General features: G+C 41.2%; 4 protein-coding genes across 16 annotated transcripts in view; 1 reads left to right on the top strand and 3 right to left on the bottom strand.

Annotated features, from left to right (window-relative positions):
• Positions 1-11,664: 11,664 nt before the first annotated feature.
• Positions 11,665-17,032, bottom strand: LOC138176694 (neutrophil gelatinase-associated lipocalin-like). Of its 5 annotated transcripts, none has more exons than XM_069107500.1 (9): positions 16,895-17,032; positions 16,540-16,631; positions 16,248-16,425; positions 14,883-14,956; positions 14,499-14,578; positions 14,135-14,251; positions 12,701-12,802; positions 12,538-12,570; positions 11,665-11,880 (listed from the first exon to the last, which is right to left on the bottom strand). In XM_069107500.1, exons 1-8 carry the CDS (start codon positions 16,955-16,957, stop codon positions 12,545-12,547), a joined length of 732 nt encoding a protein of 243 aa, XP_068963601.1. In that variant the 5' UTR covers positions 16,958-17,032; the 3' UTR covers positions 11,665-11,880; positions 12,538-12,544. The 5 variants fall into 5 exon arrangements, with proteins under 5 accessions (XP_068963601.1, XP_068963600.1, XP_068963603.1 ...); XM_069107499.1 differs by having other exon boundaries at positions 14,820-14,956; XM_069107502.1 differs by lacking the exon at positions 14,135-14,251.
• Positions 17,033-27,045: 10,013 nt separating this feature from the next.
• On the bottom strand, positions 27,046-34,477 carry C8G (complement C8 gamma chain). Its single transcript, XM_069107542.1, has 7 exons — positions 34,343-34,477; positions 33,723-33,859; positions 31,211-31,281; positions 30,792-30,902; positions 30,467-30,568; positions 28,783-28,843; positions 27,046-27,148 (listed from the first exon to the last, which is right to left on the bottom strand). The coding sequence occupies exons 1-7, from the start codon at positions 34,475-34,477 to the stop codon at positions 27,046-27,048; spliced, it is 720 nt and encodes a 239-aa protein (XP_068963643.1).
• Positions 34,478-39,930: 5,453 nt separating this feature from the next.
• FBXW5 (F-box and WD repeat domain containing 5) lies at positions 39,931-50,487 on the top strand. 5 transcript variants are annotated; one of them, XM_069107529.1, is made up of 10 exons: positions 39,931-40,144; positions 40,357-40,448; positions 43,160-43,376; positions 44,011-44,168; positions 45,425-45,599; positions 45,799-45,947; positions 46,315-46,768; positions 47,995-48,142; positions 48,281-48,493; positions 49,008-50,487. In XM_069107529.1, exons 3-10 carry the CDS (start codon positions 43,184-43,186, stop codon positions 49,252-49,254), a joined length of 1,737 nt encoding a protein of 578 aa, XP_068963630.1. In that variant the 5' UTR covers positions 39,931-40,144; positions 40,357-40,448; positions 43,160-43,183; the 3' UTR covers positions 49,255-50,487. The 5 variants fall into 5 exon arrangements, with proteins under 5 accessions (XP_068963630.1, XP_068963631.1, XP_068963629.1 ...); XM_069107526.1 differs by having other exon boundaries at positions 40,007-40,144; positions 43,144-43,376; XM_069107530.1 differs by lacking the exon at positions 40,357-40,448 and having other exon boundaries at positions 43,215-43,376.
• A 2,573-nt stretch (positions 50,488-53,060) lies between these two features.
• Positions 53,061-69,472, bottom strand: part of TRAF2 (TNF receptor associated factor 2) — a 68,383-nt gene continuing 51,971 nt past the window's right edge. For 3 of the 5 annotated variants that reach the window (XM_069107531.1, XM_069107534.1, XM_069107532.1), the window contains 7 exons: positions 67,555-67,716; positions 64,359-64,433; positions 60,555-60,629; positions 58,756-59,103; positions 57,604-57,781; positions 55,553-55,701; positions 53,061-54,352 (listed from right to left, as the gene is read on the bottom strand). In XM_069107531.1, coding sequence (XP_068963632.1) covers positions 54,134-54,352; positions 55,553-55,701; positions 57,604-57,781; positions 58,756-59,103; positions 60,555-60,629; positions 64,359-64,433; positions 67,555-67,716 — 1,206 coding nt within the window. In that variant the 3' untranslated portion in view covers positions 53,061-54,133. Of the gene's footprint in view, positions 54,353-55,552; positions 55,702-57,535; positions 57,782-58,755; positions 59,104-60,554; positions 60,630-64,358; positions 64,434-67,554; positions 67,717-69,472 lie in introns of all 5 variants that reach the window. The other 2 variants (XR_011172371.1, XM_069107533.1) reach the window with 2 other exon arrangements.

Below are 69,472 nucleotides of genomic sequence, written 5' to 3' on the forward strand. Positions count from 1 at the left end.
CCTTCCTTCCTTCCTTCCTTCCTTCCTTCCTTCCTTCCTTCCTTCCTCTGAAATAAAAGGATAATAGTGTGATATGGTGAAAATAACACTATATATGGTTCTAGAAATGTGAATTCTAGTCCCAAGTCTGTTACCTACCAGTCATGTGACCTTGGCTAAGGAATTTCAAATGCCATAACATATGCAAAGCCATTTGCAAAGCTTGCTGCACTATGCATGTTAGTTATTATTGTTGTTATTTCATCTCTCTAGTGCACACATAACTTATTTTTAAAATGAGGTGGTCGGATTCAAAGATTGAGAAGGTTCTTTAATAGTTCTAATGCCTGTGACCTGACAGTCAGGGTCAGTATTCAGTGATCTGGAATATACTTCCTACAATTCCACACTGCCCCTGCACCCCTCCCTCACCCATTTGGCAACTTTTTAGAGGAGAAATTTACTGAAAGTACAAGGCAACAAAGACTTTATAAACTTGCATCAGAACAAACTGTTTCTTGTTCTAGGGAAATAAACACTGTTGCCAGCATGAGACAGACCTTGGTTCCTCCTACAAAAAAGTATCTGAGTCCAGTCTATTCCTGCCCATGACTAAGGAAAGATGTGTCAAAATATATGGTAAAATTACTCCAGGGCTGGGAGGAATTGGGGGAGGGGGTTGGGGTTTGACTGCTAGCCCTTTGAATACAGAAAGAATAAGGCCTGTGTCTAAAAGATTCAGGCTGAAAAATGGGAAGAAAAATGGGTTAGGAGAGGGAATAATTTGCTTCTTTTTTGTGTTGGTTTAAAAAAATATGATGCCCTGTATTTTTTCATCACATTCATTTTTCTTTCTCTTCCCTCTCCAGCAAACTGTCCCATATAGTAAAGATTTTTAAGAGGGGGGGAAAATGGTTCATCAAAACCATTCAAGGCTAATGACTTGCATTAGTGCACCTGACATAATGCACCTCATTATGCACTTACCCATAGTTCAATATCTCTACAACGAGAGGGACATTCACTTAATTTTGCCAGTTCTTCCTCCCAACCAAGATTTATTCTTCCCTCCTGACTCTGGATTTTTACACCTTTCCCCTGCATAGATCTTTCCCCTAAACTCTCACAGCTTTTCATTTCCTTTCAATGTGTCCTCTTCTCCCATTAGAATCTAAATGCCTTGAGGGCAGAACTGCCTTCTTTTTTCTTTGTATTTCCAGCATTCTGTAGAATGCCTGGCACATAGGAAGCTCTTAATAAATGTACTCTCCCCTTCCCCTCTTTCTGTCTCTCTCATTTATCTATCAGTCTGTCTGTGTATCTACCTTTCCATGTATGTTATTGTAGTCTTTGTATGTAAGGAACTGCTCCTTTCATATACACACATTTTGGTTGCTGAGAGGTAAGCATTTGTGTATATAACACTAATTAAATTTGCCCAAGAAGAAAAATCTCTTAGATAAAATGGTGAGGGGAGACAGAGACTCTTTTGAGGACCTGAGAGAGAACTGCCCCTTCTATTAAATGAAATAAATAAAAATCACAAGGACCTTTTTAAAGGCCAAGCACTGACTGCAAGGCATTATAGTCTATCAGCTCATTTGCATGTGACTATTTTCAAAATTTTGAAATATATAGCTGAAAAATTATGAATCAAATAACTATTTGGGGACCATGAGAAGATAACATAAGGATTGTTGGTATCATACTGGACAGAAGAGTAGAATTTTTTAGTTTTACACTATAAATTAAAAATGAATCACTGTTGAAGACAGCAAAGTCAGAACTCCTGCACCAGAAGCTTCCAAGAAAAGAATAAGCTGCTTACAGGCCATAGAGGAGCTTAAAAAGGATTTTGAAAACCAAATAAGAGAAATGGAGGAAAAATTGGGAAGAGAAATGAGAATGATGAAAGAAAATTATAAAATGAAAGTCAACAACATGACTGAAAAAAATAACACCTTAAAAAATAGAATAACTCAAAGGGCAAAAGAGGCTCAAAAACCCAATGAGGAGAAGAATGCCTTAAAAAGCCAAATTTGCCAAATGGAAAAAGAATCTAAAAAGCTCACTGAAGAGATCATTCCTTCAGAATTAGATTGGAGCAAATGGAAGCTAGTGAATTTATGAGAAATCAAGATACTATTAAACAGATCCAAACAAATAAAAAAATGGAAGGCAATGTGAAATATCTCATTGGAAAAACCACTGACCTGGAAAATAGGTCCAGGAGAGATAATTTAAAAATTATTGGACTACCTGAAAGCCATTATCAAAAAAGAACCTAGAAATCATCCTTCAGGAAATTCTCAAGGAAAATTGCCCTGATATTCTAGAACCAGAGGGCAAAATAGAGGTTGAAAGAATCCACCAATCACCCCCTTAAAAAGATCCCAAGAAGAAAATTCCTAGGAATATTATAGCCAGGTTCCAGAGTTCCCAGATCAAGGAGAAAATATTACAAGCATCCAGGAAGAAACAACTTGAATACTGTGGAAACACAATCAGGATAACCCAGGATCTGGCAGCTTCTATACTGAGGGATCAAAGGGCTTGGAATATGATATTCCAGAGGTCAAAGGAGCTGGGATTAAAACCAAGAATCACCTACCCAGCAAAACTGAATATCATGTTTCAGGGGAAAATATGGTCATTCAAAGGAATAGAGGACTTTCAAGCATTCTTGATGACAAAACCAGAGTTGAATAGAAAATTTGACATTCAGATACAAGAAGCAAGAGAAGCATGAGAAGGTAAACAGGGAAAATAAATCATAAGGAACTTATCAAAGTTGAACTACTTACATTCCTATGTGGAAAAATGATAATTGTAACTTATGAAACCTTTTTCAGTATGAGAATAGTTGAAGAGAATAGAAATGTATGTATATTTATATACATATATATATGTCTATATAGGAGGGTATATGGGCATATGAATACATATGTGAGTGTGTGTATTTTTGTGTACAGGTTATATGTAGACAGAGGGCACAGTACCAGTTGAATAGGAAGGGATGATACTTAAAAGGTGAAATTAAGAGATGATAGAGGAATATAATGAGAGGATATGGGGAGAGATAGAATGGGGTAAATTATATAGAAGAGGCAAGGGTAAATTGTTACAAGGAGGGGAAGAACAGGAAGGCAAAAGGGAATGAGTCAACCCTATTCTCAATTAATTTGGCTTAGGGAGAGAATCACATACACACTAAATAGGGTATCTCACCCTACAAGAGAGTAGGGGGAAGGGGATAAAAGGGGCATGATGAAGGGAGGGCAGGCTGGGAGGAAGGGAAGCTGGAAGCACCCACTTTTGAAAAGGGACAGGATCAAAGTAGAAAATAGGACAATGTGATGGAGGGAAATATAGTCAGTCTTTCACATTATATCCACTATGGAAATGTTTTGCATGGCTGCACATGTACAGCCTATGTTAAATTGTTTGTCTCCCCAGTAAGGATGGGTGACAAGGGAGGTAGGGAAGGAATCTGGAATTCAAAAGTTTAAAATTAAATGTTTAAAAAATATATGTTATTATTATTATTATTTTACATGTAACTGGGAAATAAGATATACAGGCACTGGGTCATAGAGATCCGCCACGCCCTACTGGAAAGTTGGAGGGGGTATGGGGGAAAGACATAGGAGAGAAGATTGGGGGAGGGGATATTCAGTCGGATCGATGTTTTGGGGTGGTGGGTAGGGGGAAAAATGGGGAGAAAATTTGTAACTCAAAATCTTGTGGAAATGAATGATGTAAACTGAAAAAATTAAATTTAATTTAAAAAAAGAAAGAAGGAAATGAATCACTGTTTATTAAGGAAGCCCCAGTTTAAAACATTAAAAGCTGGAGAGCAGAAGAGAGGTAAGGTGGGAGATGACCACATGAACATAGAAGTAAGTGAGGAAGCTAAACTCAGGAGGAGCCAGAGGAGGAAGAGGAACTGCTCACAGAAGACAGAATCTGGGAGGTGATAGCAGCTGATCAAAGCTAGTAGCAAATATCCATAGCTATTTTTCTGGGAGTTGGGCTGATTGGAAGACAGGTATTGCTTTGCTGAGACCTGATTGATTGGAGAAAGGCAGGATTGACCTCTAACACTATCTACAGCCTGAGAGGTGACCTCTCTGAGGGTTTTCCTTTTGTTGCCTTTTACTCTCTGGTTTGAGAGGGAGAAATGGGGTGGGGGTGAGAGGGAAGAAGGCTTTTTCATTTTCTTTGTTATGAGAAAAGACATGACTTTGCTGAGAGCTGATTGGATAAAACAGAATCCCCTGCTGCTTGAAGAGCTGTATCTCTAGCTTGGAGCAGCTAGGTGGCATAGTGGATGGAGTATCAGACCTGGAGTCAGGAAGATCCGAGTTAAAATTTGGTCTCAGACACTTACTAGTTGTGTGACCCTAGGTAAGTCATTTCATCCTGTTGGCCTCAATTTCCTCATCTGTAAAATGAGATGGAGAAGGAAATGGCAAACTACTCTAATATCTTTGCCAAGAAAACCCCAAATGGGGTCATGAAGGGTCAGATATAACATCTATAGCTTGAGAAGGAGAAACCACTGGGATTTTCTGAGCAGACCTGAGGGAGCTTAGCAACTTTCTGGCTTAAGGCAACTGCCCCTGAAAGAGTATTACACTTTCTTAGTGCCCTGCCAAGGATGACTGTATGCTAAAAGAGGTTGTCAAGGCTTTAGCCAACCAAGAATAGCAGAGAAGGAGTTTTGCCTAGCAGGTGCAGACTGTTCTCTATGAAAGAGACCAAGAACATCGAGGACTTTGGTCCAGAGTCGTGACCCAGATACATGAATTTTCCTGTTCATGTGCCGTGTGTGTGTGTGTGTGTGTCCGTTATTCCCTGTGATACTATACATTGGTGGGAGAATGTGACCTAAATTTATGAATAATCTGATATATGAAATATTTTGATTATTTCTGCTCTGCCTTCTATTGAATAAATATTATGACTATTTCTTCTCTTGCCTTCTACTGAGTAAACATGATTTTGGGGGGCCTTATATAGCTTAACAAGGAGGCAGCTAGGTCAATCAGTGGATAGAGCATTGGGCCTGGAGTCAGGAAGACCTAAATTCAAATCTGGCCTCACACACTAGCTGTGTGACCCTGGGCAAGTCACTTAACCCTATTTGCCTCAGTTTCCTCATCTGTAGAATGAGCTGGAGAAGGAAATAGCATCTTTGCCAAGAAAACCCCAAATAAGGTCATGAAATTCACTTTCAGACATGTACTAGTTTTGTGACCTGGGACAAATCACTTAGCCCCAGTTTGTTTCAGTTTCTTCATCTGTAAAACAGGGATAATAATAGCACCTACCTCCCAGGGTTGTTGTGGGGATCAAATGTTATAATAATTGTAAAGCTCTTAGCATGGTGCTTGGCACAGGTCGAGTCGTTTAGAGGTGTCTGACTCCACATGACCCCACCAACTTGTCCATGGGCTTTTCTTGGCAGATACTAGACTGGTTTGCCATTTTCTTCTCCAGTGTGTCCCCATTTACAGTTGAGGAACTGAGGCAAACAGGGATTAAGTGACTTACCCAGTGTCACACCGTCAGTAAGTGTCTTTGGTCAAATACGAACTCAGATCTTCCTGATTCCAAGAACAGTGCTCACCCACTGCGCCACCTAGCCGACCCTTGTAGTACACAGCAAGTGCTTATATAAATGTTAGCTAGTAGTGTCATTGTTATATAATATCAGACTTAAAAAAAAATATGCTAGTTAACTTTACTGAAGTTTTTTTTATTCTTTGTTATTAGAGATGGCTCTTTGGAAGAGAGAAAAAGGAGGAACAGTGGGAAATGTATATGATATAAAAATAAAAGAAAAATAAAATTTTATTTCTAAAAGGAAAAATATAAATCAAAACAACTCTGAGGTTTCAGTTTACAACTAGTAAAATCTCAAAGATTAAAATATATTTGGCCACATATTCATCTACACACAGGTATATTGTCTTCTCCAGCTAGATTATTAACGCCTGGGTGGGACATAGATGGTTTTGCTTCTATCTTTGTATTCCCAGTGTTCAGCACAGCAGACTGGTACACTGTAAGCACTTAATGCTTCAGGATTGATTGATGGATAGATACACTACAGTTTGTCTAGTTATTCCCCAACTGATAGGCACCCTCTTTTTTCTATTTCTTTGCTACCACAAAAAGTGTTATTATGAAATTTTGGCATTTATGGGACCTTTCTGTTTTTTTTACCTCAGTGGAATATATGCCTGGCAGTGGGATCTCTGGCTTCAGTGGTATGAACATTCTGGTCACTTAAAAAAAAAAGGCATAATTTCAGATGGCTTTCTAAAAATGGCTAGACCAATTTTCAGTTCTACCAATGGTGTATCATAGAATTGTAGATTCATGGGTTATGAATTGGAAGGGCTTTACAAATTATGCAATCTAGCCCCCTCATTTTATAGACGAGGAAGCTGAGACCTGGGAAGACTAAGAGGATTAAAGTGTCTGTCTTCCTGTAGTCCCTCTTACATCAACTATTTCCATCTTTTGTCATTTTTTGTCAATTTCCTAGGCATGAACTGAAACTTCAGAGTTGTTTTGATTTATGCTTCTATTTTAAAAATAATCTTATCGATATATTTTGTTTTACAAAAATATTTCACAAAGTATTCTCCCCTGCCTCTTCCAGAGAGCTATCCTTACAAAACATTTTTCAAAGGAGTGGGAAGACTGTTTAGTAAACCTAATCAATACATCAAAAAAGAAGTATATAGTGTTCCCCCATTCTCCATCCTCCACCTTGGTCAAGAGTGGTGCCTTTTTACATCTCTGCTTTAGGAATAAGCTTTGTTTTATAATTTTTTATCAATCAGTTTTGATAGTTTTACTGTTTGTTCCATTTGCACTGTTGTGGCTACTGCAAGTATTATTTTTCTGATGCTGCTTATTACACTTTACACAAATTCATATCAGTGCTTCCATGTTCCTCATTATGCCCATTATTTCTTACAGAGTAGTAATATTCCATTACATTCACGTACCACAACTTGACTTGGCATTTCCTAAACTTGGTCATAACTTTTGCCTCCAGATTACTGCTGCTACAAAAAGTGCTGCTATAAATTTTTTTGTATGTGTTGCTGTTTGGTCCTTTCATTCTTGTCTGACTCCTTGTGACCTCTTTTGGGGTTTCCTTGGCAAAGACACTGGAGTTGGTTTGCCATTTCCTTCTCCAATTCATTTTACAGATGAGGAAATGGGGACAAACAGGGTTAAGTGACTTGCCCAGGGTCACTTAACTAGTAAATGTCTGAGGCCAGATTTGAATTCAGGGGGATGGGTCTTCCTGAATTCAGTCCTGGTACTCTATCCACTGTACCATCTAACTGCTCCTCTTTTGTATATAAAGCCTTTCTTTTTTATTATTGATCTCCTTGGGGTATATGTCTAGCAGTAGAATTTCTGAGTCAAAGGGTATGGATATTTTAGCAATTTTATTTACATAATTCTAAATTACTTTCCAGTATCAGTCTACAGCTCTACTACCGGTACCTTAGTATGGCCATTTCTTTTCCTACCACCCCTCCAACACTAACTATTTCTATCTTTTGTCATTTTTTTTTGCCAGTTTACTGGGCGTGGGGGCAGCTAGCTGACACAGTGGATAGAGCCCTGGAGTCAGCAGGACCTGAGTTCAAATCCATCGAGCCTCAGACACTTACTTGCTATGTGACCCTAGACAAGTCACCCAACCCTAATTGCCTCCCCAAAAGACCTAAGAATACAGTTTACTGGATATGAGGTAAAACCTCAGAGCTGTTTTGACTTTTATTTCTAGTGATTCAGAGCAATCTTCTAACATGGTTGTTAATAATTTACAATTATTTTGAGAATTATTTGTTCATAAACTTTGTTCATTTAGCCATTGTGTAATGGTTCTTAGATTTATGAATTTGTGTTAGAGAGAAAGGAATGTTAATGAGTATGAAAATCATTACTCATTCCCTCCCACTTCTTTCTGCCTCCTTATTTTCTTTTACCAGTAATCCATACCTCCTCTCCCTCACCAGCTGTCCTACGCCTCAAACCTACAGAGATGATAGTAGGTGGGTCAGTTGGATCCCCAATTATGAGCTCCCAGTCACTGATGCTTCTTTCATTCTAAGCTGAACCCTTTCCCTCAATACTACACTTACCTTGGAGATGTTATCTGCCCTTGAATTAGGTTCACACTTACTCCTTTCTGATGTGTCATGAGATCTCAACCCTTTTAGTCTAAGTGGGGAAACCTTTACCTTGGACAGGGACCACTTAGGGGGGGAAAAAAACCACTTTGATTAGATCAAGTAGGATTTCCCCAAAATGAGAGAGGTAAGGGATGGATATTGGGAAATAGTGGGAGTTTGCAAATCTTTTTCTAAAACAGCAGAAATTTTTTTTTTCTTTTTTTTTTGGAAGGGGAAGGCAAGGCAATTGGGGTTAAGTAACTTGCCCAAGGTGACACAGCTAGTAAGTGTTAAGTGTCTGAGGCCACATTTGAACTCAGGTCCTCTTTACTTCAGGGCTGGTGATCTATTCACTGTGCCACCTAGTCACCCCTAACGGCAGAATTTTTAATAGACTGCAAGTTTCATGAGAGCAGAGACTCTAACTTATCTCTCTTTTCCCCCCACACCATCCCACATGTACATAGTGCCTAGGCTATAATATAATAACCAGTTAATATTTATTTGTTGAATTGAAAGATTATCTTCTCCCAGTCCTGCCCATCTGAGTAGCCCAAGGGGATGGAGGAGATAGATAGTCGCTGTCTCATGGTGGCACAGTGGATAGAGCTTTAGGCATAGAGTCAGGAATTTTGTTGTTCAGTCATTTTAGTTGTGTCTGATTCCTTGTGGCCCCATTTGGCAAAGATATTAGATACTAGATACTAGAATGGTTTGCTATTTCCTTCTCCAGTTCATTTTACAGATGAGGAAATGGAGGCAAATGGAATTAAGTGACTTAACCAGGATCACATAGCTACTGTGTTTCCCCGATAATAAGACCTATCCTGAAAATAAGCCCTCCCCTTACTGTGTAAGATTCCTCTAAAATAAGCCCTCCCCTGAAAACAAGCCCTATTGAGATTGCTACTGTAGTGAAGATAATCCCCTGCTCTACACGCTACATTACGGTACCTTCTGTATGCACCGTCTCCCCCCCCCACCGTGAAATGCACGCCGCGCTCCGAGCTGCATCCAATCAGAGCTGCAGCAGTGAGCGCGTCATCCTGTTCTTCCCCAGTGATTTGCTTATTGAATAAAGGTACATTTTTTTGTTCACATTTACCTGTTTATTAAAATTGCTGTCAATGTTCATTAAAATAAGCCCTCCCCTGAAAATAAGCCCTCTGGTGTTTTTCTGTCCAAAAAAATTAATAAGACAGTGTCTTATTATCGGGGAAACACGGGTAGTAAGTGTCTGAGGCTGGATTTGAACTCAGGTCTTCCTGGTACTGTCTACTGTATTGTCTAGCTGCCCTACATCTGGCTCAGACACTTTCCAGCTGTGTGATCCCATACAAGTCACTTAACCTTTGTTTCCTCATCTGTAAAACAGATAGTAATAACACCTACCTCCCAGATCTGTTGTGGGAATCAAATGAGATATTAACTGTAAAATGTTTAATGCAATAAACACTATATGAATATTAGCTGTGATTATCAGTCCTCCCCTCCCCCTAAACCTTGGGACAGCTGACAATATCTAAGACTAAAACCATCAGTTTAGAGACTTACTATCTAAATTTCTTCTTTGTTTCCTTGGGGCAACCTTAATCTGAAGGGAGGCATGATCTCCACACCCTCAAGGAGGCTAAAAAGGAAGGCAATATTTTAAAATATAACTGATGTGAGAACAACTGCAATCTTGGAAATTGTGACATGTCTGATGAGGACATACTGTAATGACAGAAGTTTTTAATGCCTGATGGCAAATATTGAGAAAGAAGCATTCAGTTGCAAAATGAATCAGTGTGTGTTTGTCGGACATTGTCCTTCAGGGGAGAAGCTAATGGCTGGTCCCTGTATTTTAGACAGAAAAAAACTCCCTAGATTGTTAAACAGGAAACTAATTTATGGGTCTCCCACAAACTGATGGAATTAGACTACTGTAATATACAGTGCCCTTTGATTTGGTCAGCTGTTCACCAATGGCCTGGTATATAGTAGGAGAAGAGTTGAATGTGGATTGAGAAGACCTACGTTCAGATTCTGACCCTGCTAGGGGGCCAAGCAGAGCAGATGAAGTATTTTTAAATACTTGAATGCAGCTATCATGTCCCCCTGAGTCTTTTCTTTTCCAGGTTAAATATCCCCAGTTTCTTCAACTGATCCTCCTGTGTCATGGGCTCAAGTCTCTTGACGATCCTGGCTGCCCTCTAGACACTTTTCAGCTTATCAAAGCCTTTCTTACAATGTGTTGTCTAGAACTGAACACAGTATGTGAGATGTGACAAATGCAGAGTACTGCTGTAATATCTCCCTATTCCCAAAAGATATGCCTTCTTAATGCAGTTCAAGTCTGAGTTAGTTTTTTGGGGGAGGGGCTGCTATATCAAACTACTGACTCACACAGAGCTTGCAGTCCACTAAAACTTCCATATTTTTATCACAATTGCTAACAATATTTCTGCCATATTATACCTGTGAAGTTGATTTTTTGGACCCAAGTCTAAGACTTTGCCTTTAGCCCCCACTGAATTCCATCTTATTGGATTCAGCCCAGTACTTTTGCTTATCTTTTTGGATCCCTGTTTTGTAATCTAGCATGTCACCTGTCCCTTCCAATTTTGTGTCATCTGCAAATTTGATAAGAATGCTATCTATGCCTATATGTGAGACATTGACAGCAATGTTGAACCATACAGGGTCGAGCACAGATTCCCTGGGGCACTGGACTGGAGACCTCCTACCACATTAACATTAAACCATAAACAATGGCTCTTTGAATCTGTCTGGCCAGCCAAGTTTTAATGCATTTGATTGTACAATTTTCTATTTACATCTCTCTATTTTTTCCACAAGAATATTACGAGAATTTTACCAAAAGTTTTGTTAAAATATAGGTAAACTATATCCACATCAGTCCCCTCCTTGACTGTTTTAGCAATCCTTTCCCAAAAAAAGAAAAGAAAGGTTAATCTAGTATGACCTGTTCTTGATGAAACCATCCTGACTCTTTATAATCACCACTTTTCTATCTAGATGTTCAACAACTATCTCTTTTAATGATCTGTTTTCTTTAATGATTAGAAGATCTCAGAGTTGGCTTCCAGCCCTAGATTTGAAGATCTGTAATCTTTTCTCATGAACAAATTTACATTCCAAGAGAAAGGGCTCCTGGAGCAGCCGCACACCTAGTCCTGCTTCCTCTTTCAGGTGTATCTCTCATTATAAATTAGTAAATGGGTATCTGGTTTACAATCAATCTCTTGTGAGTTTTACTGAGGCCACTCATTTCCTTGGAGCATTATCATTCCTGGAGAAAGTGAAGAAATTAAATTTCTGAACCTGCAAAATTTGAGTATGAGAACCTGGATCCCAGGGGAACCCAATGCACAGAGGTGCCATTGGCATAAGATGAATAATTGGCCATCCTTTTAGCTAAAACAGGGTCCCATTTTTCTCTTTCCCACCCATCAAGAAATTCAGACTCAAGTTCTTGATATTCTCCATTTATTGTCCCCTGAAGGAGGATCTCAAGGTTAACCAGCCCCTGTGGTATGAGATTGGATGAGACCAGTATGGCCAGATTGAGAAACAGATAAGAGCAGGGACCAGGTATCTCCAATTCTCTAGCAGCAGATGGGCAAAGATGGAGGTGGCCCTGGCAGAGGGAGCCAAGATGGGCTGTAGTCTGTGGAACTTGGGATATCTAGAGAAAGAGCCAGGAATGGGAGAGTGAGATCTAGGAGGTAGGGGCAGGGCTTGGGGTGGGTCTGGGTGCTGGTTTGGCATGATTCATAGGTGACATGTTTGAAAGATATTGAGACAAGGAAAGAGATAGACATGGGCAAATAAGAGACCGAGAGAACTAGGAACAGAGGCAGAAAGAAGGACAGAAACAAGGAGAAGGAGAGGAGAATAGGAAAGAGTCACAAAGATAAAGATACAGGAATAGAGTTGGGGAGAAGGAAAGAGAGAATGGGGATAAAGTTAAGGATAGTGATAGGACGATGGGACAGCAAGGGAGAGTTGGCAGTCAAACCACAAACAGAACAGACAAAGAATAAGTGTTAAAGATTCACGTATATATATCAGAGATATAGAGAGAGACAAAGAAAAAGAAAAAAAGACCTTCAGAGGGAGAAGGTGAGATGCAGGAAGAGATATAATTGCAGAACCGAGAAGAGGAGGAAGAGAAAGAAAGGAAAGCAAAGGGAAGAGAACAAAGAGACAGATACGAGGGAAAGACAGAGGTGGGTGTATGGGGCTCCCATCACTCTTGCGCCCAGATCAGCCCAAGGCCTCTAGAAAACAGTCTTCCCCTCAGTGTTCCCTTAGGTCCTGGGAGGTAAGGGCTCATACTCACATCATACTTAAGTTTCATCATTGATGCACTTCTCTGGGGCAGGTGAGGTTTGGGGAAGAAGGAGAGAAATAGAAGTTGTCATTGGGGGCTGAGACAGCTCCCTGGCCTCCAAAGACATTCTTCCTCCCATCCCCACACACATACACACCATCCTAGGCCTTACCATCTTTGGGAAGGAAGAGAAGGAATTCACCAGTGAGGCCTAATGATTGGGCAAATTCAATGAACTTTTCCTTTGGCTCAGATTTGAGCTCTTTTGTTCTCCCTGTAGCCAAGGGGGCAACAAAGCTTCAGTCCCTGAGGTTATCTCTTGGGGAGTTCAACTCCTGGACCTATTCCTTTTCCAAAACCCCCAACTCTGTCTTAGCCCTGTCCTAAGAGACTTGCTCACATGTGCTTGGCTCCCTGACCATTAAGAGAAGAATGCAGAAACAGTGCAAGATGCTATGGGGAAAAGGGCCCGAGTTTGAGATTCTAAGATGTGAGTGACATGTCAGTGATTAGAACTTGGGGCCAGTACTCTGTGTGGGAGCTAAGTTCCAGGGGTAGGCACCCTCCTTAAATGTAGGTGATGAAGAGGGAGGGGTCAATCAACAAACATTTATGAAGCACCTATATATTCTAGGCACTGAGTGCTAAGTAAAAGGGTCAGTGAAAGGAGGGGGCTCAGTATAAAATGTGGGGGTGTTGCATTATTATTATCTCTTCTAAGGAATTAGAATAATAGTTCTCTCCCCCCTCTCTGTATGTATATATACACACAGAGCTAGACATACATATATGTGTATATATACATATATACACATAAACATGTATATATATATAATAGCTAGCATTTGTGTGGTACTTGAAAGGTTGCAATGCATTTTACATAAGTTATCTCATTTGATCCTCACAACTCTGTAAGGTAGGTTCTATTATTATCCCCATTTTACAGATGAGGAAACTCTGTGAGAAGTTATGTGATTTACCAGGGGTCACACAATTAACATGTACCTAAGGTAGGATTTGAACTCAGGTCTTCCTAAGACAAAGTCCAGTGCTCTATCTACTGTACTAGCTAGCTGCTGTATATGCATATATATGTATATTTATCTATATATGAGAGCTAAATATACATAAATATGTATGTATATTTATACACATGCATATAAAGTATACACATGTAAATATAGCATGTATACGCATAATAAAATGTGTATTTATGTGAATATATATATAACTAAGTATATATATTTTAAAGCTTACAAATCACTTTTCTCACTTATAACCCAATGAGGTAGGTGGTGAGTATTATTAATCTCATTTTACAGATGGGAAAACTGCTCATTTAAATGATTTGCCTGTGGTCACACAGTCAGTCAAGGGCAGCATGAGGACTTTGTCTTCTGACTCCACAAGCTCTGACTTTCCACAATGACCAGGTTGCCCCTGACTATGGGAGACAGCTGGCTGGTGGGGGGGAAGGGGCTCACTGAAGGGGAGGGAGCTCAGGGATTCTCTCCTCCTCTCTCACTCCTGCCTCCCTGTCAGGAATCCTGTTGGGGTATGGGAGGGAGCGGCCAGGGATACCACCAGCCGAGGAATAAAGACATACCATATAGGCTTGCCATGAAGTCCACCTCGCTCTTTTTGACACTGTGAAAGTATAGTATGGCAAACTCTTCATAGTTGGTCTGCACCACTCTGAACACGTACTTTGTAACTCCATAGGCTGGTCATGGTGGGGGAGGGGTGGGAATACAATCAGACACTGAGTACTCAGGAGGGCTGGCCCCCATCTGAGGCCCCAAGTTCACCTTTTCTGGCAGTGTATCATCATCATCAGAGGAAGATGACCCCAGAGTCCTCAACCCTGACCCAAGGAAAAAGATGGTTTTGAGCCATTGTCCCTTTCTCAGTCTTCTGGCAGGATCCCTCCACCTGAGCAACTTGTCTGAGTGAGAGGTCCCCACACTTACCTTTGAAGTTATCCAAGGCAAACTGACCTCGTTTACCCCTTGGGACAAAAGTCCTGAACCCAATATCACAGGACTCACCCCTGGAAAAAGGAATGAGATGAGGTATATGTATATGAGGTGGGAAACCACATACTCTGGTTCCCCAGACCCCAGAGCAGACACTTAGATCTGTTATCAAATCGTTAGGTGAGATATATGCTGGACATTGTGGGCAAGGTGGAGTCCTGGAGCCCGAGGGCCTCAGGTGCTTGACAAGAAGGGGGAGAGGACCCTTCTCCTCCCTCCTAGCCTCTTCTCTCCCCCCCCCAGCGCATCCCTCACTTGATCAGACTGGAGATGACTCTGTAGCTGTGGTCTGCTTGGAGTTGGTATATAGTGGCGTACATCTTACTGTGGCCCAGGCCTTCAGTCTGGATGTTTCTCCCTGCCAGGCCGATGACGTACCATTTCCCTTGGAACTGAAGGGAAGGCATGTAAGGTCCACATGAACAGAAAGCTTACCCTGTGTGCCTCCTATGCTGCCTTAGAAACCATTTTCTAGGACCCTAGAGACAGTACAAACTCAGAGAACAGAGAGCCTGGAAATGGCCTAGTGGTAAGTGAGTAAAATGGAAAGAGGAATTTTTTGGGTTCTGTGCTAGGTGGAGGTAGATGTCTTCTCCACAGCAGGCCAGACATAGAGAACTCTTCTACACCTAGGACTATAGTGCAATTCAATGAACATTAATGAAATAACTACTATGTGCAAGAAACTGTGGTAAGATCTAAGAATATATTTTTTAAAAATGCAATGAATGAAATAAAATGAAAAATAGTGTAGTCACTGCATAAGTCTCAAGGAGTATATAATCTACTATTAGGAAAAATAATTCAAGATAGAATATGAAACTGGCAGAGAAGAGGTCTAGACAAAGTGCCCTAAGAAAAGAGGAACGAGAAGACATCTAACTGGGCAGGATCAGAGAAGGCTTCCTACGAATTGGTCCCCTGAACTGATCCTGACCACTGAGTGCGGGTTTTCTACGTATTTTTGACATCCTGGGTGATGAGAAAGGCATATTGTAGAGCAGAAGAAAGAGCATCAGATTTGGCATCAGGAGACCTAGGTTTGAGTCTTTTACATTGTAACTTTCTACTTGCATGATCTTGGGTAAGTCCCTTGGCTTTTCTGGTCCTCAGTTTCCTCCTTTTAAAAAATGAGGACCTGGAAAACATGGTCTCTGAGGTCAATCAGCCAACAAACATTTAGTAATCACCTACCATGCGCTAGGCACTGTGCTGCATGCTGGGGCTACAAAGACCAAGGGGAAATAGTTCCTTCCCTCCAGGAATTTAAGTTCTAACATGCACACATGTAAGTATGGATGGAACATGGACAAAGCAGATACAAGGTCATTTAGGAGTTTCTTCTAACTTAGGGAGTTCTTGGTCCTATGCCTGTCTTGAACAATTAATGCTCATGCAAGGGCTCCAGGAGAGTGAAGCACAAGTCTCCCCCATCTAATCATAGCTTCCTCAGGTCTGTGATAGCTCCAACATCAGACAAAGACTGAGCTGGGACCATAACTTTGATCTACTGACTCCCAGCTTAGTTTTCTTTCCTTATACCAGATTGCCTTACTCTTTTTATATATATCTTGATCCCCTCTATCCTTTCCCTGCTCCTCAAGCTCTATAAAAGGAATTTAGCATACAACTCCACCCCTCCCCTTTTCTATCATGACTGTAGTTCCATCAGACTCCACTTACCTTCTTTGCTTGGAAATCAGACTGCAGAGGAATTTTTGACAGGGCTGGTGCAGAATTATGGAGCTTATTCTTTAGGATCCCAAGCAGGATCATCCCTGTCCACATTGGACTAAGAGACATCTTTCTTCTGGTTGGCTGGATCACTGGAGAGATCCTGGCAAGGTGCTGGGGGCTGTACCTGATCAGGTAGGGAAGAAGGTGAATGAAGGAATTGGCCTTTTATGGGCCCAACTTGGTGCCTGGCCACTAGTCAGTTCATTCATTCACTGCCATATTTAGCAAGGGTTCTTACCTTGTTCTGCCAATTCTGCCAATGCTTTGCCCCCTTTCTCCTCTTGGTTGGGAGTTCAAAAGACAGAGGAGAGAGGGCAAGGAGGAAAAGTTCTGTTGGTGGAGAGAGGAGGCAGAAGAAAGAGACTAAGAAGAAGGCCCCATGCTGATTTCTTCCCTAGCTCTTCCTATTTTTGTGTCCCTGAAAAACAGGATAGGTCTGGGTACTCCACTTACCCATTCATTCATGCATTTGAACATGTATAGAACAAACACCCACCATATACATAATCCTATGCTAGGTGCTGGCTAAAGAGAAAATGTAGCTGGAAAGCTGGGGAGTCCAAGGGTCCAGCCCTGGACTCTGGGGTCTCTACCTTGTCTTCCTCAGGCAGAGGCCAGGTGATTCGCTTTGACCCAAGTAGTTGGGCAGATGCCATCCATTATCAGGTGCTTGATGAGGGCCTGAGGCTTACTTGTCTCTACCAAAAGCAGGATTGGCTCTTTTTCATAGCCAAAGGGAAGAGTGTGGGTGTACAGCAGTGGGGAGGCTAGCGGGGGAAGGGAACCACCTTTTTTCACCTGCATATCAAGAATGTGGTTTTTCTAGAATGGAATGTACTGTGTTCTGGTCCCCAGGCCACAGGGACAAGATCACTATCAATGTTTTTTGAAGAGAAAAGGACAGGTCTCTTGCTCTCTTCAAAAGTCTTTAGACTCTTGGCACAGGGAGAGATAGGATCCTCTGAATAGAAATTCCAACCTAAAGGGATAGGGCCAAAGAAGTACAGAGAGAACTTAGCATTCAAAGTAGGGCGTGTCCAGCTGACAGGACACCCCCTGGGCAAGATGAGAGAACTCATATCCACTCATTCCCAGCTGGTCCACATGAGGGGCTTGGTCTAAATGATCTTTAAGGTTCCTGTTCTAAAACATCTGTGTCCTGTCCCTATGCTCACAGTCCCACAGAGGACGTGACACATGGATCCCTGATGAAGAGGTATGGGTGGAGTCCTTAGTCATTGCTGCCCCTTTAGCTCCAGAAACCTCTTATGGGCAGTGCCCTCAATCTTGCTCAGGAAGGATCCAGGAGGAAAAGGGGTAGGCCTGCAGATAGGTATGACAGTGAGGGTTCAAAGCAGCTCTAAGCTCATTGTCTGATCCCTACTGTTAGCCGTAGCGGGAATATGGTCAGCAGGAAGGATTGAAGCCAGATTCCTACCAGGCTGTGTGAGGAGGGGGGCAGCAGATGGACTCCAGCTGTATCCACTCTGTAGATAAACATGATGACAGGGTAGTTTTTGCTGGAATTTCACAAAAGTTGGGAAAAGGATGAAGAAGTTGGAATTCCTTCTCACCACCACTACCCATCAGACCCCAAATAGGATCCAGTTGGCAGATGCCTCAAAGTTACAAAATTATAGACTAGAATTATCATGTAGACCAGAGATTCTTAAACTGATATCTACGGACTTTTTAATATTGGTACTATTTTGTTAATTTTTCTCCTTTGCTTTATCTTGAATTTATTTTTAATTAAATTTTATTTTTGTCAACTAACAAGCATCTTCTGTCTGTCTCTCTCTGTCTCTGTTTCTGTTTGTTTCCCTGTTTGTCTCTTGCACACACCACCTTCCTCACCATGGGGGGGGCCGTGGGGAAGGAAAGACCCTGCAACAAACACACTAGCAAAACACCTTGACCATATCCAAAAATTCATGTTTCACTCTATGTTTCTAAGTCTGTCACCTCTGTTAGGAGACAGTTAGCATTCTAAATCATCAGTCCCCTATAGTTTGTTTTTTATCAGTGTTTCTAAGTCTTTAAAATTTTTTTTGTTTTATATATACATACACACATATACATATACATACATATATATATATATATATATATATATATATATAAAACAATGTTGTTGTTATGGTATAAATTTTTCTCCTGGTTCTTCTCACTTTGTAACAATTCAAAATGAGGGGATGCCAGATCCCTCTACCCTTTCCTTGTGCTTTCTAATTATGTGGCATAACCCTCTTGTTCCTTTACTTTTCCTCCCTTTCCCCCCCCCAGCCTTCCTGGCCTCTCTTTTCTTTATCCTTTTAAGATGATCAAAACATACCCAAAACACTACTAGGCCTTTCATCTCATTTTAATTCCTCTATGACACCAAGTTGATACTAAAGTTCTGAAGGGACACTTGTATCATCCCTCCCCTCCATTAGAAAGCAAACACTTCATCCTTATAAAGTCTTTTCTGATTTCCTACTAGTATTTACCTTTTTATGTTTCTTTTTACTCATATTTGTATTAAAAAATTTCTACTAAGCTCAGGTCTTCTCATCAATAATGTTTGGAAATCTATTTTTTCTCTCTTTTGCTTTTTAGAATATTATATTCTATTACATAATATATTATATATTCTATTATATTATATTCTACACTGCCTTCATAGTGGCAAGCTGCTAAATCTTCTGTAATCCTGACTATGGTTCCTTAGCACTTAAATTATTTCTTTCTGACTAATTGAAGTATTTCCTCTTTGATCTGGAAGTTCTGAATTTTGGCTGACATTCTCATGAATTTTCATCTTGGGATTTCCTTCAAGCTGGTTTTCTATACTTTTTATACTATGTATATATATATATGTATATATATATGCACACACTTTCTATACTCACTTTACTCTTTATTTCTAAGAGATATGAGCAGTTTTCATTTATGATTTCTTGAAATATGATATCCAGGCTTTTTTTTTTTTACTTTCAGGTAGGCCAATGATTCTTAAATGGCCTCTCCTTGATCTGTTTTTGATATTTGACAGCTTTCATTTTCTTCTATTTCCCAGTCTTTTGACTTTGTTCTTCACATTTTTTGTTGTCTCATGGAATTATTAACTTGTTGTTGGTCTATTCTAATTTTTAAGGAATATTGAGTAAAGGTTTATAACTTTTATGCCAATATATTCATTCTCGTTCTAAGATTCACCTCCATAGCTTTCATTTCTTTTCCATTTCTTTCTCTATATTGCTTTCATTTCATTTATAGTACCATTTATACTTATTTTAAAATTCTTACCTTATTTCTTCCAGAGATTCTTAACTGATCTTGTGGGCAAACTATGTTTTTCTTTGAAGCTTTACTTATAGGCAGTGTTTTGGAGTTATTCTCCTCTTCTGGATTTGTCTTGGGCATCCTTAATATCATAAGATTTTTCTAGTGATCTGCTTTGGATGACCTGGCACTGTTGGATTATCCTGGGGTTCTTTTGGGACTGAGTTTGTGATGCTGGTGCCACTGAGAAACACTCCTGCACTGCTTCCCTAGGTCGTGACTGAATCTATGATCTGCTCTACATGATCTTAGACCGGGGCAATCAGGCATGTTCTAGGCTCCTGAAGGGGCTGGGCAGGGCTGAGGCTAAGCCCAAGTTTAGTTCTGCAAATCATTGTGCTGCAGGACTAACTAGGAGCTCTGGGCATGAAATCTGAGCCCCTGACCTTCTGGGAGACCCTTCACTTTTGAGTGTGAGCCTGTGGCTGAGTGACTGAGTGACTGGCTCTGGGTACCCTTGCGGCTGGACTAGCTTAGAATTCTGGCACTGAGTCTGGGATCCCAGTCCACTCCTGTTCCAGAGATGCTGCCCTGGTCATTTGCCTGGAGGTTGAATTTATGACCTTGGGCTGGAAAGATGACCTATTGTCCTTCAATTTCCTATTTACTACTCTGGCATTCTTAGATCCTCATAGTGGTGTGAGGAGCTGGTGGGGGGTTGGGTTGTACTGTTTTCTTCCTGTTCAGCCATATTGGGTGGTTTCAAGGGCAGAGAAACTGTATTTTAATATAATTAGCTTCCTTGGTAATACTATGTATTTTGTTATATGCATTTAAACACAGTATATGAGAGACGGTCCATAGGCTTTATTAGATTGCCATGACACAGAAAAGGTTAAGAACTCTTTATCAAGACCAGTTCCTTCATTTTGCAGATAAGGGAGCAGAGGCCTAGAGGATTTTAAGTGACTTGTGCAAGTTTGAGAGAGTAAAAAGAATTTGGCACAAGTCCAGAAGCTCTAAATTATGGAAGTGTCAAAGTAAAGAAGTTGACAGGGCCAGCTAGGTGGCACAGTGAATAGAGCACAAGCCCTGAGCCAAGAGGACCTGAGTTCAAATCTGCCCTCAGACACTTGACACTTAACTGTGTGACCTTGGGCAAATCACTTAACCCCAATTGCCTTGACTTCCCCCCTCCAAAAAAAAAAAAGCTGACAAACTAGTTTTCATAGTTAGAAAGAAAGCTGTAGCCAGGAGCTACTCCACAGAGATTCATAGTATCAGACATAAAAGTACCTTAGGGAACTCTCTTGTCCAATCCCTTCATTTTATAGACAAGGAAACTGAGGCCCAGAAGTGATTTGGGGGTGGAGCCAAGATGGTGGAGTAGAAGCACAAACTTGGCATGGGCTCCAGCTCCAACTACTTCCAATACCTATAAAAAAAAATGACTCAGGGGAGGCTAGGTAGCGCAGTGAGTAGAGCATTGGCCCTGGAGTCAAGAGGACCTGAGTTCGGTTCCGGCCTCAGACATTTAACACCCACACAAAAATAATAGCCGTGTAACCTTGGGCAAGTTACTTAACCCCAATTGCTCTCCAAAAAGCAAAAAAGAAAAAATGACAACAAATTTTAACGCTACAAAACCCACAAAGAGACAGAGAGAAACAAATCTGCTAAAGGCAGGCTGGCAGGCTGACAGGAAGGGTCTATCACAGCATGCTGGGGGCCTAGCGAAGTCATGCAGGAGCCATGTGGTTCTGGCCCCAGGGTGGCCCTGATCAGCAGTGGGTGGAGCAGATTTCAGGAGAGTGAATCACCAGCAGCTGTGGCAGTTTCCAGACTTTTCAACCCATAAACACCAAAGAGAAAGTAAAAGGTCAGAGTAGAACTCTGTTGGAACAGGGGGTCGGGGGGATGGAAGCATGTGGTCTGGCCCCTGTCCTCAGAGCAAGAAGTGGCAGAGGCACAGAAGAGCTCAGGAGCTCCTGGCCTGCAGAACGTAAGGGGACCAAGCAACCGTTCAGAGGGTAATCGCTCTTGCTTTAACCTGCTTGGGTCTGGATCACTGTCTAGGCTGGAGGTCCTGGGGTTGGTGACCAGTTTGCCATAGCATGTGGAGACTTCAGAGAGGGCAGCCAACTAATAGCTCCAGCAGCTGAGAAAACCCCAGCAATTTGGGACAAAGCTCCCCCCTATGGTAGCAGAGTTCTACTGTGGCAAAAAGCTCAAAAGTCAACTAGTTGAGTGGTAACATGAGCAAGCAAAGGAAGCAAGGCAAGCACAGCAGTCCGACTTTGGATTCCTTTTTGGGGGGACAAAAAGGATCGGGGCATGGAACAGGAGGAAGACAGGGAAGTCAGAACTCCTGTACCAAAAGCTTCCATCAAAAGAACAAGCTGCTTACAGGCCATAGAGGAGCTTAAGAAGGATTTTGAAAATCAAATAAGAGTAGTGGAGGAAAAATAAATGAGAACAATGCAAGAAATGAGAGTCAACAACATGACTGAAGAAAATAACACCTTAAAAAATAGAATAACTCAAATGGCAAAAGAGGCTCAAAAAGCCAATGAGAAGAAGAATGCCTTAAAAAGCCAAATTTGCCAGATGGAAAAAGAATCTAAAAAGCTCCTGAAGAGAATTGTTTCTTCAGAATTAGATTGGAGCAAATGGAAGCTATGACTTTATGAGAAATCAAGATACTATTAAATAGATCCAAACAAATAAAAAAAAATAGAAAGCAATGTGAAATATCTCATTGGAAAAACCACTGACCTGGAAAATAGGTCCAGGAGAGATAATTTAAAAATTATTGGACTACCTGAAAGCCATGATCAAAAAAAGAACCTAGAAATCATCCTTCAAGAAATTCTCAAGGAAAATTGCCCTGATGTTTTAGAACCAGAGGGCAAAATAGAGGTTAAAAGAATCCATCAATCACCTTCTGAAAAAGATCCCAAAAAGAAAACTCCTAGGAATATTATAGCCAGGTTCCAGAGTTCCCAGATCAAGGAGAAAATATTACAAGCATCCAGGAAGAAACAACTTGAATACTGTGGAAACACAGTCAGGATAACACAGGATCTGGCAGCTTCTACACTGAGGGATCAAAGGACTTGGAATATGATATTCCAGAGGTCAAAGGAGCTGGGATTAAAACCAAGAATCACCTACCCAGCAAAACTGAATATCATGTTTCAGGGGAAAATATGGTCATTCAAAGGAATAGAGGACTTTCAAGCATTCTTGATGACAAAACCAGAGTTGAATAGAAAATTTGACATTCAGATACAAGAAGCAAGAGAAGCATGAGAAGGTAAACAGAGAAAAGAAATAATAAGGAACTTATCAAAGTTGAACTACTTACATTCCTACATGGAAAAATGATAATTGTAACTTATGAAACTTTTCTCAGTATGAGAATAGTTGAAGGGAATAGAAATGTGTATACATATATATATGTCTATATAGGAGGGTATATGGGCATATGAATACATATGTGAGTGTGTGTATATATGTGTACAGGTATACATAGACAGAGGGCACAGGACCAGTTGAATAGGAAGGGATGATACTTAAAAGTTGAAATTAAGAGATGAGAGAGGAATATAGTAAGAAGAGATGGGGAGAGATAGAATGGGGGTAAATTATCTCATATAGAAGAGGCAAGGGAAAACTGTTACAATGGAGGGGAAGAACAGGAAGGTAAAAGGAAATACGTCAACCTTATTCTCATTGAATTCGGCTTAGGGAGGGAATGACATACACACTAAATAGGGTATATCACCCTACAGGAGAGTAGGGGGGAAGGGGACGAATGGGGGGATGATGGAAGGGAGGGCAGGCTCAGGGGGAGGGAAGCTGGAAGCACCCACTTTTGAAAAGGGACAGGTTCAAAGTAGAGAATAGAACTAGTGGGGCTGGGATAGGATGGAGGGAAATATAATTAGTCTTTCACAATGTAACTACTATGGAAATGTTTTGCATAGCTACACATGTACAACCTATATTGAATTGCTTATCTTCCTAGTAAGGGTGGGTGATGAGGGAGGTTGGGAAAGAATCTGGAATTCAAAGGTTTAAAATCAAATGTTTAAAATATATTATTATTTTACATGCAACTGGGAAATAAGATATACAGGCACTGGGGCATAGAGATCCACCATGCCCTACTGGAAAGTTGGAGGGGGGGATGAGGGAAGATATGGGATAGAGCAGATTGGGGGAGGGGATATTCAGTGGGATTGCTGTTTTGGGGTGGTGGGTGGGGGAAAATGGGGAGAAAATTTGTAACTCAAAATCTTGTGGAAATAAATGATACAAACTAAAACAGAAAAAAAAAAAGATATTATCAAGCAAAATTGCCCTGATATTCTAGAACCAGAGGGCAAAATAGATATTGAAAGAATTCACCCATTGCCTCTTGAAAAAGATCCCCCCCAAAAAAACTCCTAGGAATATTATAGCCAAATTCTAGAGTTCCCAGATCAAGGAGAAGATACTTCAGGCATTCAGGAAGAAACAATTTGAGTGTTGTGGAAACACAATCAGGATAACACAAGACCTAGCAGCTTCTACCTTAAGGGACTGAAAGGCTTGGAATATGATGTTCTTGAGGTCAAAGGAGCTAGGACTAAAACCAAGAATCACCTACGCAGCAACACTGAGTATAATGCTACAGGGGAAAATATGGTCATTCAATGAAATAGAGGATTTTCAAACATTATTGATGAAAAAAATCAGAACTCAGGGGTGGCTAGGTGGCACAGTGAATAGATCACCAGCCCTGGAGTCAGGAGGACCTGAGTTTAAGTCTGGCCTCAGACACTTGACATACTTACTAGCTATGTGACTTTGGGCAAGTCACAACTCCAATTGCCCTCCAAAAAGCAAATTTTTTTTTTAAAGCAATAGGGGTTAAGTAACTTGCTCAAGGTTACACAGCCAGTTATTTCTGGGTGTGGTGCTGAGTATCTGAGCCCAGATTTGATCCAGGTCATCCCGACACTGGAGCCGGTGCTCTTACTCGCTGAGCCACCTGGCCGCCCCTAAGCAATTGGGGTTAAGTAACTTGCTCAAGGTTACATGGCCAGGTGTTTCTGGGTGGGTGCTAAGTGTCTGAGCCCGGGATTCGATCTCCAGGTCTTCTCAACACTGGAGCCTGTGCTCTTACTCGCTGTGCTACCTGGCCGCCCCGCAAATTTTTTTTTTTAAAAAGGAAAAGAAAAAGAAAAAATCAGAGCTGAACGGAAAATTTGACTTTCAGATACAAGAAGCAAGAGAAGCATGAGAAGGTAAACAGGGAAGAGAAATCATGAGGAACTTATTAAAATTGAATTATTGGGGCAGCCAGGTAGCACAGCGAGTAAGAGCACTGGCTCCAGTGTTGGGATGACCTGGGGATAGAATCTGGGATCAGACACTTAGCACCCACCCAGAAATAACTGGCCATGTAACCTTGAGCAAGTTACTTAACCCCGATTGCTTTAAAAAAAATTGAATTATTCATGTTCCTACATGGAAAAATGATAATTATAACTCATAAGACTTTTCTCAGTATGAGGATAGTTGAAGGGAATATATATATGTATATATATGTATATCTACATATATATGTATGTATAGGAGGGTGTATGTATATGTAAATACAAATGTGAGTGTGGGCATATATATGTTCATGTATATTTAGACAGAGGGCCCAGAATGAGTTGAATATGAAGGGATGATATCTAAAAAATAAAATTAAGAGGTGAGAGAGGAATTTATTGGGAGAAGGAGAAAGGGAGAGATAGATAAGGGTAAATTATCTCACATAAAAGAGGCAAGAGAAAACTTATAATGGAGGGGAAGAGCAGGAAGATGAAAGGGAGTGAGACAACCTTATTCTCATTGAATTTGGCTTAAGGAGGGAATAACATACACACTCAATTGGGTATCTTACCCTGTAGGAAAATAGGGAGGTAGGGGATAAGAGGGGGGATGATAGGTGGGAGGGCATATTGGGGGAGAGGGTAGTTAGGAGCAAATAATTTTTGAAAAGGAATAGGGTCAAAGGAGAAAATAGAACAAGTGGGGGGTGGGATAGGATGGAGGGAAATATAGTTTTTCACAATGTAACTACTATGGAAATGATTTGAGTAACTACACATATACAACCTATATTGAATTGCCTATCTTCCCAGTTGTGGTGGGTAAGGAGGGAAGAAGGGAAAAAATCTGGAACTCAAAGCTTTAAAAACAAATGTTTAAAAAAATTTTTTTTTGCATGCAACTGGGAAATAAGATATACAGGCACTGGGGTATAAACATCCATCTTGCCCTACTAGAAAGTTAGGGGAGTCATGGAGGAGGATATAAGAGAGAACAGATTGGGGGAAGGGGTATTCAGTAGGCTTGCTATTTTGGGGTGGGGGTAGGGGAAAGACGGGGAGAAAAATTATAACTCAAAATATTGTGGAAATGAATGTTAAAAACTAAAAATAAATAAATATTTTTAAAAAGCAGTGATTTGCACAAGGTCACATAAACAACTGGGGGAGAAACCAGGACAGAACCCATGCCTCCCCATTCCTGGTCCAGGCCTCCCTGTCCACCATACCACCCTGCTTCTTCAGTCAATGTCTCATCTTGGACAGAGAATGGCCTGTGACTCTCCTCTTCCCTCCCTTGTACACAGCTATCTCCCCCCACAACATTTCTCTCCCTCGGGTAACTTGGTCTTCTCAACCCCATGCCAGTCTCTGCTCTGGATCCTCTGCCATCTTATGCTTTTCTCAAGGTCCCAAGGACAGAGCCACGACGGGAAGGCATACCCTATCTTAGGAACACACTATTTCTTCTTGGGCTGAATAAATACTGTTGCCACTGTGAGACCTTGATCATTCTTCCCAAAGTGTCCTGAGAGAAAAAGAGTCAACCCCCACTAGGTGAAGTTTTTTGTTTCTTTTCTTTTAAACAAAAAGTTGAGATATATACTAAAATAGGTGTGTGTGTGTGTGTTTGTGTGTGTGTTTGTGCTTTGTGGCCTTGGCTCATCCTTTGCCAGTGACCAGAAATGATGACTCAGAAAGACTATAGCCTAAAAGGGTTATAGAGTTTATAAAATGTTGAACATGAATTCTAAGGCAGATTGTGTAAGGGAGAAATGAGACCATGGGAAAGAAATCATCAGATTGGTCAGGAACAATTTTAAGGAAAAAACAAATCACTCTCTTACACTCCAATCTCACTAGTTCTTAGATGTCTTTGTAAACTTGGGAAATGCCTTCAGACACTGGATAGGCCAAAGAATCAGAAACCTATTGCAGTCACCTGGGAATCAAGGTCCCTGCTAGGATCAGGGATCAGCAAAATCAGAGGTCATTGGAATTAGGGTCATTGGGTTAGAATATTGGGGAAATCGTGGGGTCCAAGGTCCAGAGAAAGCACCAGTCCCAGACTCTCGGGAACTAGGCCCTGATCTCTGAATGGACAACAGTCATGAGGAGGCCCTGGAAGCAGCTGACAAGTCCTCCGCCCTCTCACCGAAGAGTGTGCTGTGCCAGGCTCCAGGCTCTCCATTCCGACTCAGCTTTTCACTTCTGCAAAAGAGAAGACAGACTGGGCACTGTAGGCAATTGTAGCCTTTGCCCCCACCACCCAGACCCAGTGAACTTGTAACACTAATAGCTCACATTCACATTGTGCTGTAGTATGTACCAAGCACATTCTTCATCCCAACCTTGTGAATTAAGGAGTGAAAGTATTGCCCTATCTTACAGATGAAGAAACTAGAGGCTTTCTAGTCAAGATGGAAGAATTAGAGGCTCCCTATTCACATGCCTCTCAAAAAAATAATAAGAGAAATAGAGATGAATATCTTTTAAAATATCACACAAGAAAATGAAAATCAGTCAAAATAAAGGATAGCTGTGGAGAACATCGATACAATGGGGAAAAAATAATGAGGTAAAATACCAAAGGTACAACACAGATGGAAAAAGAAACAATCCCCAAAGACTGCCTCAATTTGGATAAGTGACATGCTTTATTTGGGCATGAATTAACACTGTTATGAAAATCACAACAGCTGAGGGCAAGTAAAAAAAAAAGTCAATGGGAACTGAAGCTAGAGTTAATTTTTTTTTTAAAAATCAGGAAGAAGTAATAATAATTGTTAAAAACCCAATAAAGAAATTATAACAGGAAAACCTCAAAAAATCAAATGAAGCAATGAACAAAAGACTTATTGTGTAGCAAAAAGCAAGACTATAGAGCAACATGGTCTAAAGTAGAAAAATAAGGTCGGGAAATGATTCAATTACTGAAAGAATTGGAAAACATACCCTCAAGTGACAGCCCTGAAAGCTAGGTCAAGACACAGCAGCAATCACAAAGTTAGGAAAACAAAAGAATATGAACACCATATTTCAGGAAACTGTTCAAGAAAACTATCCAAAATTAACAAAAATAAGTTGCAATCTACAAACACAAAGAATTCACTGGAGCCCACTGAGGAAACTGAGGCCCAGGGGGGTTTAGTGATATGTACAAGGCCACACAGCTACTGTGTTTCCCCAATAATAAGACCTATCCCGAAAATAAGCCCTCCCCTTACTGTGTAAGATTCTTTGAAAATAAGCCCTCCCCCGAAAATAAGCCCTATTGAGATTGCTACTGTAGTGAAGGTGATCCCCTGCGCTACACTATGGTACCCTCTGTATGCACTGTCCCCGCCCGTGAAACACACGCTGTGCTCCGAGCTGCATCCAATCAGAGCTGCAGCAGTGATCGCGTCATCCTGTTCTGCCCCAGTGATTTGCTTGCTGGAGCCATTGAGAGCAGTGCCGCTGAGGAGAGCTGAGGCAGGACAACATAAGCCCTCCCCTGAAAATAAGCCCTCTGGTTTTTTCTTTCCAAAAATATTTTTAAGACAGTGTCTTATTATCGGGGAAACACGGTAGTATCTGAGCTCAGAATCAAGTCTCTCAGCTCCAAGGCTGGAGCTTTTTCTACTAAACTGCACTGACATTGTTGGGCTCCTGGAAAATAAAGGCTGAAAGTCCCTAAGTGTATACAATGAAGCATTAAAAATGGGACTGTGGGTTTGGGTGGAGGGAGAAGCTAACCATGAAGTGTCCATTCTTCTGGGCTGGGGATGATCCAAAACCCCTTTTCTGTACATTCCCCTGTAGAAAGTGCAGAAGACAAGTCCTTCTCTGTTCCCTATGCCTACCCCAACCCAAGGATGCACTCACCATTCAGGATCTGGAAATCATGGGAGGAGTCGCAGAATCCTGTGGGCATAGAGGTTAAAGGTCAGAGCATCAGAGTAGGCACAGAGGGTACCACGGGACTAGGAGTACCCATTAAAAATCTTTATAGTCTCAGTCTCTGTCCAAATAGAGGGAAGGAGAGAGGGGAAGGGGGAGGTCAAGTCAGGGTTAGAATCACTAGTTGTCCACTCAGTCAGAGGTTCATAGAGTTTAGGACTGGAAGGGACCTTAAGAGATAATTCTAACTTCATCTTACAGCTGAGGAAACTGGAGCTTAAAGAAATTGTGATTCTACATGACCTAGATATAAAGGGAGATATCATAACTAGAAGAACATGGAATATATTACTTATAAGATATATGGATAAGAGAAGTTATGAATAGACAAGAGACAGAGAGCATTATGGGATATAAAATAGATAATTTTGATTACATTAAATTAAAAAGGCTATATACAAATAAAACCAATGTAGCCAAGATTAGAAAGAAAGTGGAAAATCTGTGGAAAATTTTATAGCCAGTTTCTCAGAAAAAAGGCCTTATATCTCAAATATGTAGAGAACTGAGTCAAATTTATGAGAACATGGGTCATTCCCCAATTGATAAACAGTCAAGGGATATGAACAGACAGTTTTTAGAAGAAGATATCAAAGCTATTACAATCACATGAAGAAATGCTCTAAATCATTATTGAATTAGAGAAATGCAAATCAAAACAACTCTAACGTACCATCTCACACCTATCTGGCTAAAATGAGAGAAGGGGAAAATGACAAATGCTAGAGGGGATGTGGAAAAATTGGGGTGCTAATACACTGTTGGTGGACCTGTGAACTGATCCAGCCATTTTAGAGAGCAATCTGGAATTGTACTCAAAGAATTATAAAACTATACACACTTTTCAGCCCAGCAATACCACTATTAGGTCTGTTTCCCAACGTGAAAAAGGAAAAGAACAAATACGTTCTAACATATTTATAGCAGTTCTCTCTGTGGTGGCAAAGAACTGGAAATTGAGGGGATACCTGTCAGTTGGGGAATGGCTAACCAAGTTGTGGTATATGATTGTGATGGAATACTGCTGTGCTATAAGAAAGGACAAGCAGGTTGGTTTTAGGAAAACACAGAAAGTCTGACATGAAATAATGCAGAGTGAAATGGGCAGAACCAACCGAACATTGTATACGGTAACAGCAATAGTGTTTAAAGAGTAATGGTGAATGACCAAGATATTTTGAGTAATATGATCATTCAAATCAACTACAAAGGACTTATAAAGGAAAATGCTATCTACCTCCAGAGAAAGAACTTATATATGGAAGTAAGTATTGTATGGTTCAACTGTATTTTTATATCAAATGTTCGTCTTCTCAAATGGGAGATTGGGAGGAAGGGAGGGAGACAACTGGGAACTCAAAATGTAACAAAAAAATAAATAAAATTTATAAAAAGAGAGAGGTCGTGATTCACTCAGTGTTGGATAGTGTCTCAGAAGGGGATAAGGACATGGGCAGCAAAAGGCCCCTCTGAGGTCCCTTCCAGCTCTGAGGTTCTATGAGTCTGGAGGCTGGGAAAGTCCAGGGTAATAAGAGACTAGCTCCAAGAGCCCAGCAAAAAGAAGGTAACATGGGTGAGAAAACTTACCATAGGTGGGGAAGTAAAAGGTGAAATCTTCACTTAGTGTGGCATCAGTGACATGCTGCTCATACTTGCTCAAGACATCATCGCTAACAGGGAAGGACCGAGCTGCAGGGGGAGAAATGAAGTAGTCCTAGGAATGGGTCTCTGGGAGCTGCTTGGTCAGGCAAATCAGAACTGAACCTTTTTCTGTGTCTATGTCAGTGTAAGTGTCAGAGGCTAGGGACAGGGATGGGAGGTGCGTGAGTCTTAGCTCTTGATTCTTTTTTTCTTTCTCCACCATCTTCAGGGCAGCTCTCTGTCCCATGACCATCTCCAACCCCCTCTTTACCATAGAGTTTTATGGAGAATCGCTGGTCCCTCTGATAGTACAAGATGGCATATTGGTGGTAATCTGTGTCCGCCACGACCACTTCCACACCACTGCTGCGTCTTTGTCGGCCTAGGAACAGATACCATCATCTCACCTTGGATCTGGTTTGCTTTAAAAAAGGGGACTGAATACCAGGGCTGCTCTGGGGTGCTTCCTTTCCCATTCTACCAATTCTTTACCATCCTGACCTACTCAATGTCTAGGGTGCTTCTCCCAGAATTCCAAGCACCTACTGCCATCTCTGTCCCCTCCCATTACTTCCAGTTAGGACTTATTGGAGTTGAGTCAGGACCTAAGACTTCTTAATTCTGGGCATCTCAGTCACTGTTGCTCCTCAGATCATTGAGTTTAGCCCCCTCCCCAGTGCCCGCTCTCACCTTGGAGATGATATCTGCCCTGGAGCTTGGTGGCTTCATACTTTTGTTTGATTTGCCAACAGATCCCATCCCTAAAGAGCAGATACATTAGGACTTCAGAGATAGGAAAGGCAATGTGTCACCCTGGGCTGAGGGTTACTCAGGAAATAACTTAGGTTAGATAATTAAGGAGCACTGAAGCATAGGATATCTACAGATACTGGAAAGGGATACAGATGAAGACTGAGAATTCTCTGTAACCTTGGGCAGATAACTTAACCTCTCTGAGTCTCAGTTTCCTCATCTGTAAAATGAGGATAACAAAAGCACCTATTTCAAATGTTTGTTATTAGGATCAAATGAAAAGTTTATGTAAAGTCCTTTTCAAATCTTAAAGTTCTAACTATTATTATGATCATAGTCTAGAGGTGATCCTGGGTTCTTGGAGACTATACCAGTGGAATGTAACTTTTGATAGGTCCTATCAAGCTTGAAAAACTTTGAGTTTGGACTGGGTGATGACTATATGTCTTGCACAAAAACTGGTTTCAAGAAGTCTGTTGAGACTCCTTCATGTTGCCTGCTGGGAGATTTGATTTTTTGGTCACAGAATCTCTTGAAGACTTGTCTCCTAAGGGGTTGTGATCTCCTCTAGTAGAAAGAACATCCACATTGGTAAAATCTTGGGTCCCTGAAGTACTGGAGTAATAATAATAATAATAATAATGCATTTATTACCTACTGGACACTGAGCAAGACATGACTTGTTGGCTGGAATTATGCATCAAGAGCTCTTTTTCATGGATTGGCAGATGACAAATTAGCAGACTACAGATACAGAGCTTAAAATATTCTGGAGGATTCAACCAATAAACTTGACTAGAGTTGAATCATTATTATAGACTGAACTGTTGCCCACAAATGCCTGGACATAACCTTGATTCATAAAAACTCAAGAACAATGTTTTTAATAGATGCTACCAGGAGCATGTGTTAGCAGGGTCTATTTTTAAATTTTTAGCATGAGCATTTGCAGCTTGGAAATCAGCAAACACAAGCACTACAAATCAGGACTTGAATTATCATCTTATTGTCTAGAATCTAGGCTTAAGAAAATGATGAGAGAAAAGTTAATAATGCAGACTGAATGTAAAAATGTGTTCTGCATCTTTAACAGCTGGTTGGTAAAAATTTACCAGCACACCCTAAATTCATGATTTCTTAACTACAAGAAAGAAAATTTTTCAAAATGTTGAGACCTAGAAAAGAGGATTAAAACCTTGTGGGAACATGATAAGGTACGCGGATTCCTGTTTTCTTGGCTGGTATTGGAATTGTATAGGTGGCTCAGTGGATAGAGTGCCCTCTGCAGTCAGAAGGACCTGAATTCAAAACCCACCTCGGACACTTACTAGCTATGTGTCCCTGGGCAAGTCACTTAACCCTGTTTGCCTCAGTGCCTCATCTGTAAAATGACCTGGAGAAGGAAGGTTCTTTGCCAAGAAAACCTCAAATGGGGTCGTGGAGAGTCAAGAAGGACGGAAACTATTGAACAACAAATGACATTAGAATTGTATTGAGGGTGCTTGTGGCTAGCCAAAAGAGGATAAGTTTCTATCCTAATGCTTATATGCAGCTACAAAAACCAGTCATTTCTTCCCCATAGGTAATCATCTATAAAACATTATATGTAAATGAATGATAGCAGAAGATTCATTTGTCTACCTGAACTCCACTGAAGAAGGTAAGAATGAGATAGTAATGGTAATAAATCTTTTTTTTTTAATTAACAAGCATTTATTTTTTTCCCTACCTTCCAACTGAAAATGATGACAACAAATACCTAAGTTAACTGATATGCATAGTCAAGCAAAACAGATTCCCATGTTGTCTATGTTCTCATTCTGCATTTTGACTCTGGATGTTTCTAAAGAGAAACAATAAGCCCCCCCCCCTCCCACTTCAGCCCCTTAGCTTGAGACAGGCTTGACCCCTTTAGAGATAATGTGAAGAGATATAAAGTAGGATGTGCCACAAAAGTCCTAGTCCATTTTTAAGCTTTTGGGGACAGTCTGTGTGTTCATGGAGGCATCTAGGCAGTAGAGAGAGAGCAATGGACTTAGAGCCAGGAAGAACTAAATTCAAATTTGTCCTCAGATATTTACTAGTTGTATGACTCAGACTGAGCTACTTCTCTGTAGACTACCTCAATGTCCTTATCTGTAAAATGGGAATGAAAACACCTGCTTCCCAGGGTGGTTGTGATAACACTTGTAAAATGCTTTGCAAACTTTTAATCCTTTATCAGTGTTCTATTATCATAGGGGAAGACACAGGATTAAGGGTGCTGAAGCAATCTCAGAAATTATCTACTACAATACCCTCATTTTATATAATAAAAGGAAATAGGGGCCCCTAGAGAGGAAGGAATTTCTTTCTAGTTACCCAGGGAGCAAGTCACACATTCTATCACATATCATAAATCACAGATTCGTACCTTTTGTGTCAGGCTATCTCTCCATATGTTACTCACAGTTTCCTGAATGTGTTGACAGCCAATGCTGGGCCGGACACTGCGATCTGCATCAACGTGGCCTCCGACCTGTGGCTAGACTCCAGAAGATGGCTGCACTTGGAGGCTACAGCCACCAGGAACCACGTTCCTGAAAACTGAGGGGATAGGTGGACTGGGTCCAGAGACCTTTGGCCGTGAGTGCCAGGTTGAGGAACGGCCTCAGGGTGTCTAGAGGGCCAGCAAGGAACTGGGGAAATCTCCAGGTTGCAAGGAGGCAAAGGTAACCCTCCCAACCTGTTATAGTCATAGGGCAAGCACAGTGTCTACAGGACAGAATGAGACCAGAAGTCTTAGGGCAGCTAACAGACAAGCAAGACTAAAAGTATTCTTGCTCAATTTTTTTTTTCTGTGTCTTTGGGGAGCTCTTGTTCTAAAAAAATCCTCTCCAGCTTCATTTTGACCTCTGCCTCTAGGAGTCACTGGGAAGATCCTGCTTTGGGTAGGGGGATCCTTGAGTTTTCTAAGGCAACCCTGCCTCTGCTTCTCTCTGACCCCTCCCATCCCCCACGGAAGATGAAAGTTGAGAAGAGCCATTTCAAGGTCCAACACTTTCCTGTCTCTTTCCTTATTGTCCCTACCTGATGAGGGTCAAAGTTGACCTGAGGTTGGATTTTGTCAACAGGAACCAGAGGTAGTGGGGGCTTCTTCTGTCTCTGACCAGGGCTGCCAGTGACCAGGAGCAGAGTGAGAAGAGCAGTCCTCAGTAGCAGCATGGTAGTGATCACTCAGCTTGGGAGCAAGAATGATAGCTAGGGGTAGGAGGAATGGCCCAGGATTCAGGGAAGACTAATCAATAAGTCAGAGTCCATTTGTCTGCATAATGGCTTTAACAGGGCTCTACAAGCCTAAATGGGTTAGGGGGAGGAGGGAGAGGTATTTCACCAAAGGGGAACTTCCATTCTTAGATTCCTGGCCTTTGGCAAGCCCCTAGTTTGAATACTGCCATTACAAGAAACATTGGCATAGCAAAAAATGAATATATACTTCTTGATTGATTAAAACAGATAGGACTGGGGCGGCTAGGTGGTGTAGTGAGTAAAGCACTAGGCCAGGAGTCAGGAGGACCCAAGTTCGGTTCTAGCCTTAGACACTTAACACCCACACACACACAAAACTAGCCATGTAACCTTGGGCAAGTTACTTAACTTCAACTGCCCTCCAAAAGGCAAAACAAAAACAAAAACAAAAACAAAAAAACAGAGAGGATTGTAGAAATGAAAAATTATTTGCCTCATTTCAGCTAGTTGGCACAACAGATAAAGTACTGGGCCCAGACTTAGGAAAACCTGAGTTCAAATCCAGTCTCAGGCACTTACTATGATCCTGGACAAGTCACTTAGCCTCTGTTCACCTCGGTTTACTCAGCTGTAAAACAGGGATAATAATAGGACCTCCTTCCCTGGGTGGTTGTGAGGATCACATGACATAACGTTTACAAAGAGCTCAGCACAGTGCCTGGCACACAGTAGGCACTATATAAATGCCAGTACTCTGTATGGCACTTGTGTCTCTTAACATGGGATACCACCACTATGTACTATAGTTAGTAAATTATATTTTATCTTTGCAATGTTGTATATAAGCATACACACATATAGTGGGGTAGATAGAAGGTTTGCTCCACTGTATAGACCAGCGTTTCTTCTTTTTTGGGTGGGTAGGAGGGAAGGCAAGGCAATTGGGGTTAAGTGACTTGCCCAAAGTCACACAGCTAGTAAGTATGTCAAGTGTCTGAGGGTGGATTTGAACTCAGGTCCTCCTGATTCCAAGGCTGGTGCTCTATTCATTGCACCACCTAGCTACCCCTCTAAACATACTTCTGCCATTTTTGTACTATATATTTATGTGAAGCGGCATTCTCAGCATTGAAGATTATAAAATCAAAATATTGATCAACTCTGAAAAAATGTTGAAGATGCTCTACTGTCCTGCAGTATTAAATATTCTGCCAAGATTTAATTCTTTATGTAAAAATAAATAAGCATATCCATCTTGTTAGTATGCAAATTTGCTTTCATTTTTTAATAAATGGTAAAATTATATGTCTACCAAAGAATTGTCTTAAAATAAATTCCTTTATGATTTATTATCAGTTAATGTTTGATTTGTATACCTATTTTATATACCTATATACCCAGGGTTGTGTAAAAATGTCTTGGGTGAAAAAGGGTAACAAGTGGAAGAAGTTTAAGAAGCCCTGGTACAGACCTTTAGTATAGAGGATTTCCAGTGCAGAACCTCACTCTACCAATGCCTATCCGATGCTCACCTGTAACTCCAAGACTTAGAGAGTTGTTCAGAGTACTGAGCACTTCAGGTGTCCACTTTTACACAACTAGCAAGTGTCAGCAACAGATGCAGGAGCCAGCGCTTCCTGACTCCAAGGCCAGCCCTCTGCCCACCACTCCATTGCTCTCAGCAAACCCATGCACAATTTAAAAAGACAACAAACATTAAAATTACAACACACCCAAAAGGAAATGGAAACACACAAGGTCAATCTAAGTAAGATGGAAATGATACATAAAAAGAAATCAGTTTGGTGAGAATGAGAAGTAGCAATAGAAAACAATAGATGAACAGACTGAAGGGTATGTTTGTCCTGCCTCCCTTCCACAAGATTAAAAGAACCAAAGGAGAGACTCCAGAGGAGGGTGGCTCCTTGTGGAGTCTTAATGGGAAAACAGGGACACATAAAATCCCATACGATCAAAAGGTGTGGAGGAGGGACTACCTTCTTCCTCTAGTGGAGGGAGACCCTATAGAAGAAAGATGCCGAATTCACCAAAGTATTTGGTATGACACGTTTCCTTCGGTGTCCTATCCTTCCTATTGAATTGTGTTAGCAATAGCTCTCATATTTCCTTGTAACAATCCTCTAAGGTTGATAGTGGGATAGGGACTGAACCTGGGATTTCATTGGTCTAGAAAATTCTCAGATGAGGAAGCTCCCTCCATCAAAGCATACTATTTCACTCTATTTTTTTGTGATTTTCTTTTGGTCTGTTTCTTCTTTCACAACAGGACTAAAATGGAAATGTTTTACTTATTTGCATGTGTATAACATTTATCAAATTACTTATTATCATGGGGGGGAGGAAATTTGGAACTCAAAAAAAAAATTTAAATTAAATTTATTTATTCACTTTTAGTTTACAATATTCAGTTCTCCAGTCCCTTGAGTTCCAAATTTTCTTCCCCTTCTCCCCCATTCTCCCTCTCCCCCCATGGTGGCATGCAATCCAATAAAAATACCTTCACATTCAACATTAGTCATGTTGTAAAGAAGAATTATAACCAATGAAATGAACAAGAAAGAAGGAACAAAACAAAACAATACACAAAAGAGAGGGAGCAAGTGGTTTGCTTCAGTCTGCATTCAGACTCTGTAGTTCTTTCTCTGGATGTGGATAGCCCTTTCCATCATGAGTCTTTTGGAGTTGTCTTATAGTGTTGCATTGCTGAGAGGAGCCCAGTCTATCAAAGTCAGTCATCACAAATACAAATTGTCGGTAATTGTGTACAAAGTTCTCCTGATTTTGCTCCTCTCACTCAGCACTGGTTTCTCCAGTTAAGTCTCTCCATGTTATTATGAAGTCTGTCTGCTCCTCATTTCTTTATAGCACGATAGTATTCCATTATATTCATAGAACACAACTTGTTTAGCCATTCCCTAGTTGATGGGCATCTCCTTGGTTTCCAATTATTTACCACCACAAAAAGAGCTGCTATAAATATTTTTGTACATATGGGTCCTCCTCCCACTTGTACAATCTCTGGGATATAGCCCTAGAAGTGGTATTTCTGGGTCAAAGGGTATGCACATTTTTATAGCCCTTTGGGCATAGAAACTCAAAAAATTTTTAAATGAGTTTAAAATTTGTCTTTACATGTAATTGTAAAAATTAAGATACTATTTTTAAAAAGAAAGAAAAGTCATGGACCTTACAATTTAATTGGAGGAGAAGACTTATAGACAAAACAATTATAATATAAAATGCTTTATGATTAGTGCATGAGAGAGAAGACAAAATGTTATGTGGGGGTCTAAGGTGAGAGGAAGGTCTTTACTGACCAGGGAGGGTTCCATGCTTAAAGTAACATTTATGTTCAACTTCTAAAGATGGGTAGGAATTCTTTTGTTTTTAATTGTACAGTGTAGTTTACTAAAAATCAAAGAATCAAGATTTAAATTTTAAGGTTTACATCCTTGGCTATACTATATCCATATATCTCAAGCAACTATCAGAAATCTAAATTAATAGCCCAGTGATACTAATAATCAGAATTTCTTTGTGAGGGGCAGCTATGTGGTGCAGTGAGTAGAGTGCCAGCCCTGGAGTCAGGAGGACCTGAGTTCGGATCTGACCTCAGACACTTAACACACACACACACACACACACACACACACATACACACACATGCACGCACACGAACAAAATAGCCGAGTGACCTTGGGTAAGTCCCCAATTGCCCTCCAAAAAAAAATTCTTTGTGATTCAGTGTAGTGTTTAGCTATTAATATGCTATCATTTAAAATATTATCAAGTTCATTAAAATTACACCACATACATTATGTATACATTAACAAGACCTAGCACATTCACTAGTTAACTAAATAAATGTTACTTCCATTTTCAAAGGCATTATATTTCCTGTACCTTAAAACTTTAAAGAATTGACTTGCAGTAAGACTAGACTCCAATGCCTATTCTTTGATTTAATAAAATTTTCTTTTATTCAAATATTATGAAAAGCAATTCTAACACTAAACTCTTCAAATACATACAAACAACAATGCATGTATTTTCTCGAATTGCTAAAGAATTGACCATGTATGTATAATGTAATATAGCTTGCCTGAAGAAATGTCCTCTAAAGAGATGGGTAGGAATTCAACTAGCAAGGATGGGAAGGGGGTACATTTCAAGGGGAAGGAACAGCCTGAACAGAATGAATGAATGAACAGAGATTCCCAAAAGGTCAGAGAGAAAGCATGATACAGTGGAAAGAACACTGAATTCAGATTTGTGAGATCAGGTCCCTTAACTTGTCTGGCCTCAGTTTGCTCCTCTATAAAACAATGGGGTTGCACTGGGCAGTACCTGAAGCCCTTTCCTGCTGCAGCTCCAGTTTCTGTGACATGTCTCAGACTGTCATCCTGGAGCCCCTGCAGTGGGCTATGAGACTCTTCCTTCTGCTCCACAAGAGTCAGCTGTGCCCACATGGACAGAACAGCCAGATATTTGGTTCCCTCCCTCTGCGGACAGTCAATCCAGGGGTATGTTATAATCTGTCCCCCCAGGACCACTGCATCCCCAGATAGGAAGGGAGTTGAGTGGTCATCTGGTCCATCAGTCAGTGACCAGCCCTGGCAAGAGGTCAACCCAGTCTTTTCTTGATTGGATGAGACACAGGATTATGGTGGAAAAGAGCTGGGGATTTGGAGTCAGAGGTCCTTGGTTCAAATCCTGCTCCCCCCCCCCTTTTTTTGGTTAAGGGGTTTATCTGGCAGATAACAGGGATAAAGGAATGACCTTGAAATAGGGAAGACCTGTCTTCATCTTACCTCTGCCCTTATTGGGCGGCTAGGTGGCACAGTAGAGAGAGAACTGAACCTGAGTTCAAATTCAGCCTCAGACACTTTCTGACGCTGTGACTCGGAGGAATTCACCTAGCCTCCATTTACCTTAGAGGGTAACAATAGTAACTGCCTCCCAGGGTTATGACCAGGATAAAAGGGGAGAATATCTAAAGTGTATTACAAACCTACAAACTCGATTCGTAAGGGCCAGCTATCATTATTATTATTGATTATTATTACTTATTATTATTATTATTATTATTATTATTATTATTATTATTATTACTGTGTGACCTTGGGCAGATCACCAAGCCTTTCTGGGCTTATCATCAGTACTATGAATGGGTTGGACTAATTGACCTTGAACGTCTCCGGTTTAGCGCTAAAATTCAGGCCATCTACGGCGAAGAAACGTGCCTTTGCCGCCCCCTGGTGACCAATAGTAATCAAGGTTCGGGAAAGCTTTCGATTCGGCGCAGGCGCAGAAGACGAAGGCGACTAGAGCGAGCACCAGAACGGCTCCAGTCAGGGAGGGGGCGGAGGCGGGGTGGAACGACTGGGAGGAGCCGTCATCGATGCCTCTGGGTTCGAGGTATCAGGCCTGGGGAGGACCCACATCATAGAGACGCGGAGAGTGCGACGGCCGCGGCGACTCGGCGCGCGAGCGGAAGTGGGGGTCGGGGCAGAGCGGCCCGGCCCGGGGCTTCTCTCGCCTCGCCCCTTGAGCCCCGCCCCTCTTCTCGACCCGGCTCCAGCTCCGGCTTCGATTCTGGCTCCGTGAGGCGGCTCCCGCGGGGTGAGTGGGGGAGCACGTCCTGCGGCCCCGCCCCGCCAGCGGCGGGCCTCCCCTCGCACTGTGTGCGCTCCCCGACAGCGCCCCACCGAGGCAGGCCTCTTCCCCGTAGGACCCCCGCCCATGAGACGACCCCCACCCATGAGACGCCCCTCTGTGGGGAGACCTCCCCCCCCGCCCCGCCCCTCGCCCCGCCCCCCCCCCCCCCCCCATAGGGACTCTTCCACCTCCAAAGGATCCTCAGCAGGAACCCCTCCCCAACAGATCTCTCCCCACTAAAGGACCCTCCAGCAGGGACACCTTCAAGGTAACTTTCTTCTACAGACACTTCACCCTCAAAGGGCCCTTCCCCTCCTTCCTAACTGACACCTCATCCTCAAAGGACCCTCCCCCCACCGCCGGCCCACTTCCCTAACAGCTCATCCTCAGAGTACCCCCCCACCACCACACACACACAGGGAGTCCTCAACAGTGACTGCTCCAAGGGGACCCTCCCCAACAGTGATCCCCAGGGACCCCTCCCCGAGGGACTCCTTTCCCAATAGTGACACCCTCTCCACAGCCAATCTCTTAAGGGATCCCTTTCCTAAAAGCAACTTCCCCAACAGAAAATAAGTGTGTCCATTTGTCGTCCACCCTGACGAGGGTTTCCTACAGCTGGATCTTGGTGCAGGGAAAAGGCTCTGGAGCCAGGGACTTGCATTCAGATCCTGTCCTTACATCAGTCAGCATCACCTGTGTGACCTTGGTTGGGCAAGTCATTCCGTCTCTCTAGTGTCAGTTTCCTTGTTTATAAAATAAGGAGGGGAGTGTAGACCATCCAGGACGATGCCTCTTCCAGCTCCAGATCTCCCTTCCCGTGACTCCCGTGGCATCTGCCCGCCCTTGGCTCCCAGTGTCCAGTGTCCTCAGGATTTAAAAGCCCTGCTGTTGCCTCCTGATTGTGCTGGGGCACTGGTATGGGGACCTTCAGGAGAGTGGGGGAGACACTGCCCCCTAGGAAGTTGCTTTGAGGGGCATGAAGCTCCTTCCTTAAAGGGCCTGTTTAAAGAAGGGGAACCAGCCACCACTGGAAAGAGAAATCTCTGCCAGAGCAGCTACTTTTGGGAAGCTTCAAGACTTCCCTGGGGGAACCTGCCTGAGTGAACCCCAGGACTTGGGCCTGGCTCTGACTTGGGAAGTATACCATGGCCATGTCTATTTATAGACAGCAAGGATCATTACCAACCATTCTCTTTGGATTCCTGTGATAACAGAGTGTGAGGAATCACCAGACTAGAGACCCTTAATTTCCTTGGCTTTAGATCAAAACTCCTCAGGTTAAGAAAATCCTGCCAATAACTCCAGTTTCATTTCTATAATCTAGAAATATCTGAACCTCATATTCTGTACAATAAGTGTCTGTTTCAATCCCCTAGCATATGCAAACTATATTTTCCTTACACCTTGATTTCCAATTTTCCATTGCCCTTTTCATCTCACTGCCACTAGCAGTTCTAGTTTCCTAACCAGGGAGATGTAAATCACATTTTGATTTGCCACCTGGAGAATTCCTCACACATAAGTCAGTGGAGATCAGCTCCCTTCTTTGGCCTTCCATTGGGCAGGAGAGCCTGGTTCTGACCTGCCTCATTTTTTCAGTAGCCCGTTTTGTCCCTTGAGCCTATGTGGTGAAGGTGGCTTTCTTTTCCTCTGTGGGGAAAGGTCATTAGGTGGCAATTCTGAATGCAATGGTCCCAGTCAGTAGTAATTCTCAAAGGGAGTGGCTAAGTCCAGGGCCTTGGCACCCTTTGTCTTGCACTCAAAAACCCTTGAGTCTCTCAGAGCCAACTCCTCAACAATTTCAAGACCAGGTCCTTAGGAAGCTGTTGTTGCAGAGATTGTTAACCTGGAAGAAGGAAGGTTGTAATGCTGGCCTGAGGTGGCCTTTTTGCCTTATCCCTAGATTATTGGTATGTCCTTGGAAAACTATAGAGTCCCCAGCTCACTCATGGGTAAGAATTCCCCAGGCTGATGGTGATCGTAGTGTAGTTGTTGTTTGGATTTTATCATTTATTCAGCAAATATTCAGTGGCATGTTTCCTGGTATAATTACAAAAATGTCTTCTATAGTTTGTGGGGGAGGCCTCAGCATAGTTAGTGTTTAGAATCCCCAGTTTCCTTCAAAGCTCCATTAATGTGCCAACTTTTACTTAAAGACTTTATTATTTCACCCCCTCCCCATTATCTTCTTTCTAATATATATTATATGTATATGCATACATATATATATATACACAAACACATATGTATGTGTGCTTTCCTATTTCCTCCATCTCTAACCTCCCCCCCAAAAATTCTCTTCTATTTTTTGTGTACACAGAGTTTTAAGCTTTAGTAGTTTAGGTTTAGTAGTATTGTATTAACTCTGTCTCCTGCTTAGCTCATAAACTTCTTGAAGGTATGAACTGTTTAGCTTTTATCTTTGTATCTTCATCACCTGACTCAGTGCCTGGCAGACAGCAAGTATTTCATGAACCCTGAGAAATAGTGTGACTGTTTGAGTCTCAGGGCCCCCAACCCTCTCTTTCTGGTTTTGCTTTGCTTATCCATTTCTCCTTAGCTCCCTAGTCTTTACCAGATCAGGCAACCAGGCTAGACTTGAGGTCAGGAAGACCTAAATTAAAAATATCCTCAATTTTATTAATTCTGTGACCATACTCAAGTCTTTTGGGTCTTAAATTTCCTTCATCATTAGATTGTGAGCTCCCTGAGGGTAGGGACTGTCTCTTGCCTGCCTTGTATCTCCAGTGCTTAGCACAATGCCTTGCACATAGTAGGTGCTTAATAAAAATTTATTGCCTGACTGATCTACAAAATGTGGATAATGATATCTATAATACCTACTTCAGGTTGTTGTGAAGATCAAATGAGATAGATAAATGTCAGTTTTATACTTGTTGGTTTTTGTTATACTCTGCCTTGTCCCCCCCCCCCCATTCTTGTTATTCTGTCTGACTCAGGTGCATATGATTTCAGAGTCCTTGGGGACAGAATGACACGATGGATGATGGGGGCAACCCCTTCCTTCCAGACAGTATTATTTACCAGATCTTCTTGAGCCTGAGCCATGAAGATGTGCTGACCGCAGGGTTGGTGTGCCGCCAGTGGCAGGCAGTGTCTCGAGATGAGTTCCTGTGGAAGGAGCTGTTTTACCGATACTACCAGGTGGCCCGAGATGTCCCTCGTCATCCAGGTCAGTGAATAGATGGTGAGGTTGAGGCTGGGCACCATCTCCCCGAGGGAAGGAGAGGGCTTTTTTTTTTTTTTAAGCCTCTAAGCTGAACATCTGGATTTGAGACATATGACTTGATATACTTGCTGATGACTTGAGGACCAGTTCCTGGTCATGGTGGAATAACATTACCCAGGGCCATAGAGTTAAAGCTAGAAGATGTAGAGATCATCTAGTCTAACTCCCTAATTTTATAAAAGAAGAAACTAAAGTCCAGAGAAGGGAATTAAATGCCTGCGATCCCACAGGTTCTCTGACGCCTTCTGTGTTCAGAGCAGTATATTATTAGAGTCTTGGGGAGATATAGTATTTGGATGATGGGGTCTCCACATTCACAAAGCTTTGTATTTCGTGGTTTCTATGCAGATTTGGGGGAGATTGGGTTCCTGCCTGTAAGAAAACTTGAGTAAGGGAGCATATATATATAAGCATAAAGTCTTCCCTTTACCCTACTTGGGCCAGCACAGCCAATAGCTATGCTTTTACTAGGTCATGCTATGCTAAACAAGTTTCCTCTTTAGAAATCATTTGTACCTTTCTCTTCTCTTGCCCTGTTGCCCCAAATGACACCACCTTTTGGCTTTGTGTGGTACAGCTGCTGTCTCCTGGTATGAAGAGTTTCAGAGGCTCTATGACACCATCCCCTGTGTGGAAGTGCAGACCCTGAGAGAACACACTGACCAAGTCCTTCACCTCAGCTTCTCACACACGGGATACCTGTTTGCGTCCTGTTCGAAGGACTGCACTGTAAAGGTAAAGGCTGAGGGCCTCTTAGTATATTAGTGTAGTGGTCTTAGCCTACTGTTCCTGTTGGACCAACGTGCCTTCTTCCTCTTGGGAGCACTGGGATAGTGATCTAGCACAGTCGACATTTCTTTGTGTCCAAAAATAATCATAGTGACTGGCCAAGGTGTTGTCACTACTCCTACCCGAGCCTCAGTCTTCCGGGCCAGATTGTCCTGGGGTTGTAGCTAATCTGCCTTCAGGGAAGTGTTAGAGAATAGGCAGAGAGGGACTGCAGCCTTAGTGAGGGAGAAAGTCAGTGGCTCTTGTACCCTTTAGGGCCACACACTCACTCTAGGGAGCCCTAGTCAAAGTCCTTTGCCAGAATGGGCCTGTGTCTTAATTCAGTTGTCTAGTAGAAATGGGAACTAGTCTGAAAGGAATCTGGCTCATGACCTCCAGATTCTTGAATCAAACATAGACCTGGGTACACATGTAGATTTTGGAAGGTCATGGGTGAATTCTATATCAAATTACAAGGAGAACTACATTGATTAAAAAACAAAACAAAACAGTAACAATGGAAAGAATGTGAAGATTTCAGTTTGTACTTTTAAACTAGCTGATTCAAGGCATTTGGCATTTTAAGTCCTCGTGTCTGATCTCAAGAGAAAAGGGGGAACAGGTTGGAATTGTGAACACATTAACACTCAGCTAGTTACACTCCTTTGGGTCTGAGATCACCTTCTTGCCCTAGGGATCTTGAGCCACATCTAGATATTACTTAAAGGGAGGCTACTTTGGGAAGGTTGATCAGTAGCCCCAGTTTTAGGCTTCCTTATAGATCTCCTGGTGGGAAATCTCATTCAGGCTCAAGGTATGAAGCCCCTTGCCATCAGCTTTACCAGCTTAAGCCAAGGCAGAATCCCTGCCCAACTGGGCTTTGGGGGAAAGAGCCCATCAACTCCCAGGACAGTTTTCTCTGGGCCTTTTGCAACTGGAGGGAATGGGAACCATTCCACACACCACTGCACCATCTGGGTTTACCACTTATGTCCTTGGGATGCATTACTTGGGTAACATTGAGTATGGAACAGTCACATTGATTTGTGGGGATCAGATTGTAGTGACCCAAACTGGATAGGAATCTTGCCTTGGTATGTCCACTTAGCTCTGACCCTATCTCCTGTATCTGCCATTACTGGCTTACAAGATTTGTCTGACATGGTAGATAAATCCTTTGAAGCACGTTTCCCCTTCCTGTCCTTCCTTCTCTATTCTCGCAGATCTGGAACAATGACCTGGCAATCTCACTCCTGCATAGCTCCAACATGAGACCTTTCAACTGGAGCTACACCCAGTTTTCCCAGTTCAACCAGGATGACACGCTGCTCCTCGTGTCAGGAGTTTTCCTGGGGCCCCACAACTCTTCATCAGGAGAGATTGCTGTCATCAGTTTGGGTAAGAGTATATTGCCATCTTTCCCCCACAGTTGCCCCCAGTTTCCTTTGCCAGATGAGGTATCAGAAGCCCAGCCTTATCTTACTGGGAACTCCTCAGGGAGTCTCCTCCCCCCTGAAAGTAGGGGGAGAAACTCCACTGCTGCCTTCCTGTTTACTCCCAGCTTCACTGCCCCCTCCTCTTCTTCTCTGCTTACCAGACAACTTTGTTCTTCTCTCACGAGTACGAAACAAGCCATATGATGTGTTTGGGTGCTGGCTCAATGAGACCAACCTGATCTCTGGGAATCTACACCGGATTGGAGACATCACATCCTGCTCTGTGCTCTGGCTCAACAATGCCTTTCAGGTTGGGAAGACACTCTCTGAGATTCCTGGAGGCCTCTGGCACTAAGAGGGAGAATAGAGGCCCTTGGATTTTTTATGGCCATGGCTCTTACAGGACATTAAATCTTCAGGAGGGTCTTAGGGGAAGGGCCCTGGACGGGAAGTCAGGAGCCCTGGGCTATATATACCTATTATCCTAATTCCATGCCTGATTTTCTGTGACACTCTGGGCCTTTCAGCCTCTATAAGTCTTAGTTTTCCATCTATGAGAAGAGCAATCTCCTTCTCAGGGTTCATGTATCCTGGAAAAGCAATGCACTTTTAAGCTAATACTGGCTTCATTGTGGCAGCTGGAATGCTTCTTATTCTTAGCTTGTCCTTTCCCCCAGGATGTCGAGTCAGAGAATGTTAATGTAGTGAAGCGGCTCTTCAAAATCCAGAACCTTAATGCCAGCACAATCCGCACTGTGATGGTGGCCGACTGCAGTCGCTACGACAGCCCTGACCTCCTGCTAGATGCTGGATCCCAGCCAGCTGCTGTTGACAACGCCCCTTGTCAGGTTTTTGACCTGGGCAGTGATCATGAGGAAGATGATGGCTGGGTCCTACTACCACCAGAGACCCAGCACCTGCGGGGCTCCAAGGAAGGACTGAGGCGATTCCTAGATGATATCATGGAAGGGCGGGCCCGGCCCGTCTTGTCAGAGCAAGAACTGGAGAGCAAAGTTGCAGAGTTTCTGGCCCAGAGCCGGACCAAAGCTCCAGAGGCCAGCAGAGAGAGCAATGACAAGAAATACTTGATCTTTACCACTGGCTGCCTCACCTATTCCCCACACCAGATAGGTAATAGGTCAAGCTTATGTAGTTTGGTGACCAGCTCATGGTGCCCAAGGGAGGGTCAGGAGAAGCAGCATCCTATACAGGCAGTGAATTGGAATGTTAATTGAAGGGAAATGAGAGAAGAGATCTGGGGATAAATAGCATTATCAGATGGAGTGGCTAGGGCAGAAATCAGGTTGAGGGATTGGAGAGAGGGGTTACTGAAGAAAGAAGAGGAGGGAGTCACCAGCTCTACACAATGCCGAGTAGTGCTGTTGAGAACCACAAGGTGGAAGTATTGTGAAGGCTTTTGATTAGACGTTTCCCTGTAGGTAACTGGGGGGAGGGAGGGGGGGGCGGGGTTATAGCCATGTCTTCACAAGCCACAATTCCTGACTGAATGGTTGGCTATATTTGAGGAGGGTAAAGATAAGACAGAAACTCTTATGACTTCATAAACTGATAGACCTAACTCCTTTATTTCTCTGGCCCAGCACTGTTTTAGAAGATACAAATACCCAGTTATTTCTGGCCTGTTCTCAGCTAAGAGACACTTCAGTCACTTCGATGCTGGTGCTAGTTCTTCCCTAGCTGAGTAACTTAAAACAAAAGGGCAGCTAAGTGGTGAAGTAGATAGAGTAGTAGGCCTGGATTTGGGAAGACTCATCTTCTCAAGTTCAAATCTGGCCTCAGACACTAGCTGTGTGACCATGGGCAAGTCACTTAAACCTGTTTGCTTCAGTTTCTTATCTGTAAAATAAACTTGAGAAGGAATTGGCAAACTGCTTCAGTATCTTTGAAAAGGAAACCCCAAACGGGGTCATAAAGAGTTGTACGTGACCTAAAAAATGGCTGAACAACAACTTAAATGATTTACCCTTCCTCAGTTTCCACACTTATAAAATAAGAGATAATGATACATGTCCTCTGGAGACAGTGTGAGGAGGAAATAAGAAAACCTAAGTTATATAACCCTTTGGAAAAAAGTTAAAAGCCTCAGAACAATGTTAGGTATCATCGACACCATTATTATCTTTACTTTTTTTTCTTTTTGCCTTTGTACTCCTGGGCTTTGTCCTGTCTTTGTATCTGTTCAGCTACCTTAAGTAATGCCTTCACTGGGGGGGACAGAAGTAGCAGCATTTAGGGTAAAATAGAAATGGAAAGGACTTTATACTTATCCAGGCGACTTTGCTAATAACCTGGCTTCTCCTATCTCTTCACCTTAACTCTTTCCTCTTCCTTATTAGGGATTAAGCAGATCCTGCCTCATCAGATGACAACAGCAGGGCCAGTGCTGGGAGAGGAACGACGTTCAGATGAGTTCTTTGACTCTTTGGATCATGTGATTGACATCCATGGACACATCATTGGGATGGGCCTGTCACCTGACCACAGGTGGGGTTGAGGAACAAATTGCCAACCAGGCAGGCTCGTAGGGAAAAGAATTGGTCATTGACTCAGGCAAGGGTTGCCAGCATGGGTCAATCAATGGTTCCTCTTTTGGGATCCAAACTCCTCATTCCCTCTTCCCAGGTACCTGTATGTCAACAGTCGATCATGGCCCAGTGGCTCAGTGGTGTCAGATCCCATGCAACCGCCACCTATTGCAGAGGAGATTGACTTACATGTCTTTGACCTTAAGACTATGAAGGAAGTTAAGAGGGCCCTCAGGGCCCACCGTGCCTACACCCCTAATGATGAGTGCTTCTTCATTTTCCTTGATGTCAGCAGGGATTTTGTTGCCAGGTACCATCCCCCAGGAAGTCCAGATCCATACATTTAAGCTCCCATACCAACTGGAATTGACATGTTCCTTTTTTGGGGAGTAAGGTGGGGAAAGAAGGAAGACTATACCCATATCCCAGCTGGGGTGGGAAAATTACTTGGGAAATCTGGGTTGAGGTGATTTCTTCTCAATTACAAAAGGAGACTATATGAATAGTAGTCAGGATGATAGGAGATACTAAGCATGAAATGTGATAGAAGCCAATGAACAGTTTGCATTAGGGCAAGATAAGGTAGGACAGAGTCCTGTTAACATAACCTATTCTTCATGATATCTCTCTTTAAAGGCTGGTTGTAGAATAGAGGAGCCTTGACAGTCTAGTTACTTTGGGCTTCTACTACAGGGATCTTGGCATTTCTCATGGACCAGGATGCTACCTGTAGTATCTGCCCTGGGGTGGAGGGGTGAGGTGAAGGATTTGGGGGTGGAACTACAATTAGCTCTGACTCATCCTGTCTCACATGTACCCAACAGTGGTGCAGAAGACCGACATGGCTATGTCTGGGACCGACACTACAACATCTGCTTGGCCAGGCTTCGGCATGAGGATGTGGTCAACTCTGTGGCCTTCAGCCCACTGGAACAGGAGCTGTTGCTGAGTGCCAGTGATGATAATACCATTAAAGTATGGCGGTCTCCCCGCACTGTGCGCATCCAGCAAGCCTGTCGTCCACGGCCCCGTCCCTTCTTCTTCTCCTGGCTGGGTAGCCAAAAGAGCTGAGGAACCCAGTCTTGCTATCTTGAACTTCCAAGTTCTTCTGAGGGGCAGATACCTTGGTTTACAGGAGATTGTTCTAAGTGCCCAAGCCATCAACAAACCAGAGAAGCAACAGTCAAGATTGGTGTGGCTGGTCTGACAAATAGGACCAAGTCCTTCACCAAGTGATGACTCCCATCTTGCTCTCCTTGAAAGCCTAGTCCAAGAACTAACTTTGGAGAGCCTGCCAAGTGACAGTGCCTGTCACACACTTGCTCAGGACCCCAATTTGTTGATGGCAACTTGGTACTGAGCTGGAGAATCTTTCCCATTTTGGGGCTTGCAGTAATTCTGCCACAAAGATGAGGCCTAACCATGAACTGTTTGGGGGGCACAGCCTGTGTCTGACAGCAGTGTTGGCAGAATTGTAGGAGAAAGAAGAGTTCAGACACAGACTACTTTACCTCCATCCCCTACCCCCACTCCCTATCCCTTCAATTCTAGCACAGGGACAACTGAGTAGGATTTATGATTAGATATTTTACAAAATAGGTTATTTGAACTTTCCTTTTACTTAGGTTTCAGAGTGTTCTATTTCAAAGCTAGGATTCTCAATTTTTGAGGTTTGTAAGAAAGCTTAGTTGTATGGAGTCACCAGGAAGACCTGGGCCCCCTCTCAGAGTTGCCCACTCACCCACCTGGAGGCTAGGGACAACCATTCTGATCAAGGACACTCTCCTTTAGAGGTTTTCACTTCACACGTGTTTTTTTGGTAACACTATAGTTTTATTTTACATATGCCATTGACCCACTAGAGATAAATGTTTCTTCAATCTGGCTCAAATGAGTTTATTTGGTCCTTGAGATTTGCTTTGGTTAGAAAGAGCTTCTTGGCTTTGATTGAACCCAATTTGGACCTTAAGTTCTTCTGTTGCCTTGGCCTAGTTGAGGATTACAAACAGTTGGGACAACTGACAGATTCAACCTATTAAAGAATGGTACCTTCCTTACAGGGTCCAGGGATGGAGGTGGCTTCTTCCCCATTCTTTTCCTAAATAACTTATTTTGAACACCAGCATCAGTAGCTCCTTTCCTTGTAACTCGGTCAGGGGCTTGTCTGGGAAGCTGCAGGGAGGGGTTGCTGGATTTACCTTGGTGAAACTGTTGGTATAGGTTCTTGTGAGGTCCTGGGGTCAAACTGCATGTCTGCCTTTCCAATGCACTTCACTCCAGCCCTGAATAAACACCCATTGAATACCTCTTGTGTCTTTTTGTACTGTAAATAAATAGGGCTTCTGCTTAAAGTAAGACTATAAAGGCAACACTACTGCTGTCTGTAGCAATAGCAGCTGAAGTTCTATGATAAATCCATAATTTTATGTTTGATGTCCATATAACTTTAAGTTTCATGCAGTAGGAGAGGGCCACAAATTTCATCCCTAATACTAGTCAGGGTTAAGGTGAGTAAGTGGTTCAGTATAACTGTCACAACTTGTCAGAATTGTAAAGCATAAATGCCAGCCTAAAACTGCTCATCTCATTTGCTAAGTGTTGCCAAACAATATATTAAGTCCTAAGATTAGAAAGTAACCTCAGAGTCATCTGGTCAGACTCTTACTCTTGAGAGATTGATTATTTGAATAAGTGATTGTACTAGATGACTGCCCTTTAAAGTCCCTTCTCTCTCAAGTCTAATGATTCTCCTCTGCTTGCAAAGAGCCCACCAACTCCTCACTGACCCTTTTGGGCACAGTACATTCCACCTTAGAACACCTCTAGCTTAGGATGCATTTCTTTAAGTTATATTCTACTCTGCAACTAAACTAGTAACTGCTGGGACAATGTTCAAATATCTGAAGACTGTCATGATCCCCCTAAGATTTTTCTCAAGGCTAAAACATCCCCCATATGATTTTGGTGACCTTTGTATGGACATATTATAACTTCTCAACATACTTTCTAAAACAGTTAAGAAACAGTCCATGTATTTTAAATTGAATATCAGGGAGCACTGCAAGCCCCAGGAACAGAGGGGAAAAAGGAATCCTAGTCAATCCCCTTCAACACATTGTGCAAATAGAATATAAAGCATTCTTCACTACAAAGGATATTTTTAATAAATAAATAAAACTATTGAATCCAATAAGGAAATTGCTTTTCTCTATTCCATATCTATGCAGGCTGTCTCCATATGCATTAATCAGAGAACTGATTTCTGTGAATAATTAGGTTCTAAAGCATTTTTGCCTATAGAACCCCAAACTGATTTGCATTAGTCAGATTATTACCTGAATAAAGGAATGAGGGTGGAGAGACTTCAGAGAAGTTGTCAATAACCACGTGCTCAAGCAACAATTTATTAAGCTTACTAACGTGTCAGGCGTCAGGTCAGTACAGTAGTTAGTAGAGTACAAGGAAAGGTTGAAAGAATCTTCAAACTTCAGAGGACCAACAGTGCAGCATGCACTCCCTCCTCACAATGGGAGAATACTGGTGCAAAATTAGTCCAGTGTTTTCAGACACAACCAATGTGTTGTGTTTTGCTTGATTACATGTTTACAAGGGTAAAATTCTACTGGTAAGGAAGTCATTTGGGAACTGACAGTGATATGAAGAGCCATTTGATAGAACATTTTTTTAAAAATTAAGGATCAAATTTGTTGAGTTTAGAGATGTGTCTGGTGCAGCCAATTAAGTAATGGTGGTAAAGAGGGATTCTAATTATTTCCTCTGAGCTAACTCAAAAGACAGAAGAGGTTCATTAGACTACTATGCACTAACATAAGAATTTGAGGAAATACCTCCTCCTTCCTCCTTTAGGAAGTCTAGGGGCAAGGAAAACAAGCCAACACTCATTCTGGCTCCTAGGGCTACAGATTATATGTCTGTGGGTTTTCCAGTCCTCTCCTCCAAAAAGAATAAGGACTTGGGGCTTTGGGAAACTCCAGACTTCTCAAAGGATGTTAAAGGCAGAGCTAAATCAGCCTTCAAAAAGGATTAAGTGCTTAAGGTTCAGGCAGTCTCATGAGATTGTCATGTTAAAGATCCTGGGATAAATGACTTGAATTTGTGAAACACTCTTTAGGGATGTTTGGGGATTTTGCCTCAATTACTTGTCCAGTGGTGGCTTCTCAAATGTAGCTGATGCTTTATAACTTTCCAATCTGGGGACAGAATCTGGATCACAGAATGGTAAAATTGGAGGTTAGGGGTCTGGGAATAGTTTGCACCATAACTGTTTCTCTAAAACCTTTGGTTGCTATTATCTATCCCTGATCACACAAATATGTAGGGAAGATGGCCCTCATCAGAAAGGTCTGGGGAGAGAGCAGAGGATTCTGCTTCTCCCCAACAAACCACGGGCTTTGGGTCCTAATATTACTCAGAAACAGCCAGGGATGTCCCAACATTCCAAATTCTTGTCCTGATTCAGATCAGATAAATCATTTGAAGAAGAAGCATCAAATACACATATGTCTTTTTCAACCCAAGGCTGCTCTTTCCACATCTGGATCATTTTTGACCTCTGTGCCAATAAGCACACAACTGCTCCTCCCTCAACCATTCTTTATCTGGTCTGCTTCCTGACAGCAGATGACATTTTCTTATGCTCAGATTCCCCACTCAAAGGTCACCAAGGAAGTAACCAAATGACTACAATCTGTCTTCTAGGAAGTAAATGCTAAACAAGAAAGGTGAGGGGTAGAGGATAAGGGGAGATAATACCAAAAAATCCCAAGTAAATGACGATTTCTAGAGAATTATTGTGTAGTTTTCAAATATTCAGGGATATGGAGTTAAAATGCATGTCAACATGTCAGTATCCACAATTTTTTTTTAAAAAAAGATTTAATAGTGATTGTTTCTCTCATTTGATAATGCAGTTTATACAAATCATTGGTGTGGGCCCAGGGGGTGGATAATCCCTACTTATTCTTTCCCCCTCCCCCTCCATGTGGTATGCATGAACTATTCAGTTTAAATCTAGTAGGGATTGAAGGATGTGATTAACCACATCCTATCATAGCAACCTCCCTGCACGGCCATCAGACAGGATAGCCTTTGCCACACAAAGTGGGCATAAGCAGGGAATCAAGAGAATGAACTGACCTTCCTTTAATAAAAGGCCATGTTGGAAAATTCTTTGGCTGGCTAATCAGTAGTTACTTCTATGAGCCAATTCTATCCCTTAGGGATCACTTTCCACCATGTTAAGGTGGCTCTGTGTCCCTGCATGATCGTATTTAGGTGATCAAAGTGATTTCCTACAATCTCAGGTGCCAGCAAGGGGCACCTTTTGAGCCATAATGGATCCTTGACCGTCTTTTCTTGTCAATTTTCCTGGATCTTTTTCTGCTCCTATGTGCTACTGTGGGCTGCAGGGTCTAAACTGAACAACCTGCTGGGAAGAGCCCTGTAAGCACAGTGCCAGAGAGAAATACTTTCTTTCTTGACTAACATGTTTCCCCATCCCCCCTCCCTTATAAGTAAGTCTGCTATCCCCCACCCCCCTTATAACAACACAGATAGTGTATCAAGTATCTTTTATAGGCAGGAGCTTGCAGACCCAGAGCAAATTTCAAACCAATCCTGGGTTGAATTGCCTATTTCCTAGAAGTGGTTCCCCATTCACTGACTCCCAATCTCTGTTGACAAGTCTTAAACCAAGTGTCTCTAATATCCAAGGTCTAGCCAGTGCCTTCTCCTCTTGGTCCTGTATATCACTCTTAGCTGAAGGTCAGGGCCTTTCCCTGCAGGCCTGCCTTGGCCCCACCCCTCTGCCCTACGAGCTTGGAGTGTGTTGGGGGGGGTTCTGCCCATAGGTGTGTAGGTGAGACCCCTGCCTGAGACACTTCCAAACCAGGCTGGCACTAGGCTCCCATATGTTGATGGAAAGGTGGCATTAGAGACCCGTTAAGTCAACGATGGCTTTGATGAAAATGGCGTCATCGCGCACATAAGAATTCTTTGACTCCATTTTGGAGACAGGACAGAAGAGGGGGCAGCCACTGGCAATGTTCATATCACTGACTGGCCTTTGGAAAGAGGAAGATGTCACATCAGGCCTGAAGGCATCAATCACATGTTCCCGATTGTTCTGATCTAGCAGCATTAATGTCACCTATGAGTAGAGAGTACAAACAGAAGACAGAGGAAGTTAAGTAGTTTCTTAGTGTTAATTTGATCTGAAAGCTCAATTCTATTCTCCTATATTCAATTCCCTACACCCACCACCTCCCAGGATTCAGCTGGGTTGAAAGACTGGAAAGCCCCAATAGTAAAGAAACTGTCAGTGTCACATCAGATTCCAAGCTTTGAGATCAGAGCTTCCTGTTTTCCTAAGATCTAAACTAAAGCAAGACAAGATCATTTACATTCCACAAGGAACAGGACGAGTCTTGCTTTTTGCAACAGTGGCCATGAGGTCCCAAAATCCACTCAAAGGAACCAGAACAGCACTAAGTGTTTATTAAATTCTTGGTATTAATTTTGAAGAATTCAAAAATTTTCTATTTGTTGGCTGATTAATGTACCTTCCATATGTGGAGCCTGAAGGCAACAAATTCAACACTGACTTCTATGTTTTCAATCTGCTAATGTTCACCCCATAAAGGTGTCTGTTTAGCCAAGAGACTGGGAAGTATGTTATTTTCCCTGCAGAACCTATACTTTTCCAGAGGAAAACACAATTTAAAAGATCTAATTTCTTCAGAGCTATTTGTAAATAAAAGCATGAGGGAGGAGAGGCTCTTTGGAGACAAAGCAACCATCATACTGAAAACAAGGGCTAATAAATCATTTGGTAATCAGGTTTAGAACCAAATGTCAAGAGTATATCTTCCTCTTTTTATTCTTATTAAGAAGAAGAAAAAGCCTTCTTCTCCTACTGGATCAGCTCCATATTAGGATAAGAGGCATTGATAGGTAAAAAAGCATAATACTCTGGCAACTGCAACAAGAAAGAACACTTTTCTTATTGGCCCAACCTATGGATCTTTAATTCAGCTGACTGAACACTGACTCAGAACACCCAAAATACAAAATCCATTAGCTCTCAGAGAGGTGTATACAATGGCTAATGTTTGCTTAAACTTCACGTGCCAGATGGTCTTCTAAAGCAGGGGTATGGTTTGTAGGTGGAAGACCTTAGTTACACTATTTTCTACAGTAGGACTTAGAAGAATTAAGCCTGACCTTAGAGAGTCTTTTGGGAACTAGGTGGCAGTTTGTGGAGGAGAATGAGAGGCAAGATAGTATCTGAGAAGCCCTCACTGCTACCCGAATCGAAAGACAAGCCCTGTGTTTACCAGGTCAGGCTTACCTTTTGGTTAAAGGGCCAACGTAGAAGTGCATCATTTGGTCCTTTCATCACGACAAAGAAAAGAGAAAGGTGGGTCCCACGTCCAGTGCCATCCCCATTCAGATAAATTCTCAAACACATCTTATAGCCATATTTGCTCGTGTAGAAGGCTAACAAAGCGATGCAAAACGTACATAATAAATATCTGGACAAAACTGGGGGAGGAGAAAGAGGGAAGAAAAACCTGACTTGTTTTCAAGTGGGATTGTTCTTACTGAAGTTCTCTTGGGGGTTTCCCAACAATCAGGCTTCCAATTTCCAAAAGAGAGATAGAGGCCTCCCTGTTTAGAAAGGATTCAGTTTTCAGAGCCAAAGAAAGAAATGGCTGAGAAGAAAACTGGTTTCAAATAAAGCAACAACCCCCACCAAGTTAGTCTCTAAAGAAAGAGATATCAGGTAGGTAAATGGAAACCAACACTTTTGGGGATATATTGCTAATCCAAGGTTAACTCCCAAAGAACAAATTCATATTAAATAAAAAATGGCCAGATAAAGGATTTAGAAAAAGATTTAGCCTTAACAATTTAACTCTAAATGCAGAGATTTCAATGAAAAATTATGAAGGGAAGGTAGGAAAAGGCATTGTACAGACATTGCAAAGATGCAGATGAACAAATAGCTGGTCCTAGAATCACTGGTGAAGCCATGATATTAAAAATAACAAGGATATGACAGAATGTCACAAATAATGTGGAGGCTTTCCCATTTCAAGGTTTTTATCTCAGAAAGATGTGCAGTTTGAATAAAGAGATCCAAAGCAAAGCAAGGAGAAAATAAATTCCAGCTAAGTGACATAAACTCAAGCCCAAAGGAAATTTATAATCAAGTTAGGAGTATATACATATGAATTTTAATAAGAACAGCATTATGACTGTCTAAAATATCAAATAGCCCTTTCCCCCTGATTTATATAGGGAAGAGCTAAGGCTTGGCTGACATTAGGGAAATCTTTATTAATCTATTGCAACCTCAAGTTTCATTGAGAAAATTATTTTTTGTTACCTCTGCTTTTTCCTAATGAAACTTCTACTTTCCCCATCTAACTGAGAGAAAGCTGGATTTGTGTGATCAGTTTCCCTCTCAATCACTTTGAAGTCATCACCAAGGTGACTCGAATAACACCCAAAAAAAGCTAATTGCCTGACACTTTCAAAGTGAACATGAACATTTGTGGAAAAGGTGCCTTCTGCTTGAGGAGTTAACCAAGGTGAGGAAGAGGGGGCAGAATTTTTGCAGGCAGGTATCTACTATAGAAGAAATATCTTAAACATTTTTATCGTCAAATAGTCCTTCATTTCACAATTAAAAGTCTTCTCTTTCACACCTACTCCAGATTCTTTTCAGACATGAGGATCCATATAATCAAAGATCTATGCTGTCTTTACATAAAAGTGGGAAAACCGCATTAGGGTCAATTCTTGGCTACATGGCTAGCAAAGAGGAGTGCTGGTAAAGATAATTCAAAACAAAGAGAGTCCTAAAAACATTCTGAAGAGTTCTAGAATACATGATACAATTTTTGAGGCATTAAATTGCCTTACTTAGTTTGATCTTAACCCAAGTAGGCTATGAACCTGCAGCTTCTAGGCTCCCCAGCTGATAGGAGAGGTGGAATTCAATATTTATCTTCGATAAGTCATATGAGAATAAGAGAAAGCTGACTATATTCCAGGGAGCAACATGACCTTCGGGCAGTGATATTATCAGTATGCCAGGACAATGATGGCAGAGTATCAAGAGAAGAAGGGGAACTTAAAGAAATTTATAAGTTGGATAATAGATATTTCCCTTAAAAAGATTCCCATTCTTTCTCTTATTTAACTGCCCAAGTCTAGTCAGTGCAGTTTTAATTCCTTCATGAAAAAAATAAAAAAGACTAAGGGAAAGAAGGGAATATTCTAAACCTGATCTACAGAATTGCAGGTGACATTTCCACGTGCCCACCTGAATAAATGAAACATGTGGAGCACAGAAAAAGGTGCCAGTTACAAGGTTATTTTCGAGGGAACAACCTGGAGAGAAGATGGCAGGAGAGCGGCCGGCCATGGCTTCCTGGCGCTTTCTAGCAAAGTCTGTGATTTTCCATATGAAAATCCCATCATAAGTGGAAGCTTCCATCTCGAGGATCTTCTGCTCCATGTCAGCCATTGCCAGGTCTTTCAATCCGATACTCCTCTCCAGCTGCTGGACCTGATGGTTGGAATGTACATGGCAGTCTGGTCAGATCTACAGATCTGCTATGGCTCCAAGGGAGCGCCCAGGGTCCTGCTGGCATCTTCTGACACAAATGCCATCAAGAACACTCTCAATATCATGGGGAAAGCTAGAGACAGTAATAATCTGAAATCCAATTCAACAAAACACGACAATTAAAATTCCCCGTATCTGAACTTTCTATCAATTTCTTGTAAGATAGAAATTTTCAAGAGATGTTTCCTGAGGCATCTCTATGGATAGTTCCTTGAAATAATGTATTGGGATCTATTTAACTGGCTCCTAAAATACAAATGTGATCTTTTCCCAAATATGATCTAGGAATTGAGATTCCTAGGGCACCAAGAATAACACAGATACCTCTGTTATTAAACACTATGAAAAGCTGCTGCTAGAGAACATCAAAAATCACCTAGAAATTTCTAGGTGAATATTTCTATTATTGTAAAAATCAATGGAATGAAGGAAAAAGCAGCGACAGTAGATTTCTACTTCTTGAAAACAACAAAAATTAAGGTAACAACTAATGTTCACCTGGTAAAGAGCTATCCGGTAAGAATTTTGGGAGAAAAGAAAATTAAGTCTTATAATACCTTTTTAGAAATCTCTAAAGCCAGGTCTTCAGCTCCCAAGATCATTACTGAAAGAAGGGAGGTAGTACAATGTAGAGTAAACAGCAATTAACCAGGAAAGAGGAGACTAGGGATGTATTCCCACCTCTGTCACTAATCAGCTGTATGACTTTGGTCTCTTCATATGTAAAATGAATGGCTGGACCAGATGAAATACATTGTCTCTTCCAGCTCTAAAATTCTATGCTTTTGAAGTGCAAGATTTAAGTAAAAAGCGGTAAGAATAGTTAGTGCCAAACATGTAACACACACGGGGCACGCAAACACAAGAACAGTGCCGAAGGAAGAAAACCAATGCAAATTCCCAAGATTACAGACCTTGGTACTGAGAGTTTCAATTTTCTCTTGGTCTAGGCGATGCTGCCTGCTGCAAGCTTCGGCTGTCATGGACACTCTCTCCACCTCCCGGTTCAAGACACAGACAATATTCTCAAAAGTGACTGTTTTTCTTTCCAAGGTTTCACATCTCTCCAACAGCTCTGTAGACTTGGACATCTCTGACCCTAAGGCCAATGAGTTGTTTCCCCAGCCCCCCATGTCACCTTGGCCAAGGAGGGGACCAATATCTCCATGGAAATGCCTGGTCTCAAGGACAAAGTTTAACAACATGCAGAGGTGCTCAGCTACTTTCTGAATTTCATGATCCTGCTGTTTCTCATTTTCTACCTAGAGAAAAGAGGGACAGCTGTTAAATCATTATAATGTATTATAATTTACAGATTTACAAAGGAGGAGATTACAATTTTAACTCAAGAAGTGAAAAGAAGAGATATATACACTTAAGGGTGGAAAGATGAAAAGATGAAGGACCTCAAAAATGCCCAGAAATTTTTATTTATGATAAAATTTTGAGAAAACAAATTTTAAAGCCATGACAAATTTTGACCTCCCCCTAATTTCCTAATTTAATATCCTAATTTCAAGGATACCAGTGTATCCATTATTGGCTACAGGCAAAATCAGCTACAATTTACATTCAAGATTCAAAACAGAGAAATTTCCCATTTTAAGCATCATGTAAGAATCTGAAATGTGATAAAAATTGATGGCACTTCTTTCTACTTCCCAAGTGAATATAACTGACCAGATCGCCTATATTTTGACCAAAAATGTCCCTTTCAATATATAAAATACCTTCAAGGAGCTCAGATATAACATCTGTCCCCATGTGCCTCACACCGGCCTCCAAGATAAGTTTCTGCAGAGCTAATAATAACACTCAGGTAAATTAATGCAGAATATTTTTTTCAAATCCTGGTTCCTACACTGCAAGTTTTGCTTAAATCCTCATGTTGGTCCATGAAATTTGTTTAAATTGTATATAAATCAATTTACCCTTTTAACTCTATAAAATCTGCAAGATTTGACCAATGGATTTGAAAGATCTAAATCTCTTGGGTTAAAGGCAGTTTGCATTATTTACAATTGGGTACATAGAATACTCAACACAATGCATTATTAGTATGTGGCCAGAAAGTCTCACACAGACAATTTGCTTACTTAGTCACTTTGTATTTATTATACTAGTAATTTTTTTGTATTATCATGACCATCTTTGAACATCTACATTTGATGGCTCAAGACTTACTTATTCTAAGAAGTCTTCCCTGATAAAACAGAGGTCTGCTCTTGAAACTTAAATATTTTTCATTCATCTCATTATTATTTTGAGTATTTTCACATTCATTCCTAATTTTTTTGTGGCAAATCATGTATACATTTTGCCTCTCTACCAAGGTTTTAAGTTCCTAGAAGGTTGAGCTGTTTGCTTCAGAAAACTGTTAAAATTTTGAAAAGAGGAACCTGAAGCAATCCCCTGACATGACAAGCCCTTAGTATAAGAAATGTCAGGAAACACATTGAGTGGTCAACGTGTTAATGAGAATGCAAGATAGGGTATGAATTTTATCTAAAATAATATGATCTTAAACTGAGATAGCAGAATAACAACTTTACATACAAGATTCATTCTGGGCTTTGTAATATTTTAGATCTCTAAATAAAGAAAGTCTAAAAGAGTAAGATTCAGTTATTCTCACTCTCCCCTTATGAGCTATATATACTGAACAGCAACAGTCTTCTGCCACTACAAATAAACACAAACTGCATTTACTCACCATTTCAGTACAGCCAACAACATGGAATTTGCAAGGCCCTTTGCATTTGCCACAGGTCTTGACATGGTCCTGAAACTTAACAGAGAGAGAAATACAACACATACATGATCAATTCAACTCAACAAATGTTAAGCACCAACTATGTGCTAGACACTAGAGGGACGCAAAAATGAAAAGTGAGACAGTTCTGTGCTCGAGGAATTTCTGATTTCTGACTACAAGTCAGCACACAGGAGAGCTTCCTTCTACAAAGGGCAAGACATCCAGAGAGGGAGGCTCACCATCCCTCCTCCCCCTTGCTCTCTGCAGAGGATTCTGCCTCCTCCTTTATGGAGAAATTAAAGCCATCTATCAGGAGCTTCCTCTTCTTTCATATTTGATACTACAAATCTTTCTACATCAATTTCCCATTCTTTCTTCCTTTTCTCCAATCTCTGATAAATAAGTGGCTCTTCTCCTTGCTAAGACTACTGTTCTAATGTTGCCCTTAAAACTATTCCTTGCTATTTCAAATGAGAAGCACGTCTTCTTTGATAATATTTCACTTAAACACACTTTCAATCTCTCCTTATGATCCTTCCTTTCTGTCTACACAAATATTCAGGTCTTCTCCATCCTTGAAAAACTTTCACTTGACCCAGCCCCATAAACTCCCTCTTTCCTTCAAGGCTACCAAAAGTCAAACAAATGCTAAAAACAATGGTCTTTCCTGGCCTTCGTCCTCCTTGCCCTACCTGCTGATCACTCCTTACTCTAGACTCTTCCTTCCTTGGGCTTTCCTAACGCTACTCTCTGGGTTCTTCTCCTACTTGTCCTAACACTCCTCAGTCTCCTTTGTCAGATCATTACCTTCTTTGCCCTAACTCTCACTGCTGCCCAAGGCTCTGTCCTGGGCCCTCTAGTCTTCTCTCTTAAAGAGCTCATCTCCAATGGGTTTAATTATCTTCTCTATACAGATAATTAAAAAATCTATGTATCCAGTCCTAATGACTCTTGTGAGTTCCAGTCCCGTATGTGTGCCTGACATCTCTATTCAGATGTCCTGTAGGCATCTCAAACACATGTCCAAAACTGAACTTATTACCTTCTCCAAACCTTTTTCCTTTCCCAGTCATTCAACAAGCATTTGTTAAATAAGTCTCTATCATATGTGCCAGGCACTTATGTGAATTACTACTGTACAAAAATAATGATAAACACTGTCTGTTTTCAAGAAGCTGACATCACAAACTTATTTCAGTTGGGCGTACCATCATTCTTCTAGGCATCCAAGTTCACAACCTAGGAGACATTCACAACTCTTTAGTCTCCATTTCTCTTTATATATTCAATCTGCTAGGAAGTTAGGTAGTGTAGTATAGCACTGGGCCTAGGGTCAAGAAGATCCGAGTTCAAATCTGTACTCAGACACTTACTAGCTGTGTGACCCTGGGCAAGCCACTTAATTTCTGTCTGCAAAATAACTATGATGATGTGCAGGAAAAGTCTTTCATCAGTCAAATGAAATTGCATAAGAAATATGTCTGGATTGGTAGAGGAAACTTTATCATGCCCTATGGGTCATTTATGAAATAACAAGCCAGTATATATGATCCTGAGAGACTGGAATGAACAAAAGACAAGAGAAAGTATTCCAGCAACACCCCTAAAGAGGAGCTGGTTGGGAGGTAGGAAAATGGCTCAGTTTTGGCCTCGGCCTCGGTATCCTTCCCCATTCGCCTATTGGCTGGAGGGGGACCTTGCAATTTTCAAAGATCCAGAGGGTTTTGGACTTCCCATATTCTCATCAGTGTCCAAGCAATCCTGCAAGACAGCAGTAACTGACATTTTAGAATATTGTGCATGGGCAGCAAAATAAAGACTGGATGTGATGTAGAAAAGCAGATTTGTGGCACCACAAGAAGCCCAGAAAATAACTTACACTATGCCTAAGGTGAACATCTTGAGCATCCCAAGAAGGGAGAAAATAACTTACAGAAACCAAGATTTTGTGTGTTACCCCTTTGCAATATATGTAATCTCTAGACTTGATCACACTTTCCTTTAGACTCTGTATGTACTTGTGGGAGAGTATGTTGGACTTTTGGGGGGATGTTTTGTATCAATTGCTCTTACTGCACCATCTTAGTAAATAACTCTTTCTAAAAGCTATTTAACTTTGGCTAAGTAAATTATAATCCCTTTACAATCAAGATGGATAAGGGCTCTGGAAAAGATACTTGTCAACTCCTCAGGGCAAATTCTAGAGTCCTAAGAAGGGCTTGTAGACATGATCTGGTGCCTAGCCTCATCCGTATGAGTAGGAGCTGATACTGTAGTTCCATAACATGTGCTACATCTACAACATCTCATAACAACCACTTTCTTTCCATTTATCTGGCTGTCCACCCAGTCTAGGCCCTCATCACCTGTCAAGTGGACTACTGCAATAATTTTTACCCTGTTTACCCTCTCCAATTCATCTTCCACACAATCAATATAACTTGCCAATTTTCCAGCTAATTTCACATTATTCCTCTTCATTAAATCTCTGTTTTAGCCATCACAGTGGATGAAACATATTTTCCAACTACATACAATCAATAGTATTTGCTTCACCAATTATGAAGAATAGAATGCTTCACTATAAGGTGAGAATCTTTTCAAAGAGTTGTGTGTATGGCTTAACATTTTAGAATACTGTCAATGATTTTTTTGTTTTCAATATCTAGATAACAGAGAGCATTCAAGTTTACTCTAACAAGACAGTTTTCTTCATTCTTTGGTAAATGCTAATTAAAATATATAAGGACAAATTTCTATTATATGGATGGCTCTCTGATTACAGTAACAGTGAAAATATAGATGATGAAAAAAATTAAAGGGATAAGTAAAAATTTATTTTTTGTGAAGAACAAAAAAAATCAGCATATTTGGACACTGAACCATTTCTGTCAACAAATCACAATCTATAAAAGGATCCTAGAAGGTCAATCAGCAAAAAGTCCTCAATATTAAACAGTCCTCAGTTAGAGGAACAGTATAAAGTATTATTCACCTCCCCACCAAGGAGAAATGGATATGGAACAATAAGATGAAGTAAATGGGCTTAAATTTACCTACCCTTTGAATGATTAAGTTAACATGAGAATGAGTTACCAAGTGAAGCTTTGCTAGAATACTTAAAGAATTAGGAAGTTATTGTAATAGCCCAGTAGAGATAAGTGCATAAGAGAAGTACAAAACTGTGTAAGGTCTAAGGTATAAGGCCATACTCAGGAATCTAGTAATTCATAGGTAAAAACACTTAAAAAAAATTTTTTTTTTTGCTTTTTGGAGAGGGGATTGGGGTTAAGTGACTTGCCCAAGGCCACACGGCTAGTTTTGTGTTGTGTCTAAGGCCAAATTTGAACTCAGGTCCTCCTGACTCCAGGGCTGGTACTCTTATTCACTGTGCCATCTAGCCGCCCCAGTAAAAATACTTTTTTTTAACATTTTAAAAAGGTTATTGGAAATAGCCACTTGACAACTTGTCTGTAAAAATTTTTGATGGAAAAATAAAAGGAGCTCCCATTTTTTGGGTCACTTTGCTATCAATATACTGCCCATGGAAGGAAGACATATATTTCTATTTACTAGCCCTCTTATTTGCAAGGTCCTTGACATATGGACCAATCATTTTTTTTTTCTTTTCTGGGCCTCATAGGCCTGAGTCTATAATTTTGGTTCAATGTCATTCAGTATAAATGCAATGTTTATAAAAGGAGCATATTCTGTTACCCTATTAAACTGAGTCCTAAAATATATGAAAGAAACTCAACTTACTTTTTCTCGCAGAATTTTCTTCTTACCACAACCTTCACACGTCAAGGGAAACTTTGGACAGATTTCGTCATGGGCCTTCAAAAAAAGAGAAGAATCATTAGGGCTGACAGTGACTTTCCGCTGAGAGTATCTTCCTTCAAGCAGCTTCTTCAATTCTACCTAAATAGCTCACCTGGTAATGAAGATTAATCATGAAAGCTAAGTATTGCTTGGGAAATTCTTCCATTTATACAGTTTCTTAAAGCCATGAAAAAGATCTCTTCCCATGACACTGATATCCGACTCTTCTTAATCCACAAATTGAAACCCTTTTCAAAGGGTTTCTTTCACAAAAGTGGCACTGATTAATTAATAAGCAGAAATTTAACTTGCTAGCTCCAAATACTTGTTGGTTATAAATTAAGAGGTTTGGGTGCTAAAGACAGAAAGGGAAAGCATTTCATCTTTGCTGTCAATGCTCCTTAGAAAAGCAAATTTTCATAGGGCTTTAAAATCAGCTTGGCAAATCCTATGTCAAGATTTCCATGGCTAGAGAACAATATCCCTATAGGCTTAGGCCTTTTATAAGACCATGCTAAAAGAAACATCAGTGATCTAAAGACATTAAGAATATTTTAGTTTGCCTTTACTAGAGAAAAGCCTTAGTTCCATTTTAAGCTAAAGAATAATAATAGCTTAAAACTATGCTAAGACTTTTTTTTAGGATACCCTTTATATGTCAGGTCTATTTTTAAACATTAGTTTTCCTTGCCCTCTTTTAATGTACGTCTTTTCCATTCTAGCACTTAGCAATTGGCACATGGTAAGTGCTTAATAAATGCTTCTTGATTGATTCACACCTGTTAAAAAGAAATTGTTGTCAAAGGATTTCAATTATCAAGGAATGAAATCAAAGCTACATGTAGTTATATGAAAAAAAAAACCATTAGTAATTAGAGAAATACAAATTGATACAATTCTGAGGTTCTACCTCACCCCCATCAGATTGACAAATGAAAAAGGAAAATAACATACATTGAAGAAGCTGTGGGAAAAGACACACATTGATACATTGTTGGTGAATCTATGAATTGGTACAGCCATTCTGAAAAGCAATTTTAACTAGATCCACAAAGTTACTAAACTTTACATTCCTTCTGACCCAGCAAATACCACTATGAGTTTACACCCCAGGAATGGGTCCTATATAAATAGTACGATATATTTGCAAAAGCTCCTTTTGTAGCTGCAAAGAACTGGAAACTAAGGTGGTACTAATCAACTAAGAATAGATGAACAAATTATGGTATCTTAATGTAATAGAATAACAACTGTGCTATGAGAAATAAAGAAAGAGACTGCTTCAGAGATCGGGAAGGCTTGTCTGAATTGATTCAGAATAAAATGAGAAGAACCAAGAGAACAATTTATACTATAATATTTATAGTGTAAAAAGAACAATTCTGAAAGAATTAAGAACTTTGTAACAATCAAGCCTGATTCAAAATAAGAAGAATGCTACCCAGTTCTTGATAAAGCAGTGACTAATATGCAAAAAGATAAACATTTTTGGAAATGTCTTACTTAACTTGTGTTTATTTGTTACAAGGGTTTTGGTTTTTATTTTTCATTGGGGGAGGTGAAAGGGAAGGAGGAAAAGTGTCACTCATAAACCTTCAATCTTACTAATACTCAAATGTTCCTACTAAATGAAATAAAATAGCTAGAAACTCTCTGGAAACAAGATGCTTCCAACTAACACTGGTCTAATACTCAATAAAATGTGTTAAATCACAGCTTTTTGTTGTTATTTATCTTCTTATTGATAAAATAAAACAGCCACCATTACCTTTGTTCTATAAAAATACTTTAAGAGCTAGAACTCCAGATCACTAAAACCCTTGCTACTAGAACACTTTTTTTTAAAACCCTGCATCTGCTATATGACAAATTATCTTAAGATAATGCTGGATGTGAAAACAAATTATCTTAAGATAATGCTGGATGTGAAAAACACAAAAGAACTGAGCAGTTTTAAATAACACATCCACTTCTACCTTAATCAAAAATCTGAAGACCATTCAAATAATATTCAGGTTGCACATCTATCAAATTCCTCACACAAACAGATTTTTTCACTCACTTCACCCAATACTAAAACTTCCTAAACAATCACCCAATCTAAAAGGGAAAAAAGGGACCTCTTGCCATAAATGCAGAACACTTAACAAACAGTAACAAATCTAAGGCAAGTGAATAAATTGCACATGTATCTTATTGGAGTCTAATAACCAACTTTTATAGCCAGCACAATGAGTTCATATTGAGATCATCATCAGAAGTCCAACAAAGAGCAAGCACTTAAAAGTTTGTTGAACTAAAGTGAAGGAAAAAGAGAGGAAAGAAAAAAACAGGAACAAAGGAAAGGTCTCAGTAGCACTGCCTCTATCATATATAATGGGGCAATACCACACTGTCTAAAAATCAACCACGATTCCTAGTGAGGATAAAAACTACTTGTAGAAGAGTAAACCTTTGCCATTTATAGATAATCTGAAGACTGGTTCTAAAGCAGAGAAAGTACATGTGCCGTCTTCTTGTGTTCCCTTGCCCACCACCTCCAACTCCAGTGCCCCAAATGGTTAGCCTTGAGCCCCACTGCAGACTGGCTTTAGACTGAAGTCTGGGATCCAAAGAGAGTATGACAGGATTGTAGTGAAGTTTCCAATACAGATGTCATAGATGGTCCTCAACCAATTCATTTTTTCACCCTCATGTGATCACAGGCAAACTTGAGAAAGGCCAAGAAGAAAACGAAAGCATTAAAAAATTGTTCTGTAGTCACTTCATATATCCAAAAGTTAAGTCATGCTACCACACAACTCACCTATATTGCAATACTTTGTGATGAAAATGAAAGTGAGCAACAAAAACAAAAAAATAAAATCAGAAAAGAGAACTTTGCAGATTTAAAAATTAATAGGCTTATTGTACTGCATACGTATTGTTAATAACCTACCATCATTTTACTATAAGAAAGAATTCAATTTAGGAGTTCCCAAAATGACTCTCTTCAGCCCATTAGAAATTTGTCTGTTCTACTGCAGTTTTTGTCATAGATTATCAGAGATCTGAAATCAGTCAATTTGGGTGAAAAGGCAGAACCACACTAGAAGAGCACCGTGGGGCCAAATGACTCCTGCTTTTGGTCTCGTACCTTAATATCAGGATAGTAGAAAAGAACTTTGCAGTATCTGCAGTTGAGGCTTCTCTTTGGGCATTCCCGCTCAGAATGATGCTCCTTCTCACCCAGTTTGATCATCCACTTACATGCTGGGCACTCGATTAGCATGAATGGGCAGTGTCCTTCATGGCAGCTCTGTGGCAACAAAGGGAGCAGATTCAATAGAGCAAACAACGGGAGGCTTATTGGGAGTCACTGAAATAGGGATCTGCTGTTGTGTCAGCCGGCTTAATTAACTCCCTGACAATGCCACAAGAAGAGGGTCACGTGTACATGCCCCCGTTTTCTTATTCTGGAATTAGGTTTAAAGGTGCTGCTCTAAAGACACTAAATATAACGTAGTCAAGATTGGACCAAAATGATGGTCATGAGTTGGAGGAATGTTTCTTCTTTTGCATCTTTCAGTAAATCTGAGAATGGACAAAATGAACAAGCTGATGAACAAGATCCCTTGCTGATATGGCTGGATAGCTGTAGCAAGGTAAAAGTATGATGAGAACCTGATCTTATGTTAGATTTAAGGGGGAAAGAAAGATGGTAAGAATGATGATGAAGAGAACTCTCCCCCAGACTTTGCTGAAGAAGAAACAGAACCATCACCTCTTTTAAAATCCATCAAGAGATACCGTTATGGCTTCTAGCTGTGGCAGCAGTAAGAGATATAAGAACTTTATTTTTGCATGCTCCTCCTCCTTCAGCAAATTTCCTAGAGCAATAAAACTTGTGACTGCCCTCAAAAGAAGCAGGTCTCTCACACCAGCAACAGCATGGAGAAGCAGTCAAGGAAAACATTCTCCTTTTCTCAAAGAGTCTACTTAATTTCCTGCTGGATTTTTCACTACCTGGACTCCCTCTCATGTTTATATCACTCAAACACACAGCAGGCACACTTCTCATCTGCTATCTAACATTGTCATTTCCTGTTCTAGTTGTTCAATTTAGCTCACAGTGCCAAGCTACTAAAGACCCAATGGCAAATTCTTCAACATTGAAGGGGGAACATTAAACTTAAAGAATGCAACTTCTTTTTGACTTTCATTTTAAAAGGCCCAACCAACTAGACTGCTCCTTGCCCTGATCACTTTTCTAAGCCATCCTAGCCCAGGCCAGCTATCCGGAAGACACTTAAGATGATTTTAGACAAAAGAAGTCAAGGAAATGTTTGAGTCAATGCAATTTCAATTACTAAGGGGAAAAAAAATCCCTCCATCTATCCACACTACTGACATTAGGTTAGGAACATTAATATATTTAGGTTAGGCACTACACCCTAAACCTTTGCTGCCATTCTCTACCTACTCCTGTTTGCCTTCCTTCGTTTCTCATATTCACTTTATTCTAAGCATTTTAAAATTTCCTCCATTTTGCCACCAAGTTAATTATACCTGTTACTAATCTTTCTTTAAATTTTTTTTTCATAAAACTTTTTTTCCCCATTCATCTAGTATGTAGTAAGTGTGTCTTTTTACTGTGCTAGGCACTGTGAATAAATTTTTTAAAGGCAGGCTACTTACAGGCCCTATCCTAAAGGAGTTTAAAATGTAGCCTAAGAGACACGTACACTCACGTGAAAAGACTAGAAAAACAATGCAAGGCAATATACAGGGTATCCTAAAAATCTTAGGGCAGTTTTAAATTTTTTTTTTGCTTTTTTTTGGAGGGCAACTGGGGTTAAGTGACTTGCCCAAGGTCACCCAGCTAGTTTTTTGTGTTAAGTGTCTGAGACAGGATTTGAACTCAGATCCTCCTGACTCCAGGGCCGGTGCTCTATTCACTGCGCCACCTAGCCACCCCTGTAGTTTTAATTTTAACAATTTAAAACTGGGGGTGGGAGGGGGGAAGTGTGATGGGGGAGGGGGAGGGGTTTTGGGTGGTGCCATGGTTGCTTTGA

This window comes from Petaurus breviceps, unplaced genomic scaffold (genome assembly GCF_028583685.1).
Source record: "Petaurus breviceps papuanus isolate PSGF00001 unplaced genomic scaffold, PetGlider_PUasm1.0 90137, whole genome shotgun sequence".
Lineage (NCBI taxonomy): Eukaryota > Metazoa > Chordata > Mammalia > Diprotodontia > Petauridae > Petaurus > Petaurus breviceps.

Excerpts from the sequence above, each read along its gene's own strand:
- LOC138176694 (XM_069107499.1), bottom strand. The coding sequence starts at position 16,957 with ATGGCATCTGCCCAACTACTTGGGTCAAAGCGAATCACCTGGCCTCTG. Across the intron at positions 16,426-16,539 it reads GGCAGAATTGGCAGAACAAG|GTACAGCCCCCAGCACCTTG; the intron begins GTAAGAACCCTT and ends CTACCTGATCAG. Across the intron at positions 14,252-14,498 it reads TGCCTTGGATAACTTCAAAG|CCTATGGAGTTACAAAGTAC; the intron begins GTAAGTGTGGGG and ends CACCATGACCAG.
- C8G (XM_069107542.1), bottom strand. The coding sequence starts at position 34,477 with ATGCTGCTACTGAGGACTGCTCTTCTCACTCTGCTCCTGGTCACTGGC. Across the intron at positions 31,282-33,722 it reads GTCAACACATTCAGGAAACT|GGATGGGATCTGTTGGCAAA; the intron begins GTGAGTAACATA and ends TCTGCTCTTTAG. Across the intron at positions 30,903-31,210 it reads GGGCAGATATCATCTCCAAG|GCCGACAAAGACGCAGCAGT; the intron begins GTGAGAGCGGGC and ends ATCTGTTCCTAG.
- FBXW5 (XM_069107529.1), top strand. The coding sequence starts at position 43,184 with ATGGATGATGGGGGCAACCCCTTCCTTCCAGACAGTATTATTTACCAG. Across the intron at positions 44,169-45,424 it reads CGAAGGACTGCACTGTAAAG|ATCTGGAACAATGACCTGGC; the intron begins GTAAAGGCTGAG and ends CTATTCTCGCAG. Across the intron at positions 48,143-48,280 it reads GGCCTGTCACCTGACCACAG|GTACCTGTATGTCAACAGTC; the intron begins GTGGGGTTGAGG and ends CCCTCTTCCCAG.